This window comes from Malaclemys terrapin, chromosome 1, assembly GCF_027887155.1.
Source record: "Malaclemys terrapin pileata isolate rMalTer1 chromosome 1, rMalTer1.hap1, whole genome shotgun sequence".
NCBI lineage: Eukaryota > Metazoa > Chordata > Testudines > Emydidae > Malaclemys > Malaclemys terrapin.
This window is the reverse complement of record NC_071505.1, coordinates 134,882,907-134,953,768: the sequence shown is the minus strand read 5'-3', so window position 1 is coordinate 134,953,768 and position 70,862 is coordinate 134,882,907. Positions and strand designations below refer to the sequence as shown.

The 70,862-nt window shown below is 47.2% G+C and overlaps 3 protein-coding genes across 3 annotated transcripts; all 3 read left to right on the top strand.

Moving 5' to 3' along the window:
- The first annotated feature begins 5,342 nt into the window (after positions 1–5,342).
- On the top strand, positions 5,343–21,013 carry LOC128830503 (C-type lectin domain family 4 member E-like). The gene is made up of 6 exons (XM_054016348.1): positions 5,343–5,598; positions 16,619–16,729; positions 19,067–19,165; positions 19,706–19,857; positions 20,110–20,243; positions 20,587–21,013. The coding sequence occupies exons 1-6, from the start codon at positions 5,529–5,531 to the stop codon at positions 20,735–20,737; spliced, it is 717 nt and encodes a 238-aa protein (XP_053872323.1). The 5' UTR covers positions 5,343–5,528; the 3' UTR covers positions 20,738–21,013.
- A 16,260-nt stretch (positions 21,014–37,273) lies between these two features.
- On the top strand, positions 37,274–52,223 carry LOC128830505 (C-type lectin domain family 4 member A-like). The gene is made up of 6 exons (XM_054016349.1): positions 37,274–37,340; positions 38,599–38,715; positions 42,549–42,653; positions 49,719–49,870; positions 50,067–50,200; positions 50,588–52,223. The coding sequence occupies exons 1-6, from the start codon at positions 37,274–37,276 to the stop codon at positions 50,745–50,747; spliced, it is 735 nt and encodes a 244-aa protein (XP_053872324.1). The 3' UTR covers positions 50,748–52,223.
- Positions 52,224–55,155: 2,932 nt separating this feature from the next.
- On the top strand, positions 55,156–67,818 carry LOC128831520 (C-type lectin domain family 4 member E-like). Its single transcript, XM_054018035.1, has 5 exons — positions 55,156–55,411; positions 56,007–56,111; positions 61,337–61,488; positions 61,685–61,818; positions 67,659–67,818. Exons 1-5 carry the CDS (start codon positions 55,156–55,158, stop codon positions 67,816–67,818), a joined length of 807 nt encoding a protein of 268 aa, XP_053874010.1.
- Positions 67,819–70,862: the final 3,044 nt, after the last annotated feature.

The following is a 70,862-nucleotide window of genomic DNA, read 5'->3' as shown; positions in this document are numbered from 1 at the left end:
CTTGAGCAGGGACCAAAGCGGCACACATGTGAACAGCACAGGGACTGGGTCTGAACCTGCACATGTGCAGTAGATGTGCTCACCCTCAAGAGTGAGATATCGGCTTCAATGACCCCCGCCTGTAGAAAATGGTGGCAGAATTTACAATATTGTCCATAGTTGCCTTCATTGATCCCCTAAAAACATCACCTACACCCTTGCCCCATCTTGAATGCCCACCCTCGACCCGGGCTGAACTCACTATGTTTGGGTGTTCGTCTAGATGTGTGCTTGCCAAGGGTCAGTGAGAAAGTGATTGGTATGTTACAAAAAGTGTATTTTACTGTAATGATTGAATGCTATGCATGAACTAACAATCATGCTTCTGCGTATTGTTTCTTGTGCTTCTGCAGGTGTGGCCCTCAGGGGAACCTCTACACACCAGTGGAGTGCCTCTGCCAGATAAGGAAGCAACCAAGGCACAGCAAGGAGGACATGTTCCAAGAGGTGCTCCAATACTCAGAGGCCGAGAAAAGAGAATGCAGGGAGTGGAGAGAAAAGGAAAGACAGGACAGAAAGGAGAGTGAGGAGTGCATGCTAAAGGGCCATGAGCGGATGATAAAAATGATATAGGAGCAAACAGAGATATTGAAGTCCCTAATCACGCTGCTGTCTGAACACATGCATGCTCACCCACCCCCACAGCACCTGATGCAGAACTGCTTTCGGTGCCCTCCCCAAACTCCTCCCACATATTTCTTGCAACTTCCCAGCACATCTCAGTACCTTATTCACTTCACCTCTTTGGACAGCTTCCAAAATGATGACTGGACTTACACACAGCTATGAGAGCCTACACTGCCCTGCACTCTTATCTCCCTTCCCACCAAGCCTTTTGTGTGTGTTACTTTGTGTGTGTTAATTGGTGTTTAATAAAAACAAACTCTCTGAAAGAGAACCAATCTTTATTTGTGTCCTAAATGTAGTGATTGATGCTGGTAGTAATACACAGATACAGTTCAATCATTAGTACAAATCCCACTCCGGAATCATCACAATCTTAGGCAAAACAAGATAACTGAAGCATGGCAGATTGCTGTATAGAAATACATATTACTGGTGCTATTGTCAAAATGTTGCCTCAAAGCCTCCCTGATTCTAATAACTCCCCGTTGTGCCCCTCTAATAGCCCTGGTATCTGGCTGCTCAAAATCAGTCACCAGGCGATCTGCCTCAACACTCCACGCCTGGGGAAACTTTTCCCCCTTAGCTTTACAAATTTTATGGAGCATGCAGCAGGGTGCTATGACCAAGGGAATATTTTTTTCATTTAGGTCTAACCCAGGGGTCTCAAACACGTGGGGTTATTTTCTGCGGCCCGCAAGCTCCTTGCGGCCCCCTCTGTCCTCCCCCTAGCGTTTACCTAGAGCAGCTCCGGCCTGGCGCACACCAGGAGCAGGGCAGGGCAGGCTCCCTGCCTGCCTGCCCTGCCCTCGCGCCGCTCCAGGAAGTGGCCAGAACCTGGGGAAGGGAGGGGGCACATGGGTCTGTGTATTGCTCTTGCTTCAGGCAGCGCCCCCAGCAGCTCCCATTGGCCGCTGTGGAAGGAAAAGGCCCAGGTAGAGATCATCAAATCGTGAAAGTCAACGAATGGCTACGCAGGTGGTGTCAGAGAAAAGGCTTTGGATTCTTTGACCATGGGATGGTGTTCTAAGAAGAAGGAGTGCTAGGCAGAGACGGGCTCCACCTAACGAAGAGAGGGAAGAGCATCTTCGCAACCAGGCTGGCTAACCTAGAGAGGAGGGCTTTAAACTAGGTTCACCAGGGGAAGGAGACCAAAGCCCTGACGTAAGTGGGGAAGTGGGATACCAGGAGGAAGCACAAGCAGGAAAGCGCAAGAGGGGAGGACTCCTGCCTCATACTAAGAAAGCAGGATGATCAGTGAGTTATCTTAAGTGCCTATACACAAATGCAAAAAGCCTGGGAAACAAGCAGGGAGAACTGGAAGTCCTGACACAGTCATAGAATTATGATGTGATTGGAATAACAGAGACTTGGTGGGATAATGCACATGACTGGAGCATTGTCATGGATGAATATAAACTGTTCAGGAATGACAGGCAGGGCAGAAAAGGTGGGGGAGTTGCGCTGTATGTAAGAGAGCAGTATGACTGCTCAGAGCTCCAGTATGAAACTGCAGAAAAACCTGAGAGTCTCTGGATTAAGTTTAGAAATGTGAGCAACAAGGGTGATGTTGTGGTGGGAGTCTGCTATAGACCACCAGACCAGGGGGATGAGGTGGATGAGGCTTTCTTCTGGCAACTAACAGAAGTTACTAGATCACAGGCCCTGGTTCTCATGGGGGACTTCAGTCACCCTGATATCTGCTGGGAGAGCAATACAGCAGTGCACAGACAATCCAGGAAGTTTTTGGAAAGTGTAGGGGACAATTTCCTGGTGCAAGTGCTGGAGGAACCAACTAGGGGCAGAGCTCTTCTTGACCTACTGCTCACAAACAGGGAAGAATTAGTAGGGGAAGCAAAAGTGGATGGGAACTTGGGAGGCAGTGACCATGAGATGGTTGAGTTCAGGATCCTGACAAAAGGAAGAAAGGAGAGCAGCAGAACACGGACCCTGGACTTCAGAAAAGCAGACTTTGACTCCCTCGGGGAAGTGATGGGCAGGATCCCCTGGGAGAATAACATGAGGGGGAAAGGAGTCCAGGAGAGCTGGCTGTATTTTAAAGAATCCTTATTGAGGTTGCAGGAACAAACCATCTCGATGTGTAGAAAGAATAGTAAATATGGCAGGCGACCAGCTTGACTTAACATTGAAATCCTTGCTGATCTTAAACACAAAAAAGAAGCTTACAAGAAGTGGAAGCTTGGACAAATGACCAGGGAGGAGTATAAAAATATTGCTCAGGCATACAGGAGTGAAATCAGGAAGGCCAAATCACAATTGGCGTTGCAACTAGCAAGGGATGTTAAGAGTAACAAGAAGGGTTTCTACAAGTATGTTAGCAACAAGAAGAAGGTCAGGGAAAGTGTGAGCCCCTTACTGAATGGGGGAGGCAACCTAGTGACAGAGGATGTGGAAAAAGCTAATGTACTCAATGCTTTTTTCGCCTCTGTCTTCACGAACAAGGTGAGCTCCCAGACTACTGCACTGGGCAGCACAGCATGGGGAGGAGGTGACCAGCCCTCTGTGGAGAAAGAAGTGGTTCAGGACTATTTAGAAAAGCTGGACGAGCACAAGTCCATGGGGCCAGAAGCACTGCACCCGAGGGTGCTAAAGGAGTTGGTGGATGTGATTGCAGAGCCATTGGCCATCATCTTTGAAAACTTATGGCCATCGGGGGAGGTCCCGGATGACTGAAAAAGGCTAATGAAGTGCCCATCTTTAAAAAAGGGAAGAAGGAGGATCCGGGGAACTACAGGCCAGTCAGCCTCACCTCAGTCCATGGAAAAATCATGGAGCAGGTCCTCAAGGAAACCATTTTGAAGCACTTTGAGAAGAGGAAAGTGATCAGGAACAGTCAGCATGGATTCACCAAGGGCAAGTCATGCCTGACTAACCTAATTGCCTTCTATGAGGAGATAACTGGCTCTGTGGATGAGGGGAAAGCAGTGGGCTTGACTTTAGCAAAGCTTTTGATACGGTCTCCCACAGTATTCTTGCCAGCAAGTTAAAGAAGTATGGCTGGATGAATGGACTATAAGGTGGACAGAAAGCTGGCTAGATCATCGGGCTCAATGGGTATTGATCAATGGCTCCATGTCTACTTGGCAGCCAGTATCAAGCGGAGTGCCCCAAGGGTCAGTCCTGGGGCGGTTTTTGTTCAATATCTTCATTAAGGATCTGGAGGATGGCATGGACTGCACTCTCAGCAAGTTTGCAGATGACACTAAACTGGGAGGAGTGGTAGATACACTGAAGGGTAGGGATAGGATAAAGAGGGACCTAGACAAATTAGAGGACTGGGCCAAAAGAAATCTGATGAGGTTCAACGAGGACAAGTGCAGAGTCCTGCACTTAGGATGGAAGAATCCCATGCACTGCTACAGACTAGGGACCGAGTGGCTAGGCAGCAGTTCTGCAGAAAAGGACCTAGGGGTTATAGTGGACGAGAAGCTGGATATAAATCAACAGTGTGCTCTTGTTTCCAAAAAGGCTAACAGCATTTTGGGCTGTGTAAGTAGGGGCATTACCAGCAGATCGAGGGACATGATCATTCCCCTCTATTCAGCATTGGTGAGGCCTCATCTGGAGTACTGTGTCCAGTTTTGGGCCCCACACTACAAGAAGGATGTGGAAAAATTGGAAAGAGTCCAGCGGAGGACAACAAAAATTATTAGGGGGCTACAGCACATGACCTATGGGGAGAGGCTGAGGGAACTGGGATTATTTAGCCTGCAGAAGATAAGAATGAGGGGGATTTGATAGCTGCTTTCAATTACCTGAAAGGGGGTACCAAAGAGGATGAATCTAGACTGTTCTCAGTGGTAGCAGATGACAGAACATGGAGTAATGGAGAGACTGCTGAGACTCAACAAGGAGTAATGGTCTCAAGTTTCAGTGGGGGAGGTTTAGGTTGGATATTAGGAAAATCGTTTTCATTATGAGAGTGGTGAAGCACCGGAATGGGTTACCTACCGTAGGGAGGTGGTGGAATCTCCTTCTTTAGATGTTTTTAATATCAGGCTTGACAAAGCCCTGGCTGGGATGATTTAGTTGGGGATTGGTCCTGCTTTAAGCAGGGGGTTGGACTAGATGACCTCCTGAGGTCCCTTCCAATCCTGATATTCTATGATTCTATGATTAATTAACCCAGAGTAAGTAATTAATACCTGGGGAAGCAAATAACTGTACATATCTCTCTATCAGTGTTATAGAGGGTGGACAATTTATGAGTTTACCCTGTATACGCTTTATACAGAGAAAAGGGGATTTATTTGGGATTTAGACTCCCAGAAAGACTGAATACTGGGTGCTGGGAAAGTCTCTGTTAACTAAGAAGCCCCTGAGCTGAGTGGATTTCAGTTTCAGTGACCTGCAGGGGGCGTGTCTTACTCAGCAAGACAGGAGTGGAGGGAAGCCTTCTCTGGCAGGGGGTTTTTCTCAGAACATATTCTGTGGTATCTGTAGAACACCACCACTGCATAAAGACAGAAAATTAAACCCTAGTGGTTGAGAAATGACTGCGTGTGTATGTTTATTAGCAGTGGGGGATGCAACTTCTCTCTCAGCCACGAGGTTCCTGTTTTTCATTTACTTAAACCCATGAGGAGAAAAGCCCAGGCTGATTTTCTGAGTGAAGAAGTCCAAGAGCTGTCTGGGATATATCTCCATCTCCAGCACCTCCCAGCTCATCTTAGGGGCTTTCCTCTCCCTGTCTCTCTCTTCTGACAGGTGGAAGAAGGGGTGGCAGACACTCCAAATAGGAATGACTCCATGACTGGCCTGTGGCTTTAGGGAATTAAAAGATCAATTCTAAATGCAATAACAATATAAATATATAAAGAAGAGGGGTCGGCAACAATCTCCAAATGGCATCGGAGGTTACTTACGCTGAGGTAAAGTTCAAGAATGCAGCACCACCACCTGCAGAGACCAAAGGTAAACTACAGACTATTTAGGGGAATGGGCTATGGAGACTTTCACTTTTGCGGCACCGTTTCCCATCTAGCCCTAGGCTAGGGGCAGAGTCTGGCTCAGGGGAATCAGGAAGCTGCTTGTTAGAGCCTTTCCCCTGTTGGTCACTGGCTGCCATCTGACCCTGAGATAATGTTGGTATAAATGAGATTTTTGCCAATACCTGGGCAGTGATGAAGGGAAATTTCTAGGGTACATGGGATCAAGAAAAAAGTTATGGATCTGAAAGAGATTCAGGGAGGGAAGTCTCCAGAGGAGATGCACTGAGGGCATTAGAGGTTAGATCATTTCAGAACCTCACTTGCATATCCACATAGAGACAAAGGGCTGAGATACAGAGAGGGGGATCTCTAGGGACACACCCGGTGTGTGTGTGGCTGGAACAGCTCAGAGCAAGGTTAAGATGTGAAGGATAATGGATGGGGTCATACCAGCAATAGAATTAGGAGAGCCCACAAGGAGGAGATATGGTATTGAAGTCTGTACCCACCAAGATGTTGATAGCTAAAAGATTCAGGGGCCCAGAGAACGTTACGTTGCCTAGAAGAGGGGCAGTGACAGCAATTATACTGTTGTCAATACTGTTGTCAGGGCTTTTCCGGAGTACAGACAGGACCTGCAGTATCTCAGGGGCAGGCAGGGAGGAGAACCCAGAGCAGAGATTTCATGATGGCTGCCTGTCCTCTGTACCCATCATTAGAGCCAGCATTGAATGCAGGGGCACGTAATCTGCCCGGATTGGGTGCAGAATTGAATTGGGTCAATAACTTAGGGGTTTTTTGGTTCACTGGCAGATCTGAAAAAAAATCAGTTTGGGTCAAAATGAATCCATTTTTTAAAATTTTCAGCAAATTGTAAAAGTTGACAAATTCCTATCAGGTTGAGCTAAATGTTTTGTTTCTGGGCATTTTTTTAAAAGGCTAGGTGCATAAAACAGGTGGAGTTGGTGGTGCCCCCTCCTTCAGCGTAGTTCTTAGGGCACTCACCTGATTGGTGGGAGACCCAGATTCAATTTCCTCTCTACAACAGGTATTTGAACCTTGGTTGCATCCCCTCATGTTTACCCTAACCATTAAGCTGTAGAATCATTTTCTCAGTCTGGTCTAATGACTGTGTGTTTTTCACAAAGAGGAAGAGTTTCTGCAGGAGAGACTGAAAAGAACTCTACTCCTAGAATACATGATTGCCCCGTTGTGAGGGGACTCCCCTGGCAAGGGGCAGCCCTAAGTTCAAGTCCCTATCAATAAGTACTAGTTAGTTCTTTATACAAACTGAAACAGTTTCAACAGGGACAAGTGAGACACCCATCCCTGATGAGCCGGATGGTTAGGAGAGGGAGAGGCTGGGATCAACTCCCTGTTCTCAAACAGCAAGTCAGATATGGGTCTTCCATGTCCAAGGGTGAGTGCCCTAACCACTGATCCAAAGGTTATAAGGGGGCACCTCCTCTGCTGGCTGTTTTGTGAATGGTACCTGTGACGGGTTGGATCACAGAAACCCCCTTGGGGCTGCCAACTGATGTGCCAAGACTACTTCTGCCCTTGCTTTCTTTGCCAGCTTGGAACTCCAGAACCCTGCCTGGTTGTGCCAGACACGCTTGCCAGCTACAAACACAGATCCAGGTTTGAACCACATCCCACAAACTGCAAGCTTAACTGAAAGCAGTTTAAAAAGTGTTCTTGTCTCAGACACTCAGATGCCCAACTCCCAATGGGGTCCAAACCCCAAATAAATCCGTTTTATCCTGTATAAAGCTTATACAGGGTAAACTCATAAATTGTTCGCCTTCTATAACACTGATAGAGAGATATGCACAGCTTTCCCCGCCCCCCCCCCCCCAGGTATTAATACACACTCTGGGTTAATTAATAAGTAAAAAGCGATTTTAGTAAATACAAAAAGTAGGATTTAAGTGGTTCCAAGTGATAACAGACAGAACAAAGTTAGTTACCAAACAAATTAAAATAAAACACGCAAGTCTATGCCTAATACAGTAAGAAAACTGAATACAGATAAAATCTCACCCTGTGAGACCCCAAGCCTTCATTCCTCCCAGCCTGACTCAAAGGAAGGCCTGCAAGCAAACAGAGCCACCCACAGTCAATTGTCCTGGTTGATGGGAGCCATCAAGTTTCCAAACCACCATTAATGGCCCACACTTTGCATAATTACAATAGGCCCTCAGAGTTCTATTTCATATTTCTAGTTTCAGATACAAGAATGATACATTCATACAAATAGGATGACCACACTCAGTAGATTATAAACTTTGTAATGATACCTTACAAGAGACCTTTTGCATGCAGCATATTCCAGTTATATTATATTCACACTGATTAGCATATTTTTATTAAATTATATAGAGTGCAACGTCACAGTACCCTAGTCCCCTTCTGAATCTAGCTCCCTGAAAAAAATATATTAAATTAATCAATATTTTTTGTTAGACTGAAACAGCATTTTTTGGTGAATAAACTGTCATCCAAAAATTTTTGCCCAGCTCTAGAGAAGAATAGAACTGAGAGAAGAAGGAAACAAAGGCTGAGTAGAAGAGATGGGCTTGAACCAAATACCTGGAGACTAAGTATCTGAGATCTGAAACTGGATCCAGTTTTGTGCCTCATGCCTATCTCTGCTGAAAAGTAACTAACATTTAATGATCAAAAATTGAAAATTGTTATTGCTATTAACAAATGTATATAATTATGCAAATTTACTAGGCACTTTACAAACATCAGAGATGTTCCCTGCCCCAATGACCTTACAGCCTAACTGGCCTGGTCGCTGCTCTGAACACGCTACAGGTGAAGACAAGACAAACAGCAATGTAAGGAAGAATACTTCAGAAGCAGCAACATGTAGCACGACCATAAAGAAGGAAAAGTTATGAGGGGTTTCTAGAGGAAGGCAGTGGAACCTGAGGCAGACTGAAAACAATCCACAAGTCAGAAGCTGCATGGGAGAAAGCACAAAGCGGAATGTGCAAGAAGGATCTATAGGGAGATGACAAGCGTGTGTGGATCAGCAGGAATAGAAGGGAGTACCATATAGGGAGGAGGTGCAGGCTGGTCCATATTTATTTGGATATAGAAATTGCTCTGCCCTGTGGGTCTCCATCCCAAGCTGCAAGTCCTTGAGCACAACCCCACGATGTGGCAGGGTTATATACACATATTCAGTGCTGTCAAGGATATTTGCAATCTGACTTTGCAGCTCTGCCCTCAGATTTGCCAACCTCAGCTGCCTTGACAGAGAACTGCCTGGGGTCCTTCCCTGCCTGCTTCAGGAAAGGAGTCACAGAAGCCAGACATGCATGCACAGTTGAGGTGACTGACTCACTGACATTGTGCTGTCATTGAGGCTCGGATGTACTGTACTCAGATGTTCCTCCTGCCCTCACTCGTGCTCCTGTCAAGATGAGCTAGTGCTAGTTTAATTTTCCCCCATGTCCTGTTCCAAAGGCATTTGATGAGTCTGCTCTTGCAGGTGAACATTGGGAGGTTCCAGGGCATGCTCAAACACTGCTGCCAGTAACGTGGGAGGTGCCTAAGGGACCCTGGATTGATCATAGCTAGTACATTACTTTCAGAGAGCTGTAGAAATATCCAGTGGCAGATTTAGAGTTAGTGGGGCCCTGTGCTCAGCTTCATTTTTGGGGCCCTACCTTGCATTTTTCATTTTTTTCCTGCATTCTCCACCTGGGGCTCAGGGCTGGGGGTGCAGGGTTTGGGTGGGAGTTAGGGTGCAGGAACAGGCTGGGGATGGGGGGGTCTGGCCTGGAGTTAGGGTGCGGGAGGGGGATCAGGGCTGGGGCAGGGGATTGGGGTGCGGAACACTTACCTGGGGCAGCTCCCATTTGGTGCAGAGGGTGCAGGTGCGGGGAGTTCAGGTGGCTCCGTGCGGCCCTGTGCTTGCCCCGCAGGCACCACCCCCTGCAGCTCCCATGGGCTGCAATTCTCGGAGCCGCCTCCACCCCCCACCTCCCGCTAGGCAGGGCTGGAACACAAGGGCTTTAGGGGCTGCAGCCCAGGGCTAAGTGGGCCCCGGAGACCTGGGCTGCAGCCCCTAAAGCCCCATCCCCTTTCTGAATCTGGCCCTGCAAGCACGGGCTGGAGGACTCAGGAGGAGCAGGGGCAGCCACGCAGCTGGAGAGAAGCGGTGGCTTCCCCTTCAAATCGCTGCTTCTCTCCGTTCCCAGTGCTCCCGCCACCCACACCTCCTGCCTGCTCCTCTGAGGCTGTGGGTGAGCCTCCCTCCCTGCTCTCCTGCTCCCCACAGCTTCTATCCCCGCAGCCCCTCTCCCGTGGAGCAGCCCCCCCACAGGGGGTGCACCAGTGCTGAGCTGCCTGAGTGCCTAGCCCTGGGGGCCCCTGTTGTTGGGGGGCCCCATGCCAGAGCACTGTGTTTCATGGTAAATCTGCCCCTGGAAATATCCACCAATGCTATTGCAGTGTTGTCTCTCACAGAGTCAGGGCCTCTCTAGATGACTTGGGTGAGTAATTAGAAGATAACGGGTGTGACTAAAGTGCTGGCTGCTGCTCTAGTGCTCATGGATAATTACTTTGGTCATGTTGACCCCATGGTCAGTGACAACAAAGCTGAACATAGGGTGCCTGTCTTCTAGTCACATTCCCAGGATTCTCTGCAGAGTGTCCTGGTGTGTGTAGAGTGGTATAGTGAGGGCCTCCCATGAGTGGGGCTGGTACTAGACAGACAACTGGCAGAGACACAGGAAGATGGGAAGAAGGAGGCAGCAAATAACTACCCAGCAGCTCCACTGCAATGACAACTGCTCCAGGGGACCGTCAAAGACTGATGGGGGTGAGTTTCATGTTGCCCAGCTATCCATGGTGCCACGGACGAGAACCCCCAACATCCTCCTTGAGAAGCTTGGAAACTCCTAAATAGGACAATGTGCTGGAGGGGGCTCTCAGGAGCTGCATGTTAAAATGTCAGCACCAGAGGGAAGAGAATATTGGGGTGTTTTCCCTGCCTCTGATGGAGAAGTTTTACTTCCTTTTTGTCTACTGCTGAGCCAGCCAGTCAGATACCGCCACAGTGATAGATATGAAGGTAGGTAGATCCTGCCAGAGATGACTTATCCAAAGGGCTTATAAAAGTGCATCGGAACAATCACTATTTTACCTTTGGAATGGGGCAGAAGGGAGCGGAGTCAGGGATTTAAAAATCTTCCAGAGGAGGAGGCCTCCTGATCTTCCCTGCAAAGATCATGCATAGACACAACCACACGCCCCCAGTTAATGAGCACAGTGTACAGGGCCTCCCGGGGGGGGGGAAATGGGGCAATTTGCCCCAGGCCCCGGACCCCGCAGGGGCCCCCGGCCCTGCCTCTGCCTTCCCCCATCCCCCGGCGCCTCAGTGCTGCAGCGGCGTAGCTCTGGCAGGGCCTGAGCTCCTCCCACTGAGTCAGAGCCGTGTGGTAAGGAGATGGGGCTGCAAGCTCCGGTCCCGCTGGAACCACGCCACTGCAGCGCTGTCCAGGGGCCAGGGCAGCTCCTGCATGCCGCGCTGCGACTCCGAGAGAGGGGAAGGCGACGGGAATCACATCCCAGCTCCAAGCATAGACTGAGCACGTCTCTTCAGGTATTCCAGATCCATGTTAGTTGCAGGGAACAGAGAACTAAAGCTTTCCACACCCTAGATTTTTTGCAACAAATCCATAGCCAACCAGGACTTGATGGTGGTCACTCTGCTGCATCTGGCCATTTGGCATTTCATATCAACATCAGGGGTAGAACCCAGATTCATCAGCTTCCGCAGCACAGCCTGCTGCTTGTGGAATTAAGGAAAATTCCTACGTGCCAGTCAAGTCTCAGTCCCCTTTCCTCCATGTTAATTGGGTGAGTTATGCACCAGTTTTCATAATGGCCAGAGAAGTCCCTTTGATGGCCATTACAAACATTTTCACTGTATTTCTTGTCCATTTTTCTCATGAAAAGAAAACCACTAGATCTGGATTATTTTCTATAGGGTCTCTTTTGATTAAGCAGTTGTGCATATGACTCACTGTCTAGGACTTCATCTCCCAGAGGAGCGCCTCAGGTTTATTATTTTTTTCTGGCTGCCCCGCAGGTTTTTGTTGGTTTTTTTTTTGCTTGGGGCGGCAAAAAAGCCAGAGCCGGCCCTGCGGGAGGCACAGCCTTCCCTACCCTAAAGCTCATTCAGCAGTTTGAGGCTTGCAGACAGCTATTTAACACAAAGAGCCAAGCTGTTATCTTTCCCCTTAGGGCTACCATCCCTTTCACTTCTCAAATGCCAAATTATAGTCTACATTTAATTTCAGTGCCATGGGGAAATTCGTGTCAGGGGAGGGTAGCTTCATTTAAAATTAGCCACTTTAGATTAACAGTGATAGAGCCAAGAGAGCCATGGGGGAGGGATCACATGAGAAGAGCAATATCCTACACCACCTACCTCCTTCCCAACCCTACCAAGGGAGACCCACCGTCCCCTGCATTCCCCGAGGCTCCAGAGGGGTTAATTCAGTGGTTCTCAAACTTTTGTACTGGTGACCCCTTTCACATAGCAAACCTCTGAGTGCAATCCCCCCTTATAAATTAAAAACACTTTTAAATATATTTAACACTATTATAAATGCTGGAGGCAAAGCGGGGTTTGAGGTGGAGGCTGACAGCTCGCGACCCCCAATAATAACCTTGTGACCCCCCCGAAGGGTCCTGACCCCCAGTTTGAGAACCCCTGGGTTAATTTAATTTTAGCACCATGTGTCCATTCACATGCATGTGCTATTTTGAGCATTTCAGTTTTCACAACATAGGCTCATCCCAGATTCTGGAACAAGCTCAAATGCTCAGTTTGTGGAGTATGTACATAAGCTATACTAAAGACAAACCCACAGTAACTGTCTCCAGTTTGTGAGGGACCCCATGGAGCCAGTCTCTAGGAAACAGATACATTCATGGAGGTTAAGTCCATTAATGGCTATTAGCCAGGATCTGTAAGGAATGGTGTCCCTAGCCTCTCTTTGTCAGAGGGGGAGATGGATGGCAGGAGAGAGATCACTTGATCATTACCTGTTAGATTCACTCCCTCTGGGGCACTTGGCATTGGCCACTGTCAGTAGACAGGATACTGGGCTGGATGGACCTTTGGTCTGACTCAGTACGGCCATTCTTATGTTCTTATGTTCTAACCTAAACGAACCCAAAGTTATGGAGACAGATATGAGTCAAGGAAGCCAGCAGAGTATCAGAAATCTGGAAAAATCTGACTGGATGGGCTCAGGCGTTTGGTCACAAGCTGAGGTGGTTCAAAAGTTTTGGATTTTTTTTAAGCTGGATTTTTTATTGTTTCTTTAAATAATCAAACACAGCAAGCAGCAAATATTTGGCCACACACTTCTGAAACCCCAAACCATGTTCAGGTTTTGGCAGACTAATTTCAGCTTTTCAATTAAAAAAACCACAACAAATTTTGAAGGAAAGCAGACATTGTCCGTGATTTTTTTCTGCTTTTTAAAAACCCCTAGTTTTCGATCCAAAAAAAGTTTTGACGGAAAATATTTGTCCAACCCTTTTAGCACTAGCTGATGCTGAGAACCAGTGATACCTTGTAAAGGTGACTTGAAAAGAAGTTCTCAAAACTGGGTTTGTGCCAAGATGTGGAAGGTTTTTAAATGTTTATTTTTCCCAGGGCCGCCCGGGGGGGGGGGGGGAAACGGGGACGTACAAGTGGGGCAATTTGCCCCGGGGCCGCAGAATATAGTATTCTATAGTATTGCAACTTTTTTTTTATGGAAGGGGCCCCCAAAATTGCTTTGCCCCAGGCCCCCTGAATCCTCTGGGAAGCCCTGCACTGACAGTGTAACAGCTAGTGGGAGCTGAGGAGAAAATGTTTTTTTTCCCCTCAGAAAATGAAAGCAGACACTACCCGTGACCATTTTTGTTTTGTCAAAAAACCAATTTTCTATTTAAAAAAAAAAAGTTTCAATGGACAATTTTCAACCAGCCCCAGTAACTATCAGTGTACTCACTGTGTATTTTAGGAATGATATATACACTTTCTCAGCAGAGTGCATTATCAAGAGCCTTGCTTCTGACCCTGTTACCCTGCTGCTGCTGCTGCTGCTATTGGGTGACTTGAGAATTACAAACTGAACAAGGAAAAAAAATTGAGTCTCTCTAGACCCAAACTTAAACTATTACAGCCTCTCAAGGGACCTTCACCAGATATTAGCACTCCAGCTACTTTACTCTTCTCCTGCAATGAGTGTTGCTGCCTCCAATCCCCTCCCTTATTCTCCATGGCCCTGTGTGCCTCCAGTGCTCCTTACTGAGACCTGGAGCAGCCAGCCCCTCAGTGAGTTGTTTCCCTCTCCTTCCCTCTGTGTGTGACCCATTCCCCTCCTTCCTCTGGCACCTCCCTGATACCTCGCAGTAGGGAAGAGACAGGACTCAGATGTATTGTATCTAGAAAGGATTCTTTAGCGAGGCAGCTGGACACAGATAAGACCATCCTGTGGTTCTCCCTGATTCTCAAACTCCCACACTGGCTAACAACTCTGGGCTGCCTAGTGTCCCTAAATTCTGCTCTTCTCTTCTGCCGACTAAATAAGCCCAGTTCCCCCAGCCTCTCCTCATAAGTCAAGTGCCCCAACCCCCTAATCATTTTCGTTGCCCTCCACTGGACTCTCTCCAATTTGTCTATATCCTTTCTGTAGTGGAGGGACCAAAACTGGATTGCATCCAGTTTTGGTCCCTCCACTAAAGAATGTGTTTTGGGGGCTAGGGGTTTCTACAGATATGGCCTCAACAGTGCCAAATAGAGGAGAATAATTACTTCCCTTGATCTGCTGGCCATGCTCCTACTAATGCAGCCCAATACGCCATTAGCCTTCTTGGCAACAAGGACACACTTCAAGTTTCAGAGTAACAGCCGTGTTAGTCTGTATCCGCAAAAAGAAGAACAGGAGTACTTGTGGCACCTTAGAGACTAACAAATTTATTAGAGCATAAGCTTTCGTGGACTACAGCCCACTTCTTCGGATGCATATAGAATGGAACATATAATGAGGAGATATATATACACACATACAGAGAGCATAAACAGGTGGGAGTTGTCTTACCAACTCTGAGAGGCCAATTAATTAAGAGAAAAAAAAAAAACTTTTGAAGTGATAATCAAGCTAGCCGAGTACAGACAGTGTGATAAGAAGTGTGAGAGTACTTACAAGGGGAGATAGAGTCAACGTTTGTAATGGCTCAGCCATTCCCAGTCCTTATTCAAACCGGAGTTGATTGTGTCTAATTTGCATATCAATTCTAGCTCTGCAGTCTCTTTGGAGTCTGTTTTTGAAGTTTTTCTGTTGTAATATAGCCACCCGCAGGTCTGTCACTGAATGACCAGACAGGTTAAAGTGTTCTCCCACTGGTTTTTGAGTATTTTGATTCCTGATGTCAGATTTGTGTCCATTAATTCTTTTGCGTAGAGACTGTCCGGTTTGGCCAATGTACATGGCAGAGGGGCATTGCTGGCACATGATGGCATATATCACATTGGTAGATGTGCAGGTGAACGAGCCCCTGATGGTATGGCTGATGTGATTAGGTCCTATGATGATGTCACTTGAATAGATATGTGGACAGAGTTGGCATCGGGGTTTGTTACAAGGATAGGTTCCTGGGTTAGTGGTTTTGTTCAGTGATGTGTGGTTGCTGGTGAGTATTTGCTTTAGGTTGGGGGGTTGTCTGTAAGCGAGGACAGATCTGTCTCCCAAGATCTGTGAGAGTAAAGGATCATCTTTCAGGATAGGTTGTAGATCTCTGATGATGCGCTGGAGAGGTTTTAGTTGGGGGCTGAAGGTGACAGCTAGTGGTGTTCTGTTATTTTCTTTGTTGGGCCTGTCTTGTAGGAGGTGACTTCTACAATCTACACAATTCTACAATTCTACACAATCAACTCCGGTTTGAATAAGGACTGGGAATGGCTGAGCCATTACAAACGTTGACTCTATCTCCCCTTGTAAGTACTCTCACACTTATCACACTGTCTGTACTCGGCTAGCTTGATTATCACTTCAAAAGTTTTTTTTTTTTTTTTCTCTTAATTAATTGGCCTCTCAGAGTTGGTAAGACAACTCCCACCTGTTTATGCTCTCTGTATGTGTGTATATATATCTCCTCATTATATGTTCCATTCTATATGCATCCGAAGAAGTGGGCTGTAGTCCACGAAAGCTTATGCTCTAATAAATTTGTTAGTCTCTAAGGTGCCACAAGTACTCCTGTTCTTCTTTTTAAGGACACACTGTTGACTCATATCCAGCTTCTCGTCCACTGTAATCCCCAGGTCATTTTCTTCAGAACTGCTGCTTAGCCAGTAGGTCCCCATCCTGTAGCAGTGCATGGGATTCTTCTGACCTAAGTACAGGACTCTGCACTTGTCCTTGTTGAACCTCATCAGATTTATTTTAGCCCAATCCTCCAATTTGTCTAGGTCACTCTGAATTGTCTAGGTCATTTCCAATTTGTCTAGGCCATCCATGAACTTGCTGAGGGTGCAATTCATCCCATCATCCAGATCATTAATGAAGATGTTGAACAAAATCAGCCCCAGGACAGACCCCTGAGGTACTCCACTTGATACTGGCTGTCAACTAGACATCGAGCTGTTGATCACTACCCATTGAGCCTGACGATCTAGCCAGCTTTCCATCCACCATGCCTCTCAAACACGTAACCTCAGTCCCCAATACCTGTGATTGGAATATTTGCTCACTATAGGGGCTTGAGTTGGGGAGTTTGGCTTGGAATTTGAGCTTCAACAGAGGGGTCATCACCCAGAGTTCTAATTGGTCCTATCTCTAAGATCATTTTAACTCTTGAATAAGGGTTGATATTTGGTCTCTGCATGAAGTTTTTCATTCAGCTGCTCACATCTAGCAGACAGGGCTACTGTCAACAGAACTGACTGTTTTGGGGGCTAAGGGTTTCTTTGCCTTTAGTACCTCCAGAGAAGAGCACAACGCAGAGTGCACTCCAGAAGCCCACGTGGCGATTCCTGTGGTTGGTCTCAGCACTGTTGCTGTGTGTCTCTCTCCTCATTGCCCTCATTGGTAAGTATATACTGGTTGATTATCCAAGAGGGAGAGGAATTGTTTGAGGAGGATGCCTGAGGGAGGAGAACTGGGAATAAAGGAGATAAAATTAAGCAAAGAGGAAAATATCCTGCTGGACAATCAGGAAACAATTCCCAGCAGAGGTGTTTGTTAGACTGTGGAAGAGTCTTCTTGAGGACAGGGTGGGAGCCCAAAGGTTTGGGCCCGGAGAAAGCCCTGAAGAATATATTGTTGGGAACAGTCCTTGTTTGGCTGGCAAAGGGGGAAAGGTGAGTGGCTGGACAAGATTAGAAATGGGCAGCAAGCAATATGGTCACTTGAGAAAAGTATGTCTGGGATATGAGGGAAGGATTTGGCAGTGGGAGGAGGTGCGTGATAAATGTCCAGAGGATCAGGGATGTTAACTAGCAATGGTAGGGTGTGAGATGCTCAGAAGGATCAGGGGAAAATATCTAGAGCCGTATCAGGGCATCAGTTCTAATCCAACTCTATGTCATGTAGACTGGATGAGTTGAGGGATCAGGAAATGGGGTTCTGAGCCTTTCCCTTCCCTTCTAGAGCATCAGTTCTGTTCCAGCTTGTGGGGTCCAGGTGACCCAAACGGATTGGGGGATGGGATACACAGCCTTTCAGCTCCAGGACACTGGTTCCAATTTGGCTCCAGTTCAGGCAGAGTGGATGGCTCAGGGGAAACAAGATACAGAGCCTTTTACATCTGGGGCACCAGTTCCTAGAAGTAATTTCTAATCTCTTATAACTTTTTTACTTATGATCCAAGTATCTTTAAACATCAGTTCACTACTTCAGTAGGAATTGAGGGTGCGCAGCACATCAGAGGATACGGTCACATATCTATGGAGAGATCAACTAGTCTATTTTTAAGCCTCAACTTTTGTTTTAAATGGAATGTATCTTTCTGCTCACTGAGACAGCTCAATTAACTCCAACCTAGCATAACATTTGGGGTATAACTAACCATGAAAAATTTCTGCTGTAACCCCTAGACTGCTGCTTCTCCATTAGATCACTCAATGCATTTCTTAAGCTGCTTCACCCTCTACGTGCTCCTTTCAACTAGCAACACTTCAAGAAGTGGAAATCAGGTGCCTAAATAAATTAGTAGCCCATATCAGACTTAGTCATAAAGTTAGCAAAAATAAAGTATCTTATTTATCAAGAACAAAAACAAATATTATCTAACATGGAATTGGAAGCATTAAAGAAATCATTTTATGCATAGAAACCACTCATCTTACCTTGTCTGTGTAAGTCTGTCTTGAGCTTCTTAATTATTTACAAATATACAGGCAGATTGTGCTGTGACCTGCCCGTGTCTGGTGTCACTGCTCAGCACCAACCCCTGTTGCTGGGTTACTGGGATGGCTTATGGAGTCCCTCACTCTCTCCGAGGAATCTTTCTCCTCCAGAGCCCACCACAATCTACCTACGAGGGGAGCTTCTGGGACCAGGGACACACCAAACTGAGCTCCCCTCAGCATCTTCAGGTTCCCTCCTCAGGTTCAATCCTTCCTGAGTTAGCCCAGCTCTCCAGGCAAGTCTAGCCAGACCTTCTGTCTGACCCCCACACCCTCCAACTTCTGGTTCCCTTGACAGCCCTGTCACCATTCCCAGATGTCTCTCTCTTGATCCACTCTCCAACATCACCTTGACCAACTCCCAAGAAGCTCCACACCCCCTGGTGATGTCACCAGCCTCGGCAGTTCTTTCACAGGGAGCTGTGGGGAAAAGCAAGAGTTTTCTCTCTGCTTTAATCTCTCTAACTATAGTCAATTCTAGGGGCAGAGTTGCTTCTAGAAAATGGGCACTGTGTGGCCTCAGAGTTCTGAAAGACGCATTTGCGTGAATGCCGTTTCTGCAGTTAAAGGAGTCGTGTCAATAAGTTACAGCAAGAAGATACCCAGACTCCACTGATTTCTCCTCCATTGGGAAACCAACCTACTAGGCCCTGACATCTGCTACTGCTTGGATGAGGGGTACCAGTATTAATAACCTGTTGCCTAGCCACATTCACCCTGATCTTTCCCCTGTGGGTCAGAGGCTCTTTTTGCAATACTGATTAAGATCGGTTGGCTTATTCTGGTCAATCAGTATATCTGGTCCCCACCACCAGCAGTGATATGAAGAGAGCTGAGCTGCCCTATTGTCCCAGGGAAGGTGGTTGTTGGCACTTGTGACAATAAGTGAAGCTTACAAAGGGGCAGCCACATTGGGACAGTCCATGGCCAGGAGATGAAGAAATCAGGTTGCACCCAGGCAGGGGAGAAGGAGGATAGAGTTGGATCCCTTCTCTTTTTTTCCTCTCTTGTTTTCCAGTCACTCTACTCAAGGGAACTGGAGGCTGTGAAGAGCACAAGGCCCTGCCCCAGAGTTCTGCAGAGTGGCATTGTGTCCTGGGGAGAGCTGAGGAGAAAGGTCAGTGACACTGAAAGAGAGAGAGGGAGGGAGGGATTAACCCCAGCATCATCGTTCTGGGTTAGGGGCCTGATTCACACCCAGCTCTGGATCAACACGGGGCCGGAGGGACTGATGTATGGGGGAGAGGATGGGAACAAAATGAAGTCTGTACAGATTGAGTGAGGGCTAAGAGGAGAAATAGCGATGTTCTACAAGTCCAGGCAGAGTGTGAACAACAAGGAGAGGGAGGGGTTAGCTGAGAGTGGTCACAGGAGGGAGGGATAAAGGGGAGCAAAAGAAACTTATTTCAGGATGGGGATGAGGAAACATTCCCTACCTTTGAGGGCCTATTAGACTATTCACGAGTCTCCCCAAGGAAAGGGGTTGAACATTAACTGAGTCATTTTACCTTTTTCTAGATGTCAGCTAACACGTTCGTCTACACTGGGTTTATTGACTGTCTGAGCTAACATGTTCTAACAACGCATCTTCTAGCCTAGTCTAGTTTTCCATCTCTCATTATTACGAGTTCTTCTCCTTGACTTTCTCTTCCCTCAGGGCAAGTCTGGACATGCTGCCCCATGGGCTGGAAGCACTTTCAGTCCAGCTGCTACTACTTCTCTATAGACACCATGAACTGGAGTGACAGTGAGACAAACTGCACAGGAATGAGTTCCCACTTGGTGGTGATCAACACAGGAACTGAGCAGGTAACTCTCTGGGGATTAGACTTTGGGGAGCTGAGTATTCAGATCTTTAGAAGACCCCATGCGCCCCTGGTATTTGGGGTCTATTGAAGGTGAGCTGGGAATTCAGTCTCCCTGTTCATTCAATCCTGGGATTTCCCAGCCATCACCTTCTCTCTCTCTCATGCGCATGCATACATGTGCTACAGGGACTCCTGCCCACTACTGTCAACTTAATGACTGAATGTGGGCAATTAATTTGTAATTTTTTTTCAGGATTTCATTTTAAATTGGATAAAAAGAACTGTTACATCCTTCCAAAATAAGAATTACTATATTGGTCTGACAGATCAGGCACAGGAAGGCCAGTGGCACTGGGTGGATCAGACTCCATATAATGAGACTGCAGCGTGAGTATCTCCTGTGATGGAGACCAGTTACTGTCTTCTCCTTAGTCCCACAGGTTAACATAGAGTAACGGTTGTGCAAGGGGGTGAGGGTTGCAGGGAGGGCAAAGGAGCTCCGGTCGTACTGTAGCTACAAGTGCTTCTTGTCCAGTAAAGAGCAGCTTTGTTGGGGGAACATGAGCAGATTCTATAAATCCCTTTTAAGGAAACAGTGTAGAGCCTGGTAGGAGAATCTTTCGGGTTAACTAAAGGGTTTAATTTGCCCCCTTCTTTCATCCTCACCTGTTACAAGTTGTTCAACTCTTAAAACTCATACCAATATGTATCTCACACATGGTTCTTACAGATTCTGGAGACAAGGTGAACCCAGTAATAGCAAAATGGAGAACTGTGCTGTCATGCATGTAAAGACAAATGCAAATAGGAAGAATTGGAATGACATTCCGTGTTCCACTACAGTAAATAGAATTTGTGAAACTGATGCAACAAGGTTTTGAGGAACGAAACCCCGTCCAGGACGTGAAGCCAGAAAGAGAGAGCGCCCATCCCTGGCTAGAGGAAGCTGAGCGAGAGATCTGATTGGAGGGTTTGGTTCAGATGTGGGACTTGTGCTGTAATTATGGAGTGGAAGGTTACTGTGTTTAATGGTTCAAACTCACCCATATGCACAAAAGAATTTTGGAAAAAAAATTGGTAAAATGTTCTGAAGTGGAAAAGGGGTAATTTTCAGCAGAACTCTGTTTATGATGTCACAAAGGTGGACTATGCCAGCACCCAACACTTCTGGAGGACCTGGGTTGGTAAGGGCAGGGCCCAGTGGCTTTGGCCTTGAAAGAGCTGAAGAGAGAGTTACTATTCACAATTAACCCACTCAGTGCTGCTAAAGTTAATAACATCCCATGTAAAGTCATCGCTTCCAGGGTGCTAATGTGTCAGTCCCTGCGGAGATCAGTGCTGTAAATGGGGAGTCTCTCATCCTGTCCTTGCAACTGCAGTTTCTAATGGGTGTTTCAGCTTTCAGGATAACGATGCATGAACCAAACCCAAAGTTTAGAGCTGCTGCTGTTTCATTCTCACTGCAAACAGTGTGTCTGCACATCCATCAGGGACGGGCCAAAGGGACACATTTTATAATTGTTACATGAAAAGACCTTTGTGCGTCTGCAGGTCAGCAGAATTTAAGCCCAGAAGTAAGGTGTCTCTATGCCACAAATCCAGCTGCATACAGCCTCATTGTCCTGTAACCCAGTTCCAACATACACCTCTACCCCGATATAAAGCGACCCGATATAACACAAATTCGGATATAACACGGTAAAGCAGTGCTCGGGGGGCAGGGGGGAGGGAGAAGTGGGGCTGCGCACTCCGGTGGATCAAAGCAAGTTCGATATAACGCGGTTTTACCTATAACGCAGTAAGATTTTTTGGCTCCCGAGGACAGCGTTATATCAAGGTAGAGATGTAGTTCTGTTCTGAGGCTTTAACTATGTTCCTGTATCATACTAATGTTTTGGACTACCCAAAGCTTTAGGTCTGGCTAGGGACATAGTTAAGATCCCATTGCCATGTGAAGGCAGAACTGTGCTTAAACTGTGTTGGGAGACAATTAACAATTTTAAATAAATACACCGCTACCTCGATATAACGTGACCCGATATAACACGAATTCGGATATAACGTGGTAAAGCAGTGCTCGGGGGGGGGGGAGGGGGGGCGGTGCTGCGCACTCCGGCGGATCAAAGCAAGTTCGATATAACGCAGCTTCACTTATAACGCGGTAAGATTTTTTGGCTCCCGAGGACAGCGTTATATCGAGGTAGAAGTGTATACCTTGGGCAGGGCCGTCCTTAGGATTTATAGGGCCCTACGTAGTATTATTAAACTGGTGCCCCTATGCTCCATTGAAGGCGGTCACCAGCCGGTGCCGCTGACTCTAGTGTGTCGAGGGGGCACAGCCACCACCCCCGCCCGCGGATTCCCAGAATCCCCCCCATTACTGACACACACACACACACACACACACAGCTTCGTATGCAACAGACTCTGCGGCAGTGGCTCAAGGCAGGCTTCACGCTGTCACATGGGGCTGCATCTTGCCAGAGCCCACAGCCCTCCTGTAGCCCCTCGCCAGTCCTGGCTCACCACGAGCATTTTGACAGGAAGTACCAAGCAGTAATAACAACAAGTCAACAACAGTAATACAAGTGTGTATGTGGGTGCGTGATGGAGACCAAGCGGTGTGGGCAGGCAAGGTCCAGGGAGGGACTCTGCTCTGGGCAGCAGTGACTGGCCACGCCGCCGCTCTGCCAGTGACTGGCCACGCCGCCGCTCTGCCAGTGACTGGCCACGCCGCTCTGGACTCCCCGGGGCTGGGGCGGCAGAGTGAGTGATGGAGGGGACAGGAAAGAGAGGATTCCAGCCGCAGCCAGCGAGGGGAATGGTGCCCCAAATTTTCCAGTGCCCTACGCAGCCGCGTATGCTGCATATGTCTAAGGACGGCTCTGACCTTGGGGGATGTCTTCACTGCAGAGTGTGGGAAGCCAGGTCTGGGACATCAGGTTAGCCAAGCCCAGGGTGAGCATATACACTGCTAAGCCACACTCAAGTCATAGCCACATCCACACTGGTACTCTACTAATGCAGGTTAGATGCTATGATTTCTGTGGGCATATCCCATGGTTCTTAGCACTACACTATGAATGATTTTGCAGTGTATTGTAGAAGAAGTTGTCTGTCCTTCCTGGGCTCCTGTGAGACAGAGTTCTTAGCTTGCCAACTCAGTAAAATAAAATGCTTCTAACTCTGCAAGCCCCTCACTGCTGTGCGCAGCCTCTGTCCCCCCAAATAGCAAGACATGGATTCAGCTCATAACAATGACCTAGTCCAGCTGTTGGCATTAGCCATTAGAAACAAGCTAAGGAAATGTAACCTAGCTAGACCTACTATACGGTGGGTGAAAAACTGGTTGGAAAACTGTTCCTAGAGAGTAGTTATCAGTGATTCACAGTCAAGCAGGAAGGGCATAACGAGTGGGGTCCCAGAGGGATCAGTTCTGGGTCTGGTTCTGTTCCATATCTTCATCAATGATTTAGAGGGCATAGAAAGTACTCTTTTACAGTTTGCCGATGATGCCAAGCTGGGGGTGGGAGGGGTTGCAAGTGCTTTGGAGGATAGGATCAAAATTCAAAATAATCTGGGCAAACTGGAGAAGTGGTCTGAAGTAAACAGGATGAAATTCAATAAGGACAAATGGAAAGTACTGCACTTAGGAAGGAACAATCAGTTGCACACATACAAAATAAGAAATGACTGCTAGGAAGGAGTACTGCAGAGAGGGATCTGGGGATCATTGTGGATCACAAGCTAAATATGAGTCAGTGTCACACTGATTGAAAAAAAAAAAAACTGTAAGCATCATTCTGGGGAGATATTAGCAGGAGTCTTGTAAGCCAGACACAAACAGAAAGTCTTCTACTCTACTCTGTGCCGATAAAGCCTCAGCTGGAGTATTGCGTCCAGACCTGGGTGTCACTTTTCAGGAAAGAGGTGGACAAATTAAAGAAATAGGTTAGAGAAGAGCAACAAAAATTATTAAAGGTGTAGAAAATATGGCCTATGAGGGAAGATTGAAAAATTGTATTTGTTTAGTCTGGAGCAGAGAAGACTGAGATGGGGACATAACAGTTTTCAAGTACATAAAAAGGTAGTTACAAGGAGAAGGGAGAAAAGTTGTTCTTGTACTATCAGATTAACAAGAGGACTTCAATGGGTTTAAATAGCAGCAAGGGTGCTTTAGGTTGGACATTAGGGAAAACTTCCTAACTGTCAGGGTGGTTAAGCACTGGAATAAATTGCCTAGTGAGGTTGCAGAATCTCCATTATTGGAGTTTTTTTTAAAAGAACTGGTTAGACAGACATGTGACAGAGATGGTCTAGATAATGCTTGGTCATGCCTTGCGTGCAAGGGACTGGACTAGACCTCTCAAGACCATTGCCTAGAAGATGGGCAGCAGCAATTCCATATATTGTTGTCTGGTCTATGAGCAGCACCTGTAGCATCTCCAGGGCATGCAGGGACAGCCCCGAGCAGATTTGATTTCATTATGGGTGCTCATTTGCCTCTCCCAGTGTCCTTCTGTACGGAGTCAGTGCTGGCCAGCAAAGGAACAGTGTCTCAGTTGGGTGGTGGTCACAATTGTATTGAGAATGTTGTTACAGAGAGAACAAGGAACCAAATTCTACAAAGGAGAGATGGGCTTGAACCAAACCTCTAGAGACTTTAAGGGGACGTAGTAACTGAAATCTGGAACCAGACCCAAATTGTGGCTCATGCTTATCTCTACGGAAAAATACTTAGAAGCCCCACAAACATTAAGAATTACTATTGCTATTAACAATCACATTTAATGCTATAAATTTACAAGGCACTTTACAAATATAAGACAAGCTTCCTACCCTGAAGATCTTACAACTTACCATTCATGTTCACTGCCCAGAACAGCGTGCAGTCTAAGTTAGACAAGACAAAACCAGCAAGGCGAAGAACCCTGTAGTTTAACAGTGGAAGCCTGTGGAGCAATCACTCAGGAGGAGAAGCCAGGGAGGAATGAAGTGGATTTTAAGGAGAGAGAGAGAGAGAGAGAGAGAGAGAGAGCGCGCGCTCACTTTATAAATTAGGACAGGGAGAAAATTGCACATATCAGAAGCAGCATGAGAGAAGGCAAAAAAGCGGAGAGTGGGGGGAAGGAAACAAAGGAAGCAGTAAGACGACAGGTTTGAGAGGATCAGCAGGAAGAGAAGGGGTATCAGAGAGGAAATGCAGGGTGGCCCATATTCCTTTATACAGTATATAGAAATTGCCCTGTGGGGTCTCCATCTCAAGCTGCAGGGCCTTGTGCACAACACCAAGATCCAGCAGGGTTATGTAGATGGATTCAGTGTTGTCAAGGATATTTGCAAGCTGATTTTGCAGCTCTGCCCTCAGATTTGCCAACCTCAGCTGCCTTGACAGGGACCTGCTTGGCGTCCTTCCCTGCTTCAGGAAATGAGTCACAGAAGCGAGATGCGCATGCACAGTTGGGGTGACTGACTCACTGACACTGTGCTGTCACTGAGGCTTGGATGGATTGTAGTCATATGCCTTCTGCCCTCACTTATGCTCCCATCATGATGATCTTGTGCTAGTTTAATATTTACCCCCCCAGCCCCGCAATGTCCTGTTCGAAAGGCATTTGAAGAGTTTGGTTTTGCTCACTCAGCTGGTGCCAGATGAACACTGGGAGGTTCCTGGGCATGCTCAAACACTGCTGCCTGTACTCTGGGGGGTTCCTAATGGACTCTGGACTGGCCATTGCTAGTACATTGCTTTCCAAGAGCAGTAGAAATATCCACCAATGTTGCATGCTGTTGCAGTGTTCTCTCAGAGTTAGGGCCTCTCTAGATGACTTGGGTGAGTGATTAGAAGAGAAGGGTGTGACAGGTTGGGTCACAGAGACCCCCTTGGGACTGCCACCTGATGTGCTGAGGCTACCTCTGAGCCCGTTTTCCCTGGCGGCTTGGGACTTCAGTACCCTGTCTTGTTGAGCCAAACATGCTAGCCTGCTGCAAACAAACACAAACCCAGGTCAGAACTATGTCCCCCAAAAGCTGCAGGCTTAACTGAAAACAGCTTAAGTGCTCCTGTCTCCAGCACCCAGATACCCAGTTCCAGAGGGATCCAAACCCCAAATAAATCTGTTTTACTCTGTTTAAAGCTTATACAGGGTAAACTCAAATTGTTCACCCTCTATAACAGAGAGAGAGATGCACAGCTATTTGGTCCACCACGTATTACTTGCTCTGGGTTAATTAATAAAATCACTTTTTGCTTATTAAGTATAAAAAGTACCATTTAAGTGGTTCCAAGTAATAACAGACAGAACAAAGTAAATTACCAAGCAAAATAAAACAAAAAACATTGAAGTCTAAGCCTAATACAGTAGGAAACTAAGTACAGGTAAATCTCACCCTTAGAGATGCTCCAATAAGCTTCTTTCACAGACTAGACTCCTTCCTAGTCTGGGCCCAGCAATCACACACCCCCGTAGTTGCTATCCTTTGTGCCAGTTTCTTTCAGGCATCCCTTTCAGGTGGGGAGGCTATCTTCTAAGCCAGCTGAAGACAAAATAGAGGGGTTTCCAGGGGCTTTTATATTCTCACTCATGGGCAGAAACCCCTTTGTTCTCCTGTGCAAAATCACAGCAACAAGATGGAGTCTGTAGCCACCTGGGCAAGTCACAAGTCTACAAATTATTCAGTTTTTTTTCAGGCCAATACCATTGTTTATAAGTTAGTTTGAATGTTCCCAGGAAAGCTCAGATGTGGATTGGCATCTCCCGAAGTCCATTGTTAGTTAATTACTCCCAATTACTTGAATAACACCTTCACACTATGTTGACCAAATCTGCCTTATGTGCTTCCTACAGCAAACACTTTAAATACAAGCATAGAGCCAATGCTCATAACTTCAGATATAAAAATGATACATGCATACAAATAGGATGAATATATTCAGTAGATCATAACCTTTGCAAAGATATGTCACATGGCATATCTAGCATAAAACATATTCCAGTTATGTCATATTTACACTCATAAGCATATTTCTACAAAGCATTATGGGTGCAATGTCACAAAGGGGTGTGACCAGAGTGCTGGCTGCTGCTCTAGTGGTTGTGAATAATTACTTTGGTCATGATGACCCCATGGTCAGTGACAAGAAAATGACCATCAGCTGCCCATCTTCTAGCCACATTCCCAGGATTCCCTGCAGCAGGGCCAGCTTTAGCAAGTGCGGGGCCCGATTCCTGGGGTGGCACTTCCGATTGCCAGCTGGGGGAGGGGGTGCCGTGGGGCTTGCCGCGTTCCGGCCGGCAGTCCGGCCAGGGTCGCGGGGCTGCCGCAGTCTGGCCGGGAGAGTGGGGCAGCCCCGGTCCAGCCAGGGCCACAGGGCTGCCGCCTTCCAGCCGGAAGAGCGGGGCTTGCCGCACGCCGGCTGGCGCTCTGGCGAGGGGAGCGGTGCCCCCTGAAGACGACTGCCGCCGGGATGAGTGCATGGGGCCCAATTCCTGGGAATCGGGCGAATTGGCCTAAAGCTGGCCCTGCCCTAGCAGAATGTTCTGGTGTGTGTAGATTGGTGTGGGGAGGGCCTCCCATGAGTGGGGCTGGCACTAGATAGACAACTGGCAGAGCCAACGGAACAAGGAGGCAGCAAATAACTAACCAGCAGCATCGCTTTGAGGGTAACTGCTCCAGTGGACTGTCTGTCAAAGACATGGATATATGGGCAGCTTGAAAGAGAACCCCCAACATCATCCTGGAGAAGCCTGGAAACTCCTAGGAACTGCATGTTAAAATGTCATATCAGAGTGAAGGGAAGATTGGAGTGATTTCTCTGCCTTTGATCCAGGAGTTTACTGCCTCTTTGGCTACTGCAGAACCAGCCATTCAGATAGCTCCACAGTGATAGATAAATAGATCACTGTCAGAGGGGACACATCTCAGGGACTCAAAAATACTTATGAACAATCACTCTTACTTGTGAAATGGGGCAGAAGGAACAGGAGTCAGGGATTTAATAGTCTCCCAGAGGAGGCCTCCTGGTCTTGCCTACAAAGATTATGCACAGACAACTACACACTCCCAGTTATAGGGCACTGGGATACAACTAGTAGAGCTAGTACACACACACACACACACACAATGAGAATTTCCATTATGTCAAAAAATGCAATATTCCTGCCTAAAAGAGTTTCAATGGAAAATGTTTGACCAGTCCTAATAGTTATAGGCTCAGACTCATAGACTCTAAGGTCAGAAGGGACCATTATGATCATCTAGTCTGACCTCCCGCATGATGCGGGCCACAAAAGCTGACCCACCCACTCCTAGAAGAATTCTCTTGACTCAGCTGTTGAAGTCCCCAAATCATGATTTAAAGACTTCAAATTGCTGAGAATCCTCCAGCAAGTGACCCCTGCCCCATGCTGCAGAGGAAGGCGAAAAACCGCCAGGGCCTCTGCCAATCTATTCTGGAGGAAAATTCCTTCCCGACCCCAAATATGGCGATCAGCTGAACCCCGAGCATGCGGGCAAGATCCTCGGTATACTCACTGTGTAGAGTAGGAAGAGCATATACAGTTTCCCAGCAGAGTGAGCTACCACAAGCCTTGCTACAGACTGTATTCTACTCTGTCTGCTGCTGGGGGCAACTCAAGATTTCAGATTGAGCCATGGGAAAAAAAAAAAAAAAAAAATTGTCTCGCCTGACTTAAATTGCTATAATGGTGGCAGCTGCTCAAGAGACCTTCACCTGGTATTAGCACCCCAGCCCATTTAACTCTCTCCTGCAAGGAGCGCAGCTATTGCTAGTCCCCTCCCTTATTCTCCACCCTCCTGTGATCCTTACTGGGACCTGGAGCAGTCAGTCTCCCAATTAATGTTCTCCTCTCCCACCTCCTGGATATCTGTGGTGTCCCTTGCTGTAGGGAACAGACAGGACTCAGCTGTGTTGAATTTAAAATAGATTCTTTAATGAGGCAGCTGTACATGTTCAGACCCTCCGGTGGTTCTCCCTGATTCCCTAGCTCCCAACCTGGGTAATGGAGCTGTGCTGCCCACTGTCACCACACCAGCTTTTCCTAAATCCTGGTGTGGGGGAAAATAGTGGTGGAAGGACACACTATCAAGTCAAGGGTCACCATTGCATTCCTTTCACACCTTCCTTCCCCCAATCCTTATTCTATCTGCTGGTGCACTGCCTAGCCCGCCCTTACCCACTAGGTCAGAACACATGGAAAAACAGGAGCTAGAACTATAAAGTGTTCTGTGGTGAGTTCATTCACTGGGAATATGCTAGAAAAAGTTTCACTTAGATCATCCAAGACAATACCACTTAGCTTTTATACAAGGCTTGTCTCCAGTAGATCTCAAAGTGCAACTGGAATATTAGCAACTCTGGGAATACTCTGGTGAGATATGAAGAGCTCCCTTAAACCCTATGTTGGGGGCCTCACTCCAAAATACTTGGGATTTGAAGACTGGCTTATTAGATGGGCCAGAGTTAAGGAGCTAAGATCTGAATGTGACTGTCCCTAGAGTTGAGAAGTCTGAATCCAGTGTTCCAGTCTGGGCCTATCACTATGAACATGTTATCAACCCTATTCAGGAGTTATTTGGTCTCTTCAGTTTTTCATTCAGTTGCATGTCCCTAGTAGGCAGAGCTGGTTTAAGCAGAACGGATTGCTTTGTAGGTGCTCTTCACACTCAGCACCCCCACAGGTGAGCACACCAGAGTGCACCGCAGAAACCCATCACCTGGCTCCCAGGGTTAGTCTCAGCACTGTTGCATTGCTGTCTCCCTCTCCTCATTGATAAGTATATATGAGCTGGTTATCCAAGGAGGGAGGGTAATTGTTTGGGGGGGGGTGCCTGTGGGAGGAGAACTGGGACTAAAGTGAATAAAATTGAGCAAAGAAGGAAAAAAACTCTGCTGGGCAATCAGGAAATCGTTCCTATTAGTGAGGGGTCTGTTAGAATGTGGAAAAGTTTCCCTGAGGACAGGGCAGGAGCTCCAATGTTTGGGCCTGGAGAAAGCACTGGAGAATACATTAGAGGAGCAATCCTTCTGTGGCTGGCGAAGGGGGATGGAGGAGTGGATGTACAAGATTAGAGATGGGCAGCAAGGAATATAGTCTCTTTGGAAGAATATGTCTGAGACATGAGGGAAGGTTCTGGCAGTGGAAAAAGTTGGGTGGTGTGGGTGTTAAGTGTCCAGAAGATCCTGGATGTTAGCTAGCAATGGTAGCGTGTGAGATGCTCGGAGGAAAATATGTAGAGCCACATAAGGGCACCAGTTCTAATCCAACTCTGTCATGGAGATGGGACGATTTTAGAGATCAGATAATAGGATTTTGAGCCTTTCACTTCTGGGGCATCAGTCCCAATCCAGCCCCAGCTTCTGGGGTCCAGGTGACCCAAACAGATTGGGGGATGAGATACACAGCCTTTCAGCTCCAGGACACTGGTTCCAATTTGGCTCCAGTTCAGGGGGAATGGAATGCAGTCTTTTCATAAAGGACACCACTTCCTAGAGAAATCTCTAGTCACTTCTAACTAAATTATGAACCAGTTTTTTTAAAAAACATGTTATGACATTTTTCCCCTCACCGAGGACTAAGCCCAATCCTGAGCACCATCAGCTCCCACTGACTTTGACAGAAATGGAGGATGTGCAGCCCCTCATAGATGTATGAGAGCAACCCTGCATTGTCCACAGAGAATGGCAAAGATGTTGCTAAGAGATTTTCTATCTGTAATTATTGATTCATTCTTCTTGGCTGTCTCCCCTTTCACAGGGAAAGTCTGGACATGCTGCCTCTTGGACTGGGAGCCCTTTCACACCAGCTGCTACTACTTCTCTAAAGAGACCATGAATTAGGGTGCCAGCAAGAGGAATTGCACAGGGATGAGTTCCCACCTGGTGGTGGTGATCAACTTGAGAGATGAGCAGGTAATTTGCCAGGGATTGGTCTCCAGTGGGAATTCAGTGCCCAGCTCTGGAGGAGACCTCCACACATTTACACCTGCTCTTGAATTTGAGCAGGAAATTCAATCTCCATGTTCATTCCATCCTGATCTTCCTCGGTCGTCACCACCAGCACCAGACTCGCATCTTACAGGAACTCTGCCTTCCTACTGTCTGCTCACTGATGGCATCTGGCCAGATTTACATATATTTTTCATCCAGGCTCTCTTTTCCAGTTGGAAAGTTCCAAAAGGAACTTATACAGGCACCCAAGCCGAAAGTTACTATATTGGTCTGACTCATCAGGAGGAGAAAGGCTAGTGGTGCTGGGTGGATCAGACTCCAATAACTAGACTGCAGTGTACATATCTCATGGGATGGAGACTATTTACCATCCTCCCCTTAGCCCAGCAGATTAACATACAAGGCAATGGGAAGGGGGCGAGTGTTAAGAGGGAGACCTCTGTCACGTACTGGAGCTAAATGTTTCTGCTCCAGCAAAGGGTAGATTTGTTGGGGAAATGATCAGAGGCCAACACTCTATTTTAGGGAACAGTATAAAGGGAGGAAGGGGAATCTGTCAGCAGGATTCAAAACTGTACTTTTCCCTGCTCCTCCATCCTCACCAGCTACAACTGTTTCCTCTGTGACACTCACAATGAGTCTCTTCTACACGTTCTGGAAAGATAGGGAACCCAATAACCTTGACAAGGATAAGTGTGTTGCCATGGATGTGAGGGGAAACACATACTCAGAGGACTACGAATTGGAATAATCTCCCATTACACAGCAACTTATCGACATTGTAAAACTGCAGCAACAAATATTTGATTAAAAAAGCATCCTGATGTCAGAGTGGAGAGAGAACCCATCCCTCACTCGGAGCAGCTCACAAAGATTTGATAGGAGAGGTCAGATTAGCCCTGATCTGCAATTATGTGGGAGTGGTGGGGACTGTGGTGGAGGTTCCTGCACTCAGTGGCCTGAACTCAAAGTAATTTTTAAAAAATTAAAGCTGCTGAAAATGTTTAAAGTGGAAAAATGCCACATGTCAGCTGAGCTCTGCTTGTGATGTCACAAAAGCTACCAATGCTATCTCCCAACAAATCTGGTGGAGAGGGTAGCTTTGGGAAGGGGAGGGCCAGGGGATTTGCCTTGCACTTGAAGGGAAAGATACTATTCTCTTATAATGAAGCAGACAAATTTAAACCCAGGGGAAGTGTATCACCTACTGGTGTGCCATCACTTTCTGCTTACTCCTTACAACTCTTCTCCAAGAATTCTGATTATTTCAGGGCTGTGTCTACTAGTGTATATGTTAGAAATACAGGTAGGGCCAAACTGGTATCCTCTAACCCATTTAGAACTCAGTTCCATTTTGTAATGTAGATGGAGCCAAAGCCTTAGGCAATTAAGGCTCAGGACCTAGTATAAGTTCTCTTGTGTAGATAGAATTGTGCTGAGATGACCACATTGTAACTACTTCCCACACCACACTTGTAGTTCTAAGCCAGCTGGGGTATAAGATGTAAACCAAAGAGTTTATCATCCCTGTTAATTATTATTTGTGGAAGGGTGCAGACATATGGATGGAAAAGCAGCCCAAAACTCTAAGGCTGGCAATCACCGAGTCTTGTTAGACATTAGAACTACATTCTTGCTGGGAAAAGAATACCTGGGTCTGGCGTTAGAGACTCAAATGTCCTGCTGTGAGGAGCTGTAGAAAAAGGAGGGGTTTTCAAACTACAGGAGCTTCAGTCCAAAAAAACCCAATCAATCAATCTAGGGATTGCTGCCACTGCCCAGAAGCCAGTGCTGGATTGTTCCCTGCAGTGCATTCTCCACTTTCAAAACTAGACTTAAATAGTGGCAGCAGCAACGACAGAGCTTCCACTACTTCCTCAGAGGAGACCACAGGCCTCGATCTCATTGTTGTTGGGTTTTGAGGCAGACTGTCTGATGCTCTATATAAAGTTCTCTCTCCTTACTCTCACTGTGTACAATGCCCCTTCATGAATTCCCTACTCATTTCAGGGCTGTGTTTGTTATGGTGTTTATCTTAATAAAGTTAAGATGTAAACAGACTCTGATCCAGATCATTCCAGGAAGCCCATTTCTTGAACAACCAGCCCTAAAGTGACCCTCAGAGTACTGGGATGACCTCTTACGAAGGCTTTGTGATTCACAAAGGGCAGCATAGCTCTCGGCTCACTTCAGGGCTGGGTCTATTGAAGTCTTTATCTGACTAAAGTAATTTTTTTTGGAAAATACTGAATATAATCCAGTTAATTCCTAGGAACCGAGACCTAAACTCACAAATGCAGAAAACCTCAGTATTTTGTGATGAAATCTTACATGCAGTAGGTCTTCTCATTCATACAGGGAAGCACTGCTCTCACTCACTGCTTCCATGCCCTGGATTCCAGCTCTGCCATTGCATCTCACTCTTTAAATAGTCATCTCCCTGCTATTCCAGTCCTGGGATCCCCTCACAGGCCTGCTGATGCACCTCACTCCTGACCTCCAGCAGGACCTGCTAGTCCAGTCAATGAGTTCCCTTACAGCTTGGCTAGTGGTCCCCAATCCCTACACATGGTGCTCCTCCCTCCAGTCTTCACTGCATCCCATCAGAGATTAGGTAGACAGCACAGAAGCTCTTTGGAATCAAAATCCCATTTCTATCTCACACAACGTACCAAGCGAAAAGAAATCATAAATGCTTGTGCTTCCTCAGTCCCTGCTAAGTAACACTCCTTGTGTACGACATACACCTAGAGTAAGGGAAATGGTGGACTCCCTCAGCTAGCAGGGCTACAAGGGAGCGTCCCTACCGCCCATGTTGGTGGCTGGTTTGAAGTCAGTTCAGGCTGTAGAGAGAAGCAGCAGGTGTCATTAGGTTTGGGATCTAGGCAGAAGGACTGAACCAAATCCAGCCCAACTCCTCTTTAACATCAATGGGAAAAGCTAGTCAAGAGCTTAAACTGCACCCCAGGCTTAGTTGTGAACTCCCAGGGTAAATGGTACCAATGCCTAGAGGCCAAGGGAATGAGACTGGAGTTTAAGGGTCTAGACTGGCTGTTAGTCACATGCAACTGTATTCCTGGTGTTTCCCAGGGTACAGGAGGGAAGCAAGTGGATTAAATAGGAAAGGGAAGTATCCATGGTGCTCTCCCCTATGGCCAGCAGGCCAGAGACTGCTGGTAGCTCCCCCTAGCAGATCCCACTGATGTGTGTTCATTAGTCATTCTTCAATACAATCTACCTTTTGTCAGTACTGACACAGGGAGATAAGCACCCCCTATGAATCCACCCACAGCATTCCCTGCAGTAATTTGGTTCTTCCTTGGCAGTCTCCTATCTTACTAGTAACCTGGCCTAGCCAGTGAGATCTAATGGGATCACAGTCTCAGGCTGTTTCCTTTGCAGGGTATGAGGTAAAGGCTATATATTGCAAAACAACAAGCTACTGTTAATAACAATGTGCCTCCTTCTCCCTCCCTTCTCTTGGGACTGTGCTGTAAAAGAGCATTGTAGGGTCCCATGTTCTTTAGCATTGTGATAGGGGACACTCACCTTATCAGTGCCTCTTGTCAATTGTGCGCAAGTTCACACCCACTCTGTCAGCTGTTAACCTCATCAGGTGGGCCTCTGGTCCAGGCACACGCAGTCAAACCATATAAAGAAACCCCTTCCAGGGTAACACAAGTCCACCAGGGCCTATCACTGTGCCCTGGTTGGTATCTGCAGCCCTGTCTCTGGGCTCAGTTCCCAGCCCCTTCTGGGCTAACTTTAAGTCCATTCCTGCCCTGGTATGGAGCAGTGCCCCCAGGGCTGTCTCCCTGGAGACTCTTTGCCTTTAGCAGTCCTGTGATGTCCCCAGCTCTCCACTCTTTCATTTCCATCCCCAGGGTAACAAAATTCAACAAATGGTTGGCCCTCTGCAGGGTCTTCAGCTCCAGCCTAAAGCCCTTTAAATTCCAGCCTGTTGCTTCTACACAAAGCTTTTCCCCTTCTCAGGTCTTTGGCAACTCTGCCAGTGAAGGGACCCAGGCTCCCCCACTACTCCAGGTCCCAACCCAGGGACCCTACAAATAGCAGCCACATGTGACTTCCTTTCATAGTTGCTGCCGCTATTCCCTGGGCCACTTCCCACATAGCCCCTTCCTCTTCACCCTTACCTCAGGGCTGAAGTTCTCTGAGCAGAGTCTCTCACAGGTTTCCTCACCAGGAGCCTCTCACTACCTTCCTTATCCTTCCACTCCCAACCAGCATCTAACCTACTTAGCCCTTGCAGCTCCTTTTAACTGAGGCTTCAGAACTCTGATTGGCTGCTTCCCTGCAGCCTTTCTAGATGTGTCTAGAGGACCCACCTTCACTGCTCCTTTTCTGGGCAGGGTGTGGCAGGACAGGAAGGGCTCTAGCAGTGGACATCAAAGGACCTGTCACACCCTGTCACAAGGATTCATAGATCTTCATTGTCTCTTAATGAGTCCAGATATAGATAGATATATTTTCTAATTTCCATCCCTGCAAATCCCCCTGGGCTCTGAGAATCAAGCTGGGCTCTTCTTCACTCATCATCACTGCTATTAAGATTCTGCAGGGCAAATTCTGCCCTCAAGGATGCCTGCACAACCCTCATTGTGTCTCCTGAGTGTGTGACTTAGGGCAGAATTGCATAGCAAATAACTCTGCTGATGATGCACAGGCAGGAACAGACTCTACTTCTCTCTCTGAGTTGTACTGGCTCTGCAGGACTAACAGGAGTAAAAGGCAGCAAACTTGTAAAGTCAGTAGGTTGACTGGGAACTCACACAAGGAGTGGGTCTGTAGGGCACGGAGGAGCCATTTTTACAATTGCTTTTTAGAGAGGCCCACATGAAGTCTTAGAGTAACTCAGGTTTCAGTTAAATTGATGCAATCCCCTTGTGTAGAGGCTTTTATTGTGGTTTATGTCAAGGGCCTTCAGTCAATGGCATGCAAGTCAGTAAGGAATTGTCCTAAGCTAAAAGTGTCACACTGATTTATATAGAAATAGGAGTGTCAGGCCCCAGAGGATTGCACCAAGTTAACTAAACTGGCATCTAAACCCCATTTATTTAAATCGGTGCAGTTTTCTCATGGAGACAAGCCCGCAATTAAACTCAATAAGATGGAGCCCTGCTGAAACTCTGTTGGGAGATGTTGCTGTTATGATTGGGCCTTCTAGCCTGGTTGTACTTGCAGTGTAGATGAGGGTTAAGCAGTACAGTGAATAGTTATTATTTCTTATAATTATTGTCTGGGATAAATAGTCACAAGTGCTGTGTGAGCAGCAGGGACTGTAAAACCTCTGTAAAAACTACAAACTGTTACAGTTATGGCCACTGACTCATGTTAGTTTAAAGACATACTTACCAGAAGAGAAGAGGAAAAAGACTCACCCCTCTTGTGTTAGAGACTCAAATACTTTGATGTGAGGAGGCACAGAAAGAGGGCAGGTTTTTCAAAGGAGGGCCTGTCTCCATGGTAAATTATACCAGAATAAGGTGGGATGTGAATGTAAAATGCTGTATTACATTGGTATAATTCCCTCTGGGAACACTCTTATTCTGGTTTAAGAGCATCTTTCTCTAGTTTATCTTATCTCTTTTTGTAAGGGATTTAAGCTTAACCCCTGCAACCCCCCAAAAATGCTACTCTTAGGCTAGAATAAGGGTATACTCATGGGGAATTGTACTGGGACAACACCAGTGGTTTAATTATAATTATACTGGTAAAACTTTCCTATGTAGATAAGCCCTGAGAGACTGAGCCTAGACTGAAACTCCTAGGGATGGAGAGACACTACTAGTTCACATCTTGCCCTTTGTCTGAGAGGCAGGGCTTAACCATAGTGTCTCAACCAGTGCTGACTGCTTGTCCTTGACTGCACTTGAGGTTATGGCAGATGATACACATTATCAGCAAAGGGTGATTTTGTTAACGTAACTGAGGCTGTGGAGTCACAACGGGCAAAAACAATGAAAGAAGACTGACTCAGAGAAAGAGAGCCAGAAAAATTAAAAAAGGAAAATGCAAGAGGACCAAAAAAAAAGAGGGAGAAAGAAAAAGAAATTGTGCTGGCTGGGAGATGAGTGTGCATTTTTGTTAGGTTTGAGGATGCAACTTCCTTTTCAGCCATTAGCTTCCTGTTTTCCCTTTTCTTTTAATGTGTTTCTGGAAACCTCAGGCTGGGTTTCTGGGTGAAGAAGCCCAAGAGCTGTCCAGGGTGTAACTCTGTCTCCAAACGTCTTTCAGCAATTCTTAGGGGCTTTCCACTCTCAGCCTCTCCTTCTCTCACTGCTTGGAGAGGATGTAGCAGAGCTTCCTGAGGGGAAGGACTCGTGACTGGCAAGTGTCACCCTCTGGCTCTAGGGAATTAAAAGATCAATTTTTAATTGTGATGGAATTATAAATATATAAAGAACACAGTCCACACAGTCTCTGAATGGCGTCGGAGATCACCTACGCCGAGGTGAAGTTTAAGAATGCACCACCACCTGCAGAGGCCAAAGGTAAATAACAAGCTATTTAGGGGAACGGGCTCAAAGCATTTGGTGGATGGGCTATGGAGCAGTTCATTTTTGTGACACTGATTCCCATGCAGCCTCAACTCAGAGGCACCAACTAGATCAGTGGGATTAGGGAATGTGCTCTGGAGCCTTTCAGCCTTCAGGTGGAAACTGGGTCTTTCTGGTTCTAATAATAATTATAGCCACTTAAAGGACCTTCCCTCAGCAGCAGAACTCAACTTCCTTTACCTCTCTCCTGCAACTGTGAATAGCACAACTGCCTAAAGTGTCCTCCTTTTTTTCCCCACGCTCCCATATTTCTAAAGTGTTCCTGCTTATTGCCACTTGGGACAGCCAGTCCCTCAGGGAGTGCCCTCCTTTCCTTCCCTTTCAGTGTGAGATCTACCCCTCCCACCTCTCTCACCCTTCTGGCATCTGTGGAGTCCCTCATGGTAGAGAAGAAGACGGGACTCAGGAATGATGAATATAAAGGGGATTTTCTATTGAAACTGCTAGACCCTGAGCTCCCAGACTAACAGCTGGGATACCTAATGTCACCACACAGAGTCTCTTCAATGCCTGGCTTGGATTCAGCAGATATGGAAGGGGCTGCTGGGTCACTAATTAGAGCCTTCTCCTTCCCACTCCCTTCCCACTTACTGCTACCATCTACTCCCCTCCCTTCAGTCCACTTGCTGATGCATTACATGTTACATTACCACCCACCACATCCAAAATCATGGTGAGAGGGGAATAGGAGCTAGAATCACACATTATGAGGGAGTGCAGGGTGGCCTAAGAACTCCTCAAAGACCCCTTGTTCTGATCATCTGAGACAAATGACATTTGAAAAGCAACATGAACTTCAGCAGCACTGGGCTTGCTCTGATGAGATGTGAAAAGCTCCCTTGAACCCGTAACCTCCTGCTAGGCCCTCACTCCCTAATACTTGGGGTCTGAATATTTGCTCATTAGATGGGCTGGAGACATAGAGTTTGGATCTAAATCTGATCTTCGGCGGAGCTTGGAGAGGTCAGGAGTCAGACCCAGTGTTCCAATTTATTTCCATCCCTAATAACCTAAAACTCTGGAATAAGGGTCAATAGAAGGCTGCAACAGCAGCAGCTACTCATGATTGTCTAGTCTTGTCCAGAGTATGGGCTTTTCAGGAAAGTTTTCAGTTGGTTGCAGAACCCTAACAGACAGGGGCTGATATGAGAAGAACTAACTGTCCTGGGGCTGGGAGTTTCTTCACCCTTAGCACACCCAGAGAAGAGAATATCCCAGAGTGCACCCCAGAAGCACACCCAGTGGCTCCCATGGCTGATTGCTGCACTATTGCTGCTATTGGCTGTCTCTCTCCTCATCGCCCTTATTGGTGAGTATAAATGGGCTGATTATTCAAGGAGGGAGGGGAACAACTAGGGACAAAAGATGGTCAATGCAGGCTGGAGATCAGGAAACATTTCCTAACAGTGAGGAGGCCGGTTAGACTGTGGAAGAGTCTTCCGAAAAGAAGGGAAAAGGAAACCCCATCACCTGGGTCTGGACAAAGCTGGAGATTATACTATAAGGAACACTCCTGCACGGTCCTGCCCAGGGAGGATGGGGGATTGGCTGGACAAGCTGTGGCCTCATAAGCTTTTCCCCATGTCACGCTGTCTGGAGTGGCACACAACTGTAAGTGCCGATTTCAGGTCAGGCTGTCAGAAAATAGGGCAGACACTCCAAACTGATGATATATTCTATCATTAAATTTCACCAAGCCAGTAATAAATGTGAGCACCTGGATCACTACGCCAGTCTTACCATGGAGTCACAGGCATTCCCCTTAGGCTCTCCAGTCAATCTTACCACCCTGACAAACTGGACTTAGTCCAGTCATATAAACCAAAAATCACACCACATCAGGTTGCTCCCAGTCCCAAAGGACCAGCCACTTACCCCCAGGTCAATTGGTATTCCAGATCTTATATCAAAGACAATTCTCTAGTACACTAACTAAAGATTTATCAGCTAAGAAAAAGAAATGAGAGTTACTGAGAGGTTAAAATAGGTAAAATACATTAACAGGCAAGTCAAGGTTTGTAAATCCAAATGATAGCAGGTGATGTAATAATCTGCCAGTTTCCCAAAAGTCTTTTCAGGGGTACCCTGCTTTTGTCTGGGGAGCTCTGCTTTCGTACACTTTCCTGCCAGAGCCCAAACAGAGAGATACAGGATCTTTCTTTGAATCCATATTTATATCTTCTTCTCACAGAAGACAAGCTGACAGTCTTTCTAACCATGTGGGTTATAATGAGTCAGACATGCAAACTGAGTCAGTGAATTTCCATTGTGGAACACAATGGCTTTTGTTTGAAGTTAGCAACCTTCTTCATTTATATTTCCAAGGCTCCAATCACGTTTGATGGGTAATTTAATTACAGGGATATACATAATGCAAAAGATAATATAATAGTCAATAGCAAGCCTTCATTAGTTTTCATGAAGTACATTCTCATCTTAACACTAACACACACTTTTGATCTAAGGTTAACTAATTTACAGGGTTATACATAATGTAATTAGGGTTGCCAACTTCCTAATTCCAGAAAACTGAACACCCTTGCCCCACCCACTGCCCCGCCCCTTCCCGAGGCCCCACCCACTGTTCACTCCATTCCCCCCTCTCTCCGTTGCTTGCTCTCCCCTACCCTCGCTCACGTGCTCATTTTCACTGCAAGGCCCAAACAGGCATACTTATTGTTTTGACAGATGTATTATGCTAAGTTCAGGTTTTATTTGTTACAGTACACTAGAGCTGGCAGCAAAATAGTCAGAAAGAGTAATTAAAAAAAAAATGAAAATTCACAAAAGTTTTCATTTTTCTTTCCCTCCCCTCTTCCCATTTTTCGTAACCAGCTCCATGGGTTTTGTTCACTAAAGTTATTGTAATTTTATGTGTGGAATTAGGGCCACACATTATCACAGCTGCAATGGGTCCATTAAAGGCCCACTCCTGAAGCCCAAATACAAATCCATAGAGCACAACCACAGAAATGCACACCTGTCCATATTCCTATATAAATAAATCTGTAGAAACTGACTCCCACACCTATATGTAGATACAGATGCTTTCCGACTTACGCAAGCATTCCGTTCCGGAACGCCTTGCGTAACTTAAATTTTGCGTCAGTCGGGAACGTGTACCCGACCATTACGCAAAAACAAACAAACAAAAAACTTTCTAGCTTATGGAACTTTTTCCGTAAGTGCAGATTTGCGTAAGTCGGGTTTGCATAACCCAGGGAGCATCCGTACACACGTGTATTCATGTGTACACAGCTAGCATGTACTAACACATAGACTTCCACATTATTTATTATTGCAATTGTTGTTTAGTGCCTAAAGACCCCAATTCAGATCAGGGTTCCAGGGTGGTAGGTGCTGGACATATACATAAAAAGAAAGAGTCGGCAACAAAGAGTTTATAATGTAGCTAGACAAAGGTGGGGAGAAATGTATGATACATTGGCTCTTCTGCAATTATTAGTCAACAACATTCTCTTTTTAAGAAATAATATATTTCTTTTAGAGTTCCCGTCCCTTTTAAAAACTTGTTATGAAATTAATACACACATATTTTATATCATCAATTTTTTTGTGTGCAAGCCAGCAAAAAGAATATAAGTCAAAGAGTTAGGCTGCAAATTTTATTCACACAGATATACACACATGCAGCAATACAAACACCTCCCTACACAAAGACACACAGTCTCTTACACACATACAATGCATGCATGCACACACAGAGACACCCAGCTGGGAAAGGAGTGGGGGGGCTGGAAGGGGAAAGATGGTGGGGGTGGAGGCGAGAGGGTGAGGAGGGAAAGAGATCAAGGAAGAGAGCAAGGTGGGGGTGGGAGGGGGCAATGAAGAAGAGAGGAGGGGGTGTGCAAGGGTATGTGGGGTGGATGGGGATGCAGGGGGAGACAGAAGGCTACAGGTGCTTGAGTATGTGGGGGGGCACAGGAGTGTATAGGGACATAATGGGAGTGGAGCAGTGTATGGAGGTGAATGGAGTGCAGGGCTGTGGGGGGTTAGGGACATGGGGAGGCGGTTTTGGGAGGTGGAGAGATGGGTGGGAGAGCACTGTAAGGGGTACAGGACTGGGATGGGTAAGGGTGGGGGGCAGGGCAGGTTGGGGCGGGGAGTGATGCAATGAGGGGGATGGGAGTATGGGGGGGTTGGGACAGGGAGGGATGCAGTGAGGGGGATGGGGGGGTTCAGCCCCATTCCCAGCACTCGGAGATGGGGATACATACCTCGATCCCCTGGGTGCCGGCAATGGGGCAACTAATCGTGGTTCGCCACAGGGCATGTGCTGCAGCTTGAGCCCAGCCACGGGAGGAGGGCAAGGAGGAGAAGTGGGCCGGCAGCAGCAGGAGAGACATGTGCCACGACCCCTCAACAGCCGCCTGCTAGATGCGCTAGTTTGTCCCCTGCCCTGCCCCGGCCAATGGGAGCTGCGCCTGCAGGCAGGGGGCAGGGCAGCACACGGACCCGCCTAACCGCCCCTAAGCCTAGGAGCCGGACATGCCGGCTGCTTCCTGGGAGCTGTGACTCAGCAGCTAGCAAGGAGCCTGCCAGCCCCGCTGCACAGCACCACGAACCGGACAGTCAACGGCCCGGTCAGCCGTGCTGACTGGAGCCACCAGGATCCCTTTTCGACTGGGTGTTCTGGTCAAAAACCGGACACCTGGTCATCCTATATCAACAGGTTATAGATAAGTGAAGACAATACCATTACAATTTCCTTTAAACTAAACTAATACACAAGTGAATGGGCCTGATTACACCACTATCTTTTAACACTTCTTTGATTTCTATTAATATATGAGTGAATTAGCCTGCAGCCCTGTCCTGAGCTGGCACCTGGTAGACAGCCTCATACCCCATCAATAATTTCTATTCCTCAACTAGACCAGGGTAATTTGTCCCTATGACAGAGTGCGCTTGGGCCCCCAGGATAACAGAGGGAACCCAAGAGAGCTGCCCTATTCTGCTCCCTGGGGAGGTTTGTGATGGCATTTGTGACAAGAAAACAAACAAAGGCGAAGCAGTCCCTGGTGAGCACCAGGAGAAGTCACAATGTATGGAAGAGATGGCAAGAAGGAGGGAAATATTTTACCCACTCTTTCTCTCTCTCTCTCTCTCTCTCCTTTACAGTTACCCAAGTTGGCCTCAGGACAAATCAAAGTTGTGAAGAGTACGAGATGGTGAGGCAATATCTCAGGAACAGGAACTGTGTTGAAGAAGAACCTGAAGGGAAAGGTCAATAACACTAAAAGAGAAGAAAAGACCCCAGAGTCAGCTTTCTGGGGTTGGGGCCTGATTCATATTCAGACCTAAATTAACAGCAAATAAGGGGTATGGAGAGATTGACTTTTGAGGAAAGAATAAGATAAGCACATAGGCACAGTATTGTAGTCAAGGGTAAATGCAGGTAAATGGAGTTTACCCACTTCTCATTTGGGGAATATGGGGTTTAGGTTAAGTTAATTTACCCACTTCTTTTGTTACCACTACCCCACTGCATAGGATCCCCATTGACTGGATAAGTGATAACTACCTAGAGATGTGCATCTTTTATTTATACAACACCTTAGGTGCACACAATGCTTTAAAACCAATCAAGCGACAGGTCCTTGCTCTAAGGAGCTTACTGGCTACGAGTATATACTGGAGCTAGGGCTGTAATTCCCAGCTTGAAGAGACATACCCGTGCTAACTTTGACCACCCGTGCTAGCTTTGACCAAGCTAGTGCATTATAAATAGAAGTGTAGCTTTGGCAGCAAATGCAGTAGAAGGGGCTAGCCACCATAAGTACATATCGTCTAAGACCATAGGTATGTACTAGGGCAGCTAGCCCCTCCCAGCCCTTACATCACAGTGGCTACACTCTATTTTTAGTACGCTACTTCAATCGGAACTAGTGCAAGTATGCCTACTTGAGCTGGAAATTACACCTCTAATTTGAAATGAAGTCACACCCTGAATTAGACTGAACACAGTGAGGGAAGACAATAAATAAAGAGCAGTGGAGGGAGTAGATGTAGATGAACTTTATATCAGTGAAAGATCATGAGGTGGATTTAATATTAAGTGCTTCTCTCATTAGTTCTAGTTTTTTGTTTCATTGTTTGAGATAATTTCACACTGAACAAATTTCATGTAATGTTAGTTAAAGTTGTTCGGTTCTACATTTTCCTCAAACCCTGAAAAGTTAGAAAATAAGTAGTTCAGCTCAACAACCACCGTTCTGTTTCTCTACCCGCACAGGTAAAAACAACTTACCAATTCTTACCTATTACTGTCCTCCTTTCACAACACTTTATTCCCACCCAAGGCTTCATACACTACCATCAGCCTTAACTCTGACATACATTCAAGGACACATATGTTAAATGTATATAGCCTTCTTTTAACATATGCTTTTGTTTGGGGATTTCTCTGAAGAAAAGAGAATAAGGCTGATTGAAAAATTTCAAACTAAATATTTTTCGAACAGAAAATGAAGTTTCATCTAAATAAAAATTTTCCATGAGAAAAACTAGATTTTGGTGGAATTTTCCATCAGGACAATTGAAATGAAAAGTTTTGATTTGGGAATGTCAAAACATTTCATTTCACTCAAAAATGCTGAAACACAACATTTTGACATTTCCAGATCACATCTTTTCAAAACTTTTCATTCCACAAAAAGTTTTGTTATGTCAATTTTTCATCCTGATTTGGGATGGAAACAAATGTCAAAATATCATCATTTTCTGTGGGATGGAATTTCTCTGTTTTTGAGAGAATAACTTTTAACATACGTCTCTTTCTTGTAGACACTGCCGTATAAGTTGAACTCGGACACACAAGAAGACATATGTTAAAAAGTTATTTCCCCCCAAAGAAATCCAAAAAGAGAACCAGATCTTAAAAGAAGGAGATATATTTTTAGCACGAGTGTACATAAAAACAGTAAGGAGCTTCATTACAGGGAGCCTGGGTGGTCAGCACCTGAATCTGCACATCTAGTTTAGCTAGCCTGGGGGTGAACCTAGCCTGGGGGTGAACCTAGTCTGAATCTGTATAACCAAACCTGAGTTACTGTGTCATCATGGTGTCTGCACTCATCCATGTTTCTCTGGGGCCATATCCCATGGTTCTGTGTGCTGAGATGCTCTAGGATGCTTCCCCAGTCAACTGGGTCAATTTCAGGAGAGTTTGGTTTTCCTTCTGGGGGAACTGTAGGAAGGTATTGGGAGAACTATCAGCACATTTTGCCTCAATGAAAAGTGGGCAGGTTCCAGCCCTAATGAATGTGGAACCTGGATTCTAAACCCCACTGCCCAGCCAGATACGCTGGCCCAGATTTAAAGCTCCGCCAAACCCAGATCAGAGGTTTTTCTGTGTGGATGGTGGTGGGTGGGGGGCTGGGTTGGTCTAAAACCCAGGTAAAAGTCCAGGTTAACTTTGTAGGGCAGCATAGATGTACCCCAAGTGTAAAATCCTGATCCCATTGAAGTGAATTGGAGTTTTACCTTCAACTTCACTGAGATCAGGATGTCACCCTAAGTCTTGAAATATTTTATCATGTAGATCTTTGAATATACTCTGACTTCCTGTAAGGTCTGAAATATAAAATAAAATGTGGTCTATAAAATATATTTTGTACACTCCTCAAAGGTAAGGTTTTTACTACCACACTCAGCAACAGCATATGTGAGCAACATACATGTTAACACAAACAAAAGCTCTGTTTAGTGACAGTTAAGGTTGCATCAAGGTAAACCCCACCAAAGCACAATCTTAAAAGCATGGAAGTCAGAAGTTAAGGGAGAACTCATGAATTGTTTGCTATTTTCACGTTTCCTGGATAACTGTCTCAACACTGCATAAAGCTTTTGCTGCCATCTCCAACAGATACAGAAAAGCAACACATACCCCAACTTCATCAAACTCACAGTCTAACACAAAACCTTATCAGTGATCTCGTATGCTAGTGTATTAACAGATTGACATGTTTGACTGACACAGTCCATGCATTTGGGAAATTACCCTGCCTTCATGTTGCTGAGATGACTGAGAGTTTCCCGTAACTTGCTATTTCCATGCTTTTTAGATTCTGGGCTGGTGGATGGGGTGTCTGGATGCTGTCTTACCCGTCACTACACAAAGCTTTTGTTTCTGGGAAATTGCTCACAGATGTACTTGCTGAGTGTAGTAATACATCTGGTGAGTGTACAACATAAATTTCAACTTCAATTGTGGGCATTTGAGGAAGTGAGAGTATATTCAAAGATCTACATGATAAAATATTTAGAGACTTACAGTTCCTATGGAGACACATGATAAAAGTATAACTCAGTCATTTAAGATGTGGGGTCTCTTTTTGGATTTCTTAGAAAAAAAGAAAAACTTTCAACATATGTCTCCTTTTTGAACATCTGGCAGGGTTCAGGCTGTATGGTAGTTTATACAAGGCAGAGCCATAGGTTAAAAGTTATTCATTTTTCTTCAAAGAAATCCTGAACAAGAAGCAAGTCTTACAAAGAGGGATACTTTTAAAATGTGTCCTCCAATGTATACCAGAGTTAATTCAGTACTGTATGGTAGTTTATGCTGCATTGGGTGTAAACAATATGTTGTGGATGGCAGATGGTAATAGGTAAGATGTGCTAAGTTCTCTGTAGGTGCAGGCAGAAGAAGTGTGCCTGTTGATCTCACCTATTTATTTTCTAACTTTTCAACATTTGAAGAAAATGTCATTAAAGCAGAACAGAGTAACATTAAGCAATGTTTTTCTGTGTGAATTTTCCTACTTTCAAAACAAACTGTGTGAACTAGACACACAAAATAAAAAGCAAATAATATAGAGCCTTGCAAAGAGTGATGCCAAGATAGTGAAGAACACAGCAGCTGCAGTAAGGGTTCGGCTATGAAGAAATGTATTTGATTAAATGCAGCCACTGCAACTTGGCAAATCTGCTGTCACACATAAAAGACAGAGGATAATATGTAGTAAAGAATGTCCTCACTAGTTAATATGGTGCTTTCAAACGGGCAATGCTGAAGTCAGTGTTGACATTAGAATCAATAGGGTCATTGGAATCTGATGAATTTGCATCCATGTGTTGGCAGGAGTCCAGTTCCCCCCTCCCTCTCAGTTCCCAGACACGGTTCGCTGGAAAATAACAGTCCAGAGTTCAATCTACAGGCAATGTGATGGGTTTCTTGGAGCTAAACAAGCAAGCATATTCCAAAACCCTTCACACCAGTGGGGCTATCTCTATATGCCAATAGAGCTTTCCTCTTCCACTCCCCCAACTACAGTTCTATACACTGATAGACCCCCTTCTTCTTCTAACCCCTAGTGCCACGCACACCGATGGAGCTCCCTCTTCTCCCCCCTCTTCTTGGCAAACTTAATTATACTTGTACCTTCCCCTGGTCTCACCCCTTCCAATATATGGTCATGTTCCGTTCTGGGGGGTCTTGAGTCTGGGGGTGATAATACCACCTCTTTCATACCTGATGGGAGGGGTAAGGAGCGGGGTTACTTTTGGCCATGATCACTCTCTCACAGACTCAGTGTCTCTTCCTTACACCTTCCCCCCTTCCCGCTGCTTGCAGGGCTGGCTCTGGCTTTTTTGCTGCCCCAGGCAAAAAATCCTCCCGCCGCCCCCCGCCCCCCCCCGGTGGGGAGCGTGGCAGGGGAGGGCGCCGAGCTCGGCCATGGCCCCGCTCTACCCAGCCAGCCAGAGCGCCACAGGGAGGGCGGCGAGTCCGGTCGGGGCCCCACTCTCCCTGGCTGGCCGGAGCACCAGGGGAGGGCGGCGAGCCCGCTGCAGCTCCGCTCTCCCCAGCAGCCGGAGCACCGGGAGGAGGGCGGCGAGCCCGGCCACGGGCCTGCTCTCCCCAGCCGGCCAGAGCGCTGGGGGAGGGCGGCGAGCCCGGACGGGGCCCCGCTCTCCCCGATCGGCCAGAGCGCCAGGAGGATGGCGGAGAGCCTGGCCGGGGCCCTGCTCTCCCCAGCCGGCCAGAGCGCCGGGGGAGGGCGGCGAGCCCACCGCCGCTCCGCTCTCCCTGGCGGCTGGAGCGCCGGGAGGAGGGCGGAGAGCCCGGCCGCGGCCCTGCTCTCCCCAGCTGGCCAGAGTGCCGAGGGAGGGTGGCCCAGCTCTTCCCGGCTGGCCGGAGCGCCGGGAGGAGGGCGGAGAGCCCAGCCAGGGCCCTGCTCTCCCAGACCGGCCGGAGTGCCGGGAGGAGGGCAGAGAGCCTGACCGTGGCCCCGCTCTCCCCGGCCGGCCGGAGCGCTGGGGGGGAGGGTGGCGAGCCCGGCCACGGCTCCGCTCTCCCCGGCCAGCCGGAGCGCCAGGGGAGGGCGGTGAGCCTGCCGCGGCTCCGCTCTCCCCGGCGGCCGGAGCACCGGGGGGAGGGCGGTGAGCCTGGCCGGGGCCCCGCTCTCCCCGACCGGCCGGGGCACCGGGAGGAGGGTGGAGAGCCCGGCCGTGGCCCCGCTCTCCCCGGGTGAGCGCCACCCCCCTCCAGGTGCCGCCCCAAGCACATGCTTGGAGGCCTGGTGCCTGGAGCCGGCCCTGGCTGCTTGGTTACCACAGCAACCCCTTGCTGGATTCGGTCCCCTTATCTTCTCTTGTTACAGAAAGGCAAGGCTTTCACTTTGTGTGGTGCGGGGACAGCCTTGTGCTTTCACTTACATTCTCTTGCTTGCTTATTCAGCCTGTTTAAATTAAAAGCAAGGCCAGAAGCAAGATTATTATTGTTTGGTCTTTACCCTTTTTGTTTCACATTCTCTTAACACCAGGTACAGACATAAGTCACTGTCTAGCAACATAGGTTGCTGGCTAGTAAACACTTTCATATCTTCACTGCAGTGCTTCCGATTTGCTGCAGCTCACATCAGTTATGAAGCAAAAAATATTTTTCTCTGAAATTCCAAAATGGAAAACTATAAAGTGGTGTTTGTGTAAATTATAGCAATACACATAAAGTGCCTCCATCTGTACCCTTGCAAAAGACTATTTTAAAAAGTGAGATACCAGGGATCCAATAACAAAACATTTCTGTATCTGAAATATTTTTAAGTACATTACTCTCCTACAAATTCCAAATGGACAGCAAATGAAAAGCCCTCCTACACGCCTATTTTGTATGTTCCAGGTTTTTCCTGTAGCAAACCATTTTGCAACTATTCCCACTCTTTTCCCATATAGCAAAATTCTCTGAGGCAACCTTAAGTATGCCTTTGTTACCACTCCACCATAATACTACAAATTAGAGGATGTCAGGAGAGAGGGCAGTGATGGAAGACTGAAAGGAATGAGTTTTGAGGAGTGATTTGAGGTAGGAGCACATGTGGTCAAGGAGGTTATTCCAGGTATCGAGGACATAGTGAGAAAAGTTGCAATGTTGGTTATGGGAGAAGGTCAGGAGAGTACTGAGATAAGCTGAAGTGGCTGAATGCAGGAGTAGGAAGCAACTATAGATGAGATGGAGACAGGGCAGAGCTGTGGAGGGCCTTGAAGATGAGGTGAGGTGTTTGAATCTGACACAAGCAGAAAACAAAAGCCAATGAAGACACTTAAGCGGGAGATTGGAGATGGAATGGCAGCAGTAAGCTGGATGGACTTGAGGGGCACAATATGAAACCTGAGGAGACCAGATGGGGAGCTGGAGCCGTAGTCAAGATTAGAGAAAGATGGCTAAGGCATGGCCTGAGGAATTGGCAGTAGGGATGGAGAGAGGGAGGAAAGGATAGGCAGAGCTCAGGGATCAAATGGATAGAGGTCGGATTGAATGGCTGGTAAGGGTGAGAGTCTTCACGGAAGAGACAACACATGAAGTGATTAGAGTGGATGAGCACAGGCAAGGGTAGGGTGCAGAGATAGAATATAAGAAGACCATTGAGGAAGGAAGTGGACTGAGGGGGAGAAGGTGAAGAAGGACACACTAAGGGAGAGGCTGCCAGAGCAACCACAGAAACAGGAAGGAAAACAGTCCAGCACTGAACTAGTTAGTGTGTGTTAATGGCCTACAAGTGCCTCCAGGGGGCAAGCGACAATGAGGAAAAGAACTTACCAGGAGGGGTTTAGGGGGAAGAATTAGATATAAAAAAGACCAAGTAGGAGAAAAAAATATTGGTCTGCAGGTTGTGAATCATTTCCTTCACCATGAAGGCCTCTGTTAGTCTCCATTGCTCGAGATATGTGTGAAATGAAGATGGACAGGGTGGAATTACACTGTTTTGGCCCTGGGGACTGAACTGGGTGTCACCTAACAAGTCCTTTCCATTTTTATTTTCTGTGTTTCATTCATCTCTTCTCTCACAGAGCAAGTCTGGACGTGCTGCCCCAGGGGCTGGGAGCCCTTTCAGGCCAGCTGCTACTACTTCTCTAATGACATCATGACCTGGGATGACAGTGAGAGGAACTGCACAGGGATGGGCTCCCACCTGGGGGTGATCAACACAGGAGCTGAGCAGGTAACTTGCTGGGAGTCAGGCTCCTCTGGGCACTCAGAGAGCAGCCCTGGAGAGGATGTTTGGGCTCTTTGTTCATTCAATGCTGGGCTTCCTCATCCATCACATCCAGCACCCCCACACCCCCACAGGGACCCCGATCTCCTACTGTCTGCCCAGAGACTGCACCTGATGGAGATATGATTTTATTTTTATCCAGGATTTCATCTTCACTCGAGTAAATGGAACAGTTACAGGCAGCGAAGGAAGGAATTACTGTATTGGTCTGATTGATAAGGAGAAGAAAGGACAGTGGTGCTGGGTGGATGAGACTCCATATAACAATACTGCAACGTGAGTATTTCCTGGAATGGAGACCAGTTACCACCCTCCACTTAGTTCCAGGATTAGTATACAATGGTGTGTGTGTGTGTGTGTGTGTGTGTGTGTGTGTGTGTGTGTGTGTGTGTGTGCGTGTGTGTGTTTGTGTTGGGGGAGAGAGAGAGAGTGCCTTACCCACAACTGGAGCTCTGGAGCTAACCATATCTGGTCTAATAGAGAGAAGATTTGCAAAGGGAACATAGATAGAGGCTATGAATGAATTTTAGAAAAAGAGAATTGTCTGTGGCTGATTCAAGTGTTGCAATTCTCCTTCTCCTATCATCATCGCCAGCTACAACTCTTTCCCCTGAGATGTTTATAATGATGCATCTCTAACACATGAGCTTCTCTCTCTTACAGGTTCTGGAGACCTGGGGAACCCAGTCCTCACAACAATGAGAACTGTGTTGTCATGCATGTGCCGGGAGAACAAAATACACATGGTAACAGGAATTGGAATAACGTCCCTTGTTCCAGTGCATGTCATCGAATTTGTGAGACTGCAACACTTAGATTTTGAGGAAGAACCCCCATCCTGGATGTGAGGCTGGAGAGTCAGTGCATCTCTCACTTGGGTCAGCTCACAGAGAGATCTGGTGGGAGGGTTTGGATCAGCCCTGGGCTATCATGAGATTGGGTGTAGGCAGTGCAGGATGATATTGGGGCTCAAACTCATTCACTAGATCAATTTTGGAAAACTCTGAAAACAGCTGAAAATATCTAATGTGGAACAAGCCAAAGTGCAGTGAGCCCTGCCTGTGATGTCATTGAAGCTCCCAGGAGACTGGTGGAAGAGGCTGGCTGGGAAAGGCAGGACCAGTGAGTTTTCCCTGGGAAATCTTGAAAGGAGGTTTCCTGTTCATATTAGCCTTCCCATTGTTGGGCAGGGTAACAACTTACATTGTGTATATACTGCAGCAGGGCTGTAAAAACCAGGAATAAGGCCCTGTCCATACTGAAAAATTACTAGGTCAGACCTGTTTCCCATTGACTCTGCTACAACTCAGTTCCACCTTGTAAAAGAAATGGGACTTTGTCCATGTCCCTGAGCAATGCTTAAAGCCTTAAATGGTCCAATGCTTTAGCATCACTCAGGGACAGAGGCTTGTCTATGCATGGAACTGGACTGATTGAATTACAGTGCATGGGTTTACAAACCGGTTTAGTTACATTGGTGCAACTCCCTTATGTGGAGACTTTTACTGTGGTTTAGAACTGATGCATTATACCAGGTCAGTGAGAAATCACCTAACCTAAATTAATAGAGGCTCTTTCATACAGAAATAAGAGTGTCAGCATGGACGGGGTGGCACCAATTTAACTCCATCAGCGTCTAAACTTATTTAGTTAAATTGGTGCAGTTTTCTCATGGCGACAAGCCCACAGTTAAAATCAACAACATCGAGCCCTGCTGATACCGTGTTGGGAGACGTACCTGTTTTATCTGGGCCCTCTAATCTGGCTTTACCTGCAGTGTAAACAAGGCCTAAGCAGTACAGTGAATAGCTATTATTCCTAATAATTACTGTCTGTGATAAATATTCATATGAGCCATGTGAGCAGAAGAGCCGGAAAACCACTGTAAAACCACAAACTGTAGAATTATGGCCACTGATTCTTGTCAACTGTTTAAACATATTCTTATTGGAACAAAACAAATCAACCCTTGTGTTAGAGCCTTAAATACCCTGCTGTGCTGAGGTACAGAAAGAGGGCAGAATGTCAACAGACACCCTGATCCTAAGACTGTACCTCCTAGGCCTTGAAAAGATCTTCTAGTTCTCATCTCACCTGGGAGCCAGGGCAGAGTTGGTTCCTGCAGCACATTCTCCACTCCCTTATCTCATTCTGCTTTGAATGACTTGAGCAATGTGGTTTCCACCACTTTCTTTGAAGAGGTCTCAGTCCTGTTAATGAATTTAGAGGTCAAGTGTCTGATGCTGTGTAGATGGTTCTCTCCTGGTGGGGTCCTATCTTTTTTTCTCTGAATACTATAAAGTTGCCTTTCATACATGGTCACTTTGAGGCTGTATCTATTGACGTCTTTATCTTCATAAAGTCACATCTTAATACATAGAACCTAAGCTGGTTAATTCCTGGGCACCAAGCTCGACCTCTGCAAAGTTCAAGTTCCCCAATGTGCTGGGTTGAAATCTTAGCCAATCGCCCTCATTCATATTGGGCAGCACAGCTCTTGCTTATCCTCCCATGGCCTGGGCCCCAGTTCTGCCAATGCCCCTCAGTCCTGGCCTGCAGCCCCCTTGTATTCCAGTTCCAGACTCCCCACACAGCCCTGCCAATGCCCCTCAGTCCTGCTCTGCAACACAATCTGCTGTTTCAGTCAAAGGCTTCCCACACAGCATTATTATGGCACCCCCTACCATAATAACATAAGAACGGCCATACTGGGTCAGATCAAAGGCCCATCTAGCCCAGTATCCTGTCCTCTGATAGTGGCCAATGCCAGGTGCCCCAGAAGGAATGACCAGAACAGGTAATCATCAAGTGATCAGTCCCCTGTCACACATTCCCAGGGCTACATACAGGGCTCCTATTTCTTTCTGTCTCATAGGATTTAAGGATGGTAGATGGATGGATTAGATAGTGTAAGGGTGTATTGCGAACAGACCGTATATGTTCAGAGCAAACCACAGTCTCAAATGTTGCACCAACTAAAAAGACCCAGGAAATGCTCATACCTCCTAAGTAACACTCATACTGTATAACGAACACCTAGGGTGGCCATAAGTCCTGTTTTGGGTGAGACAGTGCCTTTTTAAGCTCTGTCCCAGCCGTCTCGACTTTTTTGGCAAAATTGGGCATTTGTCCTTTGCTCTTGCCAACTGATCATCAGTTGGCAAAAGCAAACTGGACAGGATGGGGGCCTCAGACCAACCCCGTGCAGTGTCCCATTTTCCCTTTGGGAAAATATGGCCACCTTACAGACACCCGATATAAGGAGGCATGAGCTCCCTGATCAGTCATGTTGGAGCACTGAGGGGAAATGGAACCAGTTCCTTATTCCAGCTGGAGTTCAAGGGTCTAAACTGGCTGAGTCACATGTAACTCTCCCAGGGTACAAGGGGGAACAAGTGGATTCAGCAGTTGAGGGAGTTAACCAGAGCAATCCCGTTCATGGTCAGCAGGAGGAGACTGTTGGTACAGCACCCTAGGGGATCCCACTGCCAGGTGTTTAATAGCTATTCTTCAGTACACGCCAGGCACCTCCAGCATCCCAGACACATTTAGACCTTGTCCGCATGTGGAATTAGTGCGCACTAAGCTATGGTGTGACTTTAAAGTCCATTAAAGTGCACTAGCTACTTTACACTAACTCCCCGTGTGGATACTGTTACTGTGCACTAAGAGTGCCCTTGGGAAGTTTGGCTTGATGTGCTCTTAAAGTGTATTAAGCTAGTGCGCAAAGACTTACTCCTGGGACATCCTGTAAGAGGTCTAATGGGGCTGTGTTTCATTCAGGCTCCTTCTCTAACTGTTCCTTCAGCTAGTGCAGCTTGTTCCCCCCAGTCCTCAGAAGAGATTGTGGGGCTGAAATCCAGCTCTCAGGAGCCCCACATGGGATTGGATGGATGTCTAGGCCACCCTGTTGGAGGCCCTGTGTCTTCCTAAGGTCCTGAGTATCCTGCATCTCACCCTCCTCTCCTCCAACTGCCATCCAACCCAGTATGGCAGTGCCATTGGAGTCAAGCTGCCAGTGCTTTCACAGCCAGTGCCTGCTCAGGGGACACCCATCAAGAAGGATTCTCATCTCAGAGTATAAGGGGTAGGGTGAGTAATAGAGCCCAGGGCGGCATTATCTACCCCAGGGAAACCATAAAGGGCCCATAGGAGAGAATGTGTGTCACTATCCATGTCTCAAAAGCCAATCCTGGACTAGTGAGCTATTTGTGGGGTATGATGCTCTGTATCTGGGGGAACACCCAGCATCCCCATGTTCATACTTGTAAAATGATTGTGCAACACATGACAAAGTTTGCATTGGATACCACACAAAGGGCCCATAGGAGAGGATGTGTGTCGCTCTCCACGTCTCACAAGTCAATCCTGGACTAGAGAGTTATTGGTGGGGTCTAGGGGAAAAGTGAGACAGAGACGGCTTGCTCCAGCCACTGAGGAGATCCGCGCAGGGAGAGTTCCACTGACTTTGGGACGGGGGGACCATGGCGTTCTGTGGCATTCAGAGGAGCGAGGTTCCTTCTCTATATATCTTTGTGAGGCTCATGCTTGGCTCATTTTAGTTTCACTTCATGTTCCTCTCTCAATATTTTTCCCATGCGATAAGAAGGCAGCAAACCCTCAGCTTCCTTTGTGCCCACTCAGTGGGTTCCTCAAACTCCGGTGCTGCTTGCCAGTGCCAGCAGAGAATTTATATGCTTCTTGTTTGTGTCTGGCCACCTCCAAATACACCTAATTCCTCAGCTCAGCGTCTCCGTGCTCGTGACTACATGTGAAACCCAAAGTCACTGACAGGGAGAGCGAGGTCTAGGAGCGACCATGAGCCCAGCAGGGGAGACCAGCCCTGGAACTGCAGGTGACAAGGGGGAATTTATCTCTGCTCTGCTGGGGGAATGGATGGTGGTAATGACGGCTGGAAAAACGAATGGCCAAGGACTGATGGATAAGTCAGATCAATAAAAGGGCCTTACAGAAATGGGTGATCCCAGGAGAGAGAGGATGAGATAGAGGGGCAGAGAGGGAAAGGAAGGAGAGAGACAAGAACTAGGGGTGAGCTGGGAAGGAAATTGGCAGGGGAGAGAGGAGAGAAAAGCCAAGCAAAGAAAGGGAACAAGAATGAAATTTGGGGAAAGGAAGAAATGGAAGAGAGAAGCAGTGAAGGAACAGAGAGTGAGGAGAGAGTTGAGGAGGGAGGAGAGAGAGGTAGAAGAAAAGGAAAGACAAAAGAGTAAATGGGGAGAAGACATGGTTCCTGTGAGCACACAGAAGAGAGAAAAACCTATGCAGTGCCTCCAGGCACTGTGCTAGAAACAGACCTGCTGGGCCTCCTGGGCCCTCCTACTCCTTTGGGTCTGGTCTGTGTGATGGCTGCCTGGTGTATTTCAGCCCCTGCAGAGAAGAGAGGAGGCTGCCCCTGTCTGAGCCCCTGGGTCGTTGCTGTGATCTCCATCCTGGTCCTCAGCACCTGTTTCATCTCCAGCATCCTCGGTGGGTTCTGGCTGCTGCTTATTCAGCTGGATTGGAAAGAACACCAGATAAGATGCAATAAGCAGGGATTGTATGGCTCTGTGGGGGATTGGTTGCCCCTGTGGGGGGTATTATGAAAGGATCTGTCCTGCTTTTTCCCTCAGCCCTAACTTACAAAAATAAAGAGGTTCCCAGTGAAATGAGTGGCTGGTACATTCAGAACCAGTAAAGGGAAATGCACATTCACACGGCATATTGACGACTGGTGGAACTCACTGCTGCAGGGGTCATTGAGTCAGATACAATAACTGGGTTTAAAGAGGGGCTGGATACATTTATGAGGAGCAGTTACATTGGTGCTGCTGCTAGCATGGATAGAGGTACTAGCCGTCCTGTTTCAGGGCATGATCTGGTCACTGCAGAGGTCAGATAGAATCCTCCTTTCCTCCAGTCTGGGATCATACTGCACAATGAGACACAAGATGTGAGGATGAGCCTTCCTGTGAGGCACTTGGCAACAGACAGACCAAGAGTCTGTTCTCACCCTGCAGATCTGGTCCCCCTCTCCCACTGGCTAGTGCTGTAATTCTGGTTTTCACCCTCTCTGTGTCTGTAGTTACCTGGCGTTGGGACACTAGGACACGGCATGAAGAGCAAGATAAACTGTCTTGGCTGCGCAGGTATCCGAAGGAAAAAACTTGTGTTTCAGAGGCAGGGAAAGGTCAGTATGAACAAAAGTCAGCAGAAATGACTCCCCACCACATGCAATTCCCTTTTTTTCTGGGACCTGGAATCCGATTCAAACTCCTGTGTAGCCTGAAGAGATCCTTACCTTGGGTGGAGCTGGTAACCAAGTGAGATCACACAAACTTATCTTGTGGATAAGGGAGAAGCTGTGGATGTGGTATACCTAGACTTTACTAACGCGTTTGATACGGTCTCGCATGATATTCTTATCGATAAACTAGGCAAATACAATTTAGATGGGGCTACTCTAAGGTGGGTCCATAACTGGCTGGGTAACCGTACTCAGAGAGTTGTTGTTAATGGTTCCCAATCCTGCTGGAAAGGCATAACAAATGGGGTTCTGCAGGGGTCTGTTTTGGGACCGGCTCTGTTCAATATCTTCATTAACGACTTAGCTATTGGCATAGAAAGTACGCTTATTAAGTTTGAGGATGATACCAAACTGGGAGGGATTACAACTGCTTTGGAGGACAGGGTCATAATTCAAAATGGTCTGGACAAATTGGAGAAATGGTCTGAGTTAAACAGGATGAAGTTTAACTTGGGGTAGGTCTACACTTACCTCCGGGTCCGGCGGTAAGCAATCAATCTTCTGGGATCGATTTATCGTGTCTTGTCTAGACGCGATAAATTGATCCCAGATAGATCCCGGAAGTGCTCGCCATCGACGCCGGTACTCCAGCTCGGCGAGAGGCATATGCGGCATTGACGGGGGAGCCTGCCTGCCGCGTCTGGACCCGCGGTAAGTTCGAACTAAGGTACTTCGAATTCAGCTACGTTATTAACGTAGCTGAATTTGCGTACCTGAGTTCAAAATGGGGGGTTAGTGTCGACCAGGCCAAAGACAAATGCAAAGTGCTCCACTTAGGAAGAAAAAATCAGTTTCACACATACAGAATGGGAAGAGACTATCTAGGAAGGAGTACGGCAGAAAGGGATCTAGGGGTTATAGTGGACCACAAGCTAAATATGAGTCAACAGTGTGATGCTGTTGCAAAAAAAGCAAACATGATTCTGGGATGTATTAACAGGTGTGTTGTGAGCAAGACACGAGAAGTCATTCTTCCGCTCTACTCTGCTCTGGTTAGGCCTCAGCTGAAGTATTATGTCCAGTTCTGGGCACCGCATTTGAAGAAAGATGTGGAGAAATTGGAGAGGGTCCAGAGAAGAGCAACAAGAATGATTAAAGGTCTTGAGAACATGACCTGTGAAGGAAGGCTGAAAGAATTGGGTTTGTTTAGTTTGGAAAAGAGAAGACTGAGGGGGGACATGATAGCAGTTTTCAGGTATCTAAAAGGGTGTCATAAGAAGGAGGGAGAAAACTTGTTCACCTTAGCCTCTAAGGATAGAACAAGAAGCAATGGGCTTAACTGCAGCAAGGGAGGTCTAGGTTGGACATTAGGAAAAAGTTCCTAACTGTCAGGGTGGTTAAACACTAGAATAAATTGCCTAGGGAGGTTGTGGAAACTCCATCTCTGGAGATATTTAAGAGTAGGTTAGATAAATGTCTATCAGGGATGGTCTAGACAGTATTTGGTCTTGCCATGCGGGCAGGGGACTGGACTCAATGACCTCTCGAGGTCCCTTCCAGTCCTAGAATCTATGGATCTATGAATCTATAAACCAGCCAGTTGAGCCCTGAGTTACGTGGATGGGTAAATAGGCAGTAGCACAGCGAGAGCTGGAGGGAATGATGCTGGAGGCTCAGTAGGGGGTGCTGTTTTTGCTGAGATGATAATGAAGGTCTATTTGGGGAGAATTTTCCATCTGGGAAAATCAAAATTAATGGTTCTGATTTGGGAATGGCTAAATATTTAGTTTCAATTGAAAATGTTAAAATGAAATGTTTGGTATTTTGGAGTCAAAAATTTTCAGAACGTTTTGTTCCTTAAAGTTTCAATATTTCAATTTTCATCCCGATTGAGGATGAATACAAATGTCAAAATATTGTTTTTCCCTTGAGACAGAAATTCTCTTTTTTGGTCCACTGTAAAGAATAACTTTTAACAAATGTCTCCTTTTTGTAATTTACACAGCCTTAACTCAAACTTAAATACAAGGAGAGCTGTGTGAATTACTGAGTTTTTGGTTTACTAGGCACATCAAAAAAGTTGAAAAAAAATCATATTGGGTCAAAAAAACTATTTGATTGACCTGAAATGAAACATTTCATTTTTTGAGTTTTTTAAAGATTTCTTAAAAGAAAACTGATGCAAAATTTAAAACAAGAATTTAATTTGACACAAATTCTTAAAATGTTTCCTTTGACCTAAATCTGCATTTTTTGGTGAACGGAAGTTGTATTCAAAAACTTTCACCCAGCTCTACATACAAGAGGGAGACAGAAGTTAAAGATGTTTTCTTTTTTCTCTAAGAAATCCCAAAAGACAATCATATCTTAAAAGGAGTTATACTTTAAACATATATCTCCATAAAAATAAACAGGTTGAAATCATGGCCCTATTGAAGTCAATATGAATTTTGCCACTGACTTTAATGGAACCAGGATTTCACGCTAAGTGTTTAAATATTTTATTTTCTAATAAAGTCTGTGACTGCAATCTGATGTGCTCTAATGCCCACACTATGAGATAAAGTGGGTCACTAAACTTTAACAAGTATCAAAGGGGTAGCCGTGTTAGTCTGGATCTGTAAAAACAGACAAAGAGTCCTGTGGCACCTTATAGAGTAACAGATGTATTGGAGCATAAGCTTTCGTGGGTGAATACCCACTTCGTCAGACGCAAACTTTAACAGTGACCTTATACATTCATTTATCAACAGAGCAGTCCAGCTGACTGTCAGACAGTGGACTAGATCTGCCCCTTTATTCGCAGCCCATTATACCTTACTTCAGAAATAGTCCCATTCACTTCAGTCAGCCTCAACATGAAGCTAGGTACTACTACTTCTGCTTAGCTCTTGTATAGTGCTTTTTTTATCCGTAGGTTTCAAAGCTCTTTGTGAAGGTGGGCAGTATCATTGTCCTCAAATTGCAAATGGGGAAACTGAGGCAGGGGTTTTACCCAAGGTCACCCAGAAGGCCAGTGGCAGAACTGGGAACAGAACCTAGAACTCCAGTCCAGGGTTCTTTCTACTAGACGACTCAATGTGAGTAATAGTGGCCGAATAAGACCTTGTGAAGAAGGCAAGAGGTTGCAATAGGGATCATGTCCTCATTGGAGGTAGAGGTACTGATTGTCCATTCACAGTTTTGCTTGTCAATTAATTAAAAGTTGATCTCTTAATAAGTCAAACACAATTTCTCGGGCTCGATAGAGGGGTAATGATGAAATTCTAGGGCCTGTGACATACAGGAGGCAGGAGGTCAGACTAGATGATCTAATGGCCTTAAATTCTATGAATCTATGGAACATATGTGTTTTTCTTGTGTGTATGTCGGAGTTAAAGCTTAAATGACAGTTTTTGAAGCTGTTGGTGTGACCAATGTGTTGTGGAAGGAGGACAGTAATAGGTAAAAGTTGTAAAGTTTTCTCTTGGTGTCAGTAGAGAAACAGAAGTGTGGTTGTGACCTGAACTGTTTGTATTCTAGATTTTCAGTCTTTGAGGAGAATGTTCTTGAAGTAGAACAGAGCAAGGATAATTAACATTAAAGAAAGATTTTTCTGTGTGAATTTTCCTAGTTTTAAAATAAACTGTTTAAACTGGACATGAAAAATAAAAAAGCAAATAATGCAGAACTTTGCAAAGAACAATTCCAATGTAGTGAAGAACACAGTGACTGCAGTGAATGTTCTTACATGGAGAAATGCCAAGTTCAATTAAATGAAGCCACTGCACCTTGGCAAATGTGCTATCACACATAAAAGACGTAGTATAGGATGGCCTCATTGATTAATTGGGCACTTTCAAATTGGTAATGCTGAAGTCGGTGTTGACATTAGAATCAGCAGGGGCCCCATTATTCTCCATTAAAACAAATCTCTGATGTATCCTTAACTATGGCTTTGTGACCACTCCACCATAATATGACAAATTAGAAGCAGTCGGAAGAGAGGGCAAGGGTAGAACACTGACTGAAAGGAATGAGTTTTGAGGAGTGATTTGAGGCAGGAATACGTGGAGGTCAAGGAGGATATTCCAGGTTTCAAGGACACAGCGAGAAACGGTGCAGAGCTATTTGTGGAAGAAGACCAGGAGAATGATGAGATAAGCTGAAGTGGCTGAATGTAGGAGTAGAAAGTAACTATAGATGAGATGGAGATAGGGGCAGAGTTGTGGAGGCCCCTGAAGATGAGGGTGAGGGGTTTGAATCTGACCCAGAAGAAGAACAAAGCCAGTGAGGAGACTCAAGTGGGAAAGGATAGGGAGATGAAATGGCAGCAATATTATATATGAGGGACACAGTATGAAACCTGGGGAGGCCAGAGAGGGGTAGGTGCAGCAGTCAAGATTACAGAGAGATGGCCAAGGCATGAGCTGAGGATTTGGCAGTAACAATGGAAAGAGAAAAGGACTGGCAGTGTTGAGCAGCAGGATGGATTTGTGGATAAAGGAGGGAGAGACAGAGGAGTTAAATAAACACAAAGATTACAAGTCTAAGTGGGGGATACTGACATTATTATTTATGATATAGAAGGGAGCAGAAGAGGGTTTCTCTGGAGTAGCTCATAAGTCGAATGGAGAGAGGTGGGAATGAATGGCTGGTAAGGGTGAGAGACAACATCATAGCAGAGACAAGACATGAAGCCATTGAAGTGGATGAGGTCATCTAGGGGTGGGGTATGGAGTGAGAAGAGGAGAAGAGTGAGGAACACTGAAGGAAAAGGACAGAGGGGGAGAAGGTGAAGGAGGACACACTAAGGGAGAGGCTGCCAGAGCAACCACAGAAGCAGGAAGGGAAACAGTCCAGCACTGAACTAGTTAGTGTGTGTTAATGGCCTACAAGTGCCTCCAGAGGGCAAGCAACAATGAGGAAAAGAACTGACCAGGAGGGGTTTAGGGGGAAGAATTAGGTATAAAAAAGACCAAGTAGGAGAAAAAATAATTGGTCTGCAGGTTGTGAATCATTTCCTCACCATGAAGGCCTCTGTTAGTCTCCATTGCTCAAGATATGTGTGAAATGAAGATGGACTGGATGGAACTACCCTGTACTGGACCTGAGGACTGAACTGGGTGTCACCTAACAAGTCCTTTCCATTTTTATTTTCTGTGTTTCATTCTTCTCTCCCCTCACAGGGCAAGTCCGGACGTGCTGCCCCAGGGGCTGGGAGCTCTTTCAGGCCAGCTGCTACTACTTCTCTAATGACATCATGACCTGGGATGACAGTGAGAGGAACTGCACAGGGATGGGCTCCCACCTGGTGGTGATCAACATAGGAACTGAGCAGGTAACTTGCTGGGAGTCAGGCTCCTCTGGGCACTCAGAGTGCAGCCCTGGAGAGGATGTTTGGGCTCTTTGTTCATTCAATGCTGGGCTTCCTCATCCATCACATCCAGCACCCCCACACCCTCACAGGGACCCCGATCTCCTACTGTCTACCCAGGGACTGCACCTGATGGAGATATGATTTTATTTTTATCCAGGATTTCATCTTCACTCGGGTAAATGGAACAGTTACAGGCAGCGAAGGAAGGAATTACTGTATTGGTCTGACTGATAAGGAGAAGAAAGGACAGTGGCACTGGGTGGATGAGACTCCATATAACGATACTGCAGCGTGAGTATTTCCTGGGATGGAGACTAGTTACCACCCTCCACTTAGGGTATGTCTACACTACGAAATTAGTTCGAATTTATAGAAGCCGGTTTTATTGAAATCGGTTGTATACAGCCGATTGTGTATGTCCACACAATAAAATGCTCTAGGTGCTCTAGTCGGCAGACCGCGTCCACAGTACGAGGCTAGCGTCGACTTCCGGAGCATTGCACTATGGGTAGCTATCCCACAGCTATCCCACAGTTCCCGCAGTCTCCGCCGCCCCTTGGAATTCTGGGTTGAGATCCCAATGCCCGGATGATGCAAAACAGTGTCGCGGGCGGTTCTGGGTACATGTCGTCAGGCCCCTCCCTCCCCCGTCACAGCAACGGCAGACAATAGATTCGCGCCTTTTTATCTGGGTTAGTTACCTGGGTTACCTGTGCAGACAACATGGAGCCCGCTCAGCACAGCTGAGCTCACCGTCACCATATATCCTCTTGGTGCCGGCAGACGTGGGACTGCATTGCTACACAGCAGCAGCTGCTAACTGCCTTTTGGCGGTAGACGGTGCAGTAGACTGGTAGCCTTCATCGGCGATCTGGGTGCTGGCAGCCGTGGGGCTTGCCTTTTGGCAGTAAATGGTGTATTATGACTGTTAGCCGGCCTATTACAAGTCGGGTCATCGCACATTAGCAGAGTCTTCCCTGAGCAGCAGCTCGTGCAATAGGCCTGAAGACCATCGTCATACACCACCCCGTATTTGCTGCCAAGCACCCAGAAAGATGCCGAGGGCTATCAGTCACGCTGCACCGTCGTCTTAAGATGTAAAAAATAGATTTTCTCTGTATTCATTTGCTTCCCCCTCCCTCCGTCAAATCAACGGCCTGCTAAACCCAGGGTTTTCAGTTTAATCTTTGGGGGGGACCAGTCTGTGACAGTTGTTTGTGTCTCTCCCTGATGCACAGCCACCGTTCTTTATTTTAATTCCCTGTGCCTGTACGCCATGTCGTCACTCGGCCCCCCTCCCTCCTTCCCCTAGGCCGTCAGATACTACGTTTGCGCCACAGCTCGAGCCGCGAAGCGGTTCACGCCTTTTCTTTGAATTCTGGGTTGAGATCCCAATGCCCGGATGATGCAAAACAGTGTCGCGGGCGGTTCTGGGTACATGTCGTCAGGCCCCTCCCTCCCCCGTCACAGCAACGGCAGACAATAGATTCGCGCCTTTTTACCTGGGTTACCTGGGTTACCTGTGCAGACAACATGGAGCCCGCTCAGCACAGCTGAGCTCACCGTCACCATATGTCCTCTGGGTGCCGGCAGACGTGGGACTGCATTGCTACACAGCAGCAGCTGCTAACTGCCTTTTGGCAGTAGACGGTGTAGCATGAGTGATAGCCGTGGGGCTGGCAGCCGTAGGGCTGCATTGCACCAGCCCCTTCCAGGCGATGGTATATTATGACTGGTACCCGTCGTCGTCGTACTGGAGTGGCTGTCAATCATGGCCACCTGGGCAGACATGCTACTGTCTCGATGATGACGGTTACCAGTCATAATGTACTATTTTCTGCCAATTGCCCAATATTGTCTGCTAAGCACCCAGAAGAGGCCGAGGGCGATGCTGGGTGCTGGCGGACGTGGGGCTGGCAGACATGGGGCTGCATTGCTACACAGCAGCAGCCCCTTGCCTTTTGGCAGATGATGGTATATTATGATTGGTACCCATCATCATCATACTGGTATGGCTGTCACTCATGCTGCAGCGTCGGCTGCCACCTTAAGATGTAAAAAATAGATTTATTCTGTGTTCATTTGCTTCCCCTTCCTCCGTGAAATCAACGGCCTGCTAAGCCCAGGGTTTCCAGTTTAATCTTTGGGGGGACCATTCTGTGTGACAGTTGTTTGTGTTTCTCCCTGTTCCTGTACCTGTACGCCATGTCGTCACTTGGCCCTCCCTCCCTCCCTCCCGCCCTCCCGCCCTCCTTCTCCTGGTCCATCAGATACTACTTTCGCGCCTTTTTTCTGACCAGGCGCCATAGCTAGCACTGGGATCATGGAGCCCGCTCAGATCACCGCGGCAATTATGAGCACTATGAACACCACGCGCATTGTCCTGGAGTATATGCAGAGCCAGAACATGCCAAGGCGAAACCCGGACCAGGCGAGGAGGCGATTGCAGCACGGCGACGAGAGTGATGAGGAAATTGACATGGCCATAGACCTCTCACAAGGCACAGGCCCCAGCAATGTGGAAATCATGGTGTCACTGGGGCAGGTTGATACCGTGGAACGCCGATTCTGGGCCCGGGAAACAAGCACAGACTGGTGGGATCGCATCGTGCTGCAGGTATGGGACGATTCCCAGTGGCTGCGAAACTTTCGCATGCGTAAGGCCACTTTCATGGAACTTTGTGACTTGCTTTCCCCTGCCCTGAAGCGCCAGAATACCAAGATGAGAGCAGCCCTCACAGTTGAGAAGCGAGTGGCGATAGCCCTGTGGAAGCTTGCAACGCCAGACAGCTACCGGTCAGTCGGGAATCAATTTGGAGTGGGCAAATCTACGGTGGGGGCTGCTGTGATCCAATTTGCCAGGGCAATGAAAGACCTGGTGATAGCAAGGGTAGTGACTCTGGGCAACGTGCAGTCAATAGTGGATGGTTTTGCTGAAATGGGATTCCCAAACTGTGGCGGGGCCATAGACGGAACCCATATCCCTATCTTGTCACCGGAGCACCAAGCCACCGACTACGTAAACCGCAAGGGGTACTTTTCAATGCTGCTGCAAGCCCTGGTGGATCACAAGGGACGTTTCACCAACATCAACGTGGGATGGCCGGGAAAGGTACATGATGCTCGCGTCTTCAGGAACTCTGCTCTGTTTCGAAAGCTGGAGGAAGGGACTTTCTTCCCGGACCAGAAAGTGACCATTGGGGATGTTGAAATGCCTATCGTGATCCTTGGGGACCCAGCCTACCCCTTAATGCCATGGCTCATGAAGCCGTACACAGGCAGCCTGGACAGGAGTCAGGACCTGTTCAACTACAGGCTGAGCAAGTGCCGAATGGTGGTGGAATGTGCATTTGGACGTTTAAAAGCGCGCTGGCGCAGCTTACTGACTCGCTCAGACCTCAGCGAAAAGAATATCCCTATTGTTATTGCTGCTTGCTGTGCGCTCCACAATATCTGTGAGAGTAAGGGGGAGACCTTTATGGCGGGGTGGGAGGTTGAGGCAACTCGCCTGGCCGCTGATTACGCGCAGCCAGACACCAGGGCGGTTAGAGGAGCACAGCAGGGCGCGGTGCGCATCAGAGAAGCTTTGAAAACGAGTTTTGTGACTGGCCAGGCTACTGTGTGAAACTTCTGTTTGTTTCTCCTTGATGAACCCTCCAACCCCCCCCCCCGACCCGGTTCACTCTACTTCCCTGTAAACCAACCACCCCACCCCACCCTCCCCTCCCCCTTGCAGAGGCAATAAAGTCATTGTTTTTTCACATTCATGCATTCTTTATTAGTTCCTTACAGAGGTAGGGGGATAATTGCCAAGGTAGCCTGGGATGGGTGGGGGAGGAGGGATGGAAAAGGACACACTGCATTTTAAAACTTTAACTCTTATTGAAGCCCAGCCTTCTGATGCTTGGGCGATCATCTGGGGTGGAGTGACTGGGTGGACGGAGGCCCCCCCACCGTGTTCTTGGGCGTCTGGGTGAAGAGGCTATGGAACTTGGGGAGGAGGGCTGTTGGTTACACAGGGGCTGTAGCGGCGGTCTCTGCTCCTGCTGCCTTTCCTGCAACTCAACCATACGCTCGAGCATATCACTTTGATGCTCCAGCAGACGGAGCATTGCCTCTTGCCGTCTGTCTGCAAGCTGACGCCACCTATCGTCTTCAGCCCGCCACCTCTCCTCTCGTTCATGTTGGGCTTTTCTCATCTCCGACATTGACTGCCTCCACGCATTCTGCTGTGCTCTATCAGCCTGGGCGGACATCTGCAGCTCCGTGAACATCTCGTCCCTCGTCTTACGTTTTCTCTTTCTAATGTTCACGAGCCTCTGCGAAGGAGAAACATTTGCAGCTGGTGGAGGAGAAGGGAGAGGTGGTTAAAAAGGACACATTTTAGGGAACAATGGGTACACTCTTTCATTACAAGGTCGCATATTTCGGCTTGCAGGCAGCCATCGTAGGCCACAGTGTTTTGGCTTTTTTAACCTTCTTAACATGCGGGAAAGGTTGCAAACAGCAGCGCATTTCCCATATCAAGGATGAATTGGGTTGTCCATTTAAAATGGGGTTTCAATGTAAAAGGAGGGGGCTGCGGTTTCCCGGTTAACATGCGGCACAAACACAAGTAAACCACCCCCCCACACACACACACACACGATTCTCTGGGATGATCACTTCACCCCTCCCCCCCACCGCGTGGTTAACAGCGGGGAACATTTCTGGTCAGAAGAGCAGGAACGGGCGCCTCTGAATGTCCCCCTTAATAAAATCACCCCATTTCAACCAGGAGAGCTTCCTGGAGATGTCCCTGGAGGATTTCCGCCCCATCCCCATACACGTTAACAGACTTGCTTGCTTTTTTTTTGTAATGTTTACAAATATTTACAAAGTTACACTCACCAGAGGTCTCCTGTGTGCCCTGAGGGTCTTGGGTGAGTTCGGGGGTTACTGGTTCCAGGTCCAGGGTCACAAACATATCCTGGCTGTTGGGGAAACCGGTTTCTCCGCTTCCTTGCTGCTGTGAGCTACCTACAGTACCTCCATCGTCATCTTCCTCGTTCCCCGAACCGTCTTCCCTGTGTGTTTCTCCAGTGAGAGAGTCATAGCACACGGTTGGGGTAGTGGTGGCTGCACCCCCTAGGATCGCATGCAGCTCCGCGTAGTAGCGGCAAGTTTGCGGCTCTGCCCCGGACCTTCCGTTTGCTTCTCTGGCTTTGTGGTAGGCTTGCCTTAGCTCCTTAATTTTCACGCGGCACTGCTGTGTGTCCCTGTTATGGCCTCGGTCCTTCATGGCCTTGGAGATCTTTTCTAATACTTTTCCATTTCTTTTACTGCTACGGAGTTCAGCTATCACTGCTTCATCTCCCCATATGGCGAGCAGATCTCGTACCTCCCGTTCGGTCCATGCTGGAGCTCTTTTGCGATCCTGGGAGGACTCCATGACGGTTACCTGTGCTGATGAGCTCTGCGTGGTCACCTGTGCTCTCCACGCTGGGCAAACAGGAAATGAAATTCAAACCTTCGCGGGTCTTTTCCTGTCTACCTGGTCAGTGCATCTGAGTTGAGAGCGCTGTCCAGAGCGGTCACAATGAAGCACTGTGGGATAGCTCCCGGAGGCCAATAACATCGAATTCCGTCCACACTACCCCAATTCCGACCCGCAAAGGCCGGTTTTATCGCTAATCCCCTCGTCGGAGGTGGTGTAAAGAAACCGGTTTAAAGGGCCCTTTAATTCGAAAGAAAGGGCCTCGTTGTGTGGACGTGTCCAGGCTTAATTCGGTTTAACGCTGCTAAAGTCGACCTAAACCCGTAGTGTAGACCAGGCCCTAGTTCCAGGATTAATACACAATGTAATGTGTGTGTGTGTGTTTGTGTTGGGGGAGAGAGAGAGAGCGAGAAAGAGAGAGAGCGGCTTACCCACAACTGGAACTAACTATTTCTGTTGCAATAGAGAGATGATTTACAAAGGGATAGAAGCTATGAATGAATTTTTGGGAACAGTGTGCTGGAAGAAGAGCAGTGTTTGTGCCTGATTCAAGTGTTGCAATTCTCCTTCTCCCTCATCATCATCAGCTATAACCCTTTCCCCTGCGACATTTATAGTGATGCATCTCTAGCACGTGAGCTTCTCTATTTTACAGGTTCTGGAGACCTGGGGAACCCAATAATGATCCCAGTGAGTACTGTGCTGTCATGCATGTGGAGGGAAAACAAACCAAACATGGAAACAGGAATTGGAATGACATCGCATGTTTCAAACTATATAATCGAATTTGTGAAACTGCAGCACTTATATTTTGAAGAAACCCCATCCTGGATATGAAGCTGGAGAGTCAGCACATCTCTTGCTTGGGTCAGCTCACAGAGAGATCTGGCAGGAGGGTTTGGATCAGCCCTGGGCTATCATGACATTGGGCGTAGGTGGTGGAGGATGATGTGGGACCCAAACTCATTTACTAGATCAATTTTGGAAAAATCTGAAAACTGCTGAAAATATCTAATGTGGAACAAGCCAAAGTGCAGTGAGCTCTGCCTGTGATGTCATTGAAGCTCCCAGGAGACTGGTGGAGGAGGCAGGCTGGGAAAGGCAGGACCAGTGGGTTTGCCCTGAGACATGTTGAAAGGGGGTTTCCTGTTCATATTAACCCTGCCAGTCCTGGTCCAGGTAGCAACTTACCAGGAATAAGGTCCTATCCATGCTGCAAAAATAACTAGGTCTGATCTTCTTTCCCCTTGACTCTGCTACAACTCAGCTCCCCCTTTTAACAGAAATGGGGCTTTGTCTGTGTCCCTGTGCAATGCTAAAACCCTTGAATGGTCCAATGCTTTAACGTCACTCAGGGACAAGGGCTTGTCTACACATGGAATTGGACTGACTGAACTACATAGGTTTACAAACAGTTTAGTTCCATTGGCGCAACCCCCCTGTGTGGAGGCTTTTATCATGGTTTAGGACTGATGCTTTATACCAAGTCAGTGAGAAATCACCTAACCTAAATTACTGTAGGGCTCCTTTATACAGAAATAAGAGTGTTCACAGGGAGGGGGTTGCACCAATTTAACCCAGTCAGCGTTGTAGCAAAGAGGCATAGCCTTCCTCGGAGATTGACAGCAAGGGACGGCCAAACCCCCCGGACCAGAAGCAGAGGGGTGACACAGGAACAGGAAGTATAAAAGGCAGGCCTTGTTACTCAGTTGGTCTGGAGCTGCTGAGGGAGACAGATGCTTCCACCCTGCTGTTGGGTGGAGGAGCAGATATCTGCTGTCCTGAGGACTCTTCTGAGCTGCCAGATGCAGCCAACCTGAGGAGCTGCTGGGATTGCCACTGGCAGTGTATCCTGGGGAGATGGAGATTGACCCTGGGACTAAGGAACACCTGGAGGGGAGGAAGTAACCTGGGAAAAGCTGACTCCAGTCTGGCATGTTGCTGCCTGATCCAAGCTCAGTGTGCTGTGGCTGGATCCCTGTTGACCCAGTAGTGGACACTCTGCCACTGTTGGGGCCTGGTGGAATTGGGTGGGCCTGGGTCCCCCTGCCACCCCACCAAAGGCCAAGAGGCCTGTGTTTGTCTGCTGTGTGCCTGAGCCAGTACATCAGGCAATAGACTGTCTGATGCTCTGGCCCACTGCATGGGTCAGAGAAACCCTCCTGAGGCCCTAGACTATTGGTGCTCCACCAGGCCTGAGCCCCTTGACTGTTTGGTGCCCTGTCCTTCCTAGACTATTCACTGCTCTACCTGGCCTGAGGTCTGAACCTCCAAACTGCTTGGTTCCCTGCCCCGCCTCAGGGTCTGGGCTTATAGACTATTCACTACTCTCTCCTGTCTAAGGATTTGAGCCCTAGAGACAGCGAACTTCCCCCTTCTACAGACTGCTGTTCTAGGTGTGTGACAGCAAAGAGGCATGGCCTCCCTGGGAGATTGACAATGAGGGGTGGCCATACATGCATATATGCCTACAAGCATCTAAACTCATTTAATTAAATTGTGCTGTTTCTCATGGAAACAAGCCCACAATTGAAATCAACAAGATTGAGCCCTGCTGACACTCTGTTGGGAGACATTCCTGTTTTATCTAGGCCTAGGGTGACCAGATGTCCTGATTTTATAGGGACAGTCCTGATATTTGGGGCTTTGTCTTATATAGGTGTCTATTACCTCCCCACCCCCTGTCCTCACTTTTCACACTTGCTGTCTGGTCACCCTATCTGGGCCCTCTAATCTGGCTGTACTTGCAGGGTAGACCAGGCCTAAGCAGTACAGTGAATAGCTATTATTATTCATTATTGTCTGTGATAAATATTTATAATTGCTGTGTGAGCAGAAGGGCTGGAAAACCTCTTTTAAAAACACCAAACTGTAAGATTTATGGTCACTGATTCTTGTCAACAGTTTAAATATATTCTTATTAGAACAAACCAAACCAAAGATTGTGTTAGAGCCACTAATACCCTGCTGTGCTGAGGCACAGAAAGAGGGAAGATTGTACCTCCTAGGCATTGAAAAGATCTTCTAGCTCACTCTGGTCTGGGAGCCAGGGCAGGGTCATTCCCTGCAGCACATTCTCCACTTCCTTATCTCACCCTACTTTGAATGGCTTGAGCAATGAGGTTTCCACCACTTACTTGAAGAGGTGTCAATCCTGTTTATGGATTTAGAGGATGTATGTATGATGCTGTATAGATGGTTCTCTCCTTCTCTTAATACTGTGAAGTTACCTTTCATGTATGGACACTTTGCGGCTATATCTATTTATGTATTTACAGTATCTTAATAAAGTCACATCTTAGGACCCAGAACCTTGATTCCTGGGCACCAAGCTTGATCTTCTTCAAAGTTCGAGTTCCCCAATGTGCTGGGATGAAATCTCACCCAGTCTCCCTCATTTGTATTGGGCAGCACGGCTCTCACTTGTCCTCCCATGGCCTGGACCCCAGCTCTGCCAATGCCCCTCAGTCCTGCCCTGTGGTCCCTCTTGTATTCCAGTTTGGGGCTCCACATAGAGATTCATGGCCAGCAGGAGGAGACTGTTGGTTCAGCACCCTCTGAGGTCCCACCATCAGGTGTTTAATAGTCATTCTTCAATACACTCCAGGCACCTCCAGCAGCCCAGACACATTTAGTCCTTGTCCGCAAGGGGAAGTTAGTGTGCACCAAGCTACAGTGTGACTTTACAGTGCACTAGCTACACTCCACTAAATCCTTCTCTCTACCTTTGAGGTTTATTTTTGGCTCATTTTAGTTTCGCTTCATGTTTCCCTCTCAATATTTCCCCCCTGTGATAAGAAGTAATGCAAGAGGCAGCAAAACCTCAGCTTCCCCTTGTGCCCACTCAGTGGGTTCCTCA

Coding starts and splice junctions, on each gene's coding strand:
- LOC128830503 (XM_054016348.1), top strand. CDS start 5,529: ATGGCATCGGAGGTTACTTACGCTGAGGTAAAGTTCAAGAATGCAGCA. Junction 5,599..16,618: donor ACCACCTGCAGAGACCAAAG/GTAAACTACAGA, acceptor CTTTGCCTTTAG/TACCTCCAGAGAAGAGCACA. Junction 19,166..19,705: donor GGGGAGAGCTGAGGAGAAAG/GTCAGTGACACT, acceptor CTCTTCCCTCAG/GGCAAGTCTGGACATGCTGC.
- LOC128830505 (XM_054016349.1), top strand. CDS start 37,274: ATGGCGTCGGAGATCACCTACGCCGAGGTGAAGTTTAAGAATGCACCA. Junction 37,341..38,598: donor ACCACCTGCAGAGGCCAAAG/GTAAATAACAAG, acceptor CTTCACCCTTAG/CACACCCAGAGAAGAGAATA. Junction 50,201..50,587: donor CCATATAACAATACTGCAAC/GTGAGTATTTCC, acceptor TCTCTCTTACAG/GTTCTGGAGACCTGGGGAAC.
- LOC128831520 (XM_054018035.1), top strand. CDS start 55,156: ATGGGGAGAAGACATGGTTCCTGTGAGCACACAGAAGAGAGAAAAACC. Junction 56,112..61,336: donor TGTTTCAGAGGCAGGGAAAG/GTCAGTATGAAC, acceptor CTCCCCTCACAG/GGCAAGTCCGGACGTGCTGC. Junction 61,489..61,684: donor TCAACATAGGAACTGAGCAG/GTAACTTGCTGG, acceptor ATTTTTATCCAG/GATTTCATCTTCACTCGGGT.